The 68,770-nt window shown below is 41.8% G+C and overlaps 2 protein-coding genes across 2 annotated transcripts; one reads left to right on the top strand and one right to left on the bottom strand.

The window, feature by feature from the left end:
• Nucleotides 1-26,901: 26,901 nt before the first annotated feature.
• Nucleotides 26,902-39,005, top strand: LOC126419678 (fatty acid-binding protein, muscle-like). The gene is made up of 3 exons (XM_050086863.1): nucleotides 26,902-26,983; nucleotides 37,339-37,619; nucleotides 38,955-39,005. Exons 1-3 carry the CDS (start codon nucleotides 26,902-26,904, stop codon nucleotides 39,003-39,005), a joined length of 414 nt encoding a protein of 137 aa, XP_049942820.1.
• Nucleotides 39,006-49,469: 10,464 nt separating this feature from the next.
• Nucleotides 49,470-57,608, bottom strand: LOC126419679 (fatty acid-binding protein, muscle-like). Its single transcript, XM_050086864.1, has 3 exons — nucleotides 57,527-57,608; nucleotides 50,904-51,184; nucleotides 49,470-49,520 (listed from the first exon to the last, which is right to left on the bottom strand). The coding sequence occupies exons 1-3, from the start codon at nucleotides 57,606-57,608 to the stop codon at nucleotides 49,470-49,472; spliced, it is 414 nt and encodes a 137-aa protein (XP_049942821.1).
• Between the last annotated feature and the right edge of the window lie 11,162 nt (nucleotides 57,609-68,770).

Here is a 68,770-nt window from a genome sequence, read left to right on the forward strand (position 1 = left end):
GATCCGGTAGACAATTTGCTCAGGTGTAACATCCCTGAAAGGGGACTAATTTACACCTGAATCATCGCTGAGTTTCATTATTAATCCCCATCTACGTCTGCTGGACGAAGGATAATTAACTCATGACAGACGGAGCAAGGAGGACATAAAAAGCAGACAAGCACAGGAAAAGAGGGCATTCCTGGAGAAAAATAGTCTACTAGTCGCAAACATAAACCTTAATCTGAGGAAAAAATGTCTGAAAATTGTACACTAATGAATCGTGGAGTGTGGGAAAACTAGAAGAAAACAGAACTAACCGTCCGAGATGCGGTGCTAGAGAAGAATGAAGAAAAGTGGGTGGGCTGTTAAGCTAAAGAATGAGGAGATTCCCCGCAGAATCGAGGAAAAAAGCAACATATGGACAACACTGTCCAGGAGAAGGGTCATGATGAAAGGAAATATGTGAAGACATAGAGAATAACTATCATGGCACCAGAGGGAACCGTAGAGGGTAGAAATTATAGTGGAAGACAGAGACTGGAATACATCCAGTAAATAATTGAGGACATAAGGTGCAAGTGACATTCTCAGATGGGATGGTTGGCAAAGGAGAGGCACCGCATCAAACTAGTTTGAAGACTAATGACTCAAAGAAAGAAGCCTGCTATTTTGTTTCACGTCCAGACCATCAAGCAGTTTCATCCCTTTTTCATTTCTTCCGTCACTAAATGATGCAACTTATATTTTGCTTGCTTTCTATGGCTTCTCCAAAGTTCTCTAGGTTCCAGCTGAGTAGTTGCTTGGTGTGTTCCATGAGTCCTGCTAGGCATTGGGTCCGGTATCATCGTGGAATATGGTTACGTGATATTTTCTTCGTTAGGTTTACAAAAACCTCGTAGTTTTCCACCGTCACTTCCAAGTCCTTTATCTCTTGGTCTAGCTTTAGTTCTAAACCATTACATCTTGTCTTCTTGAAGTTGAAACGTCCTTTGAAACATTTTCCAGATTCAGAGACCCGCTGATTCAGCATATGATTAGATGATGCTGTGTTCTGGGTATCGGATATTCTACAAGTTTTACAAGTTGGTCAAGATACACTTACTGCCCAAGCTAAATCACCGATGCTTCATGTCATGTAGGAGTTTAAAGTCTTCTTGTTCGGCACATTTTTCCAATTCTTCGCCGTTTTGGGCAGTGCTGTTATATTACAGTTCCAAAATTGGTTAGTTTTAAACATTTGAAAACTGTTTGCGAGGTTTGTAACACAATGTGGCGATGCAAGAGTCTAGCTCTAAAATGACGACCACAATATCAGGATTATCGGCCTATTGGGAAGACTTTACATGTTTGATTTGATAAATATACCACTGCTGTATATGTCTTTCTATTGCCAATTTTATCCCTTCAGTTTTTGGGCGTCTATAGTTCAATCATTTGTGGATCTCAAGAACCATTAAAATTCAATTCGATGACGTTTGCATATTACAGATGATAACATTTGCTTAGTCTTTCAGTATTAACTGAAGTTGTTTTGAAGAATGTCCTTGCAGCATCGATGTTTCTCCTTGTGCACTGTGGTTATAGATGAAATGCGTATCTGTGACGTTTCCCAGGGTACACCCAGCCGCTTTAGTTCAGTGCTACCTTCGTGAATGCTCCTTATTTGCTCCTCAATAAATCACTGGAAAAGTTTGACTTAAATGACGCTCTGTCCTATTCATATATATTGATTGTACTCCCACCGTAAAGTACCAATAAAATCCTTATTCTACGAATTTTTTGTGTGACTGCACACACTATGCGAAAAGCTTCCAAGATTTTTGCACTTTATTCACTGATAAGTTTCCCACAAATCTTTTACGTAACTTTCTCAAACTTTGGAGATCTCTCCGCTACAGTGTAATTAGAGCCTTAGATCTTGGCTGCTTTTCATAATATGTTACCTATTTTCCAAAGCTAATCAAAAGTAACTGATCTATTCACTTACCGCTGGCGTCTAGAAACGCCTCCATGTTTTCCAAGCTGCCAGCGTCCAGCGCATAGCTCTTTCCTGAAAACTGTTTCACCATCTTAAACGCGTTGTTCCACTCAGCTGTAGCGGCAGAATCAGTGAGTCCACAGTGTTTTGTGGCTGTGTGTGCGTCTACTTATTACCGAACCGTATCATTCGCACAACCGTCACTTCCTTTGATAAGTAGTGATTAAGTGTCCGATTAGCAGTACGATATCCGGCAGTCCTGGTGATATTTTCTTGTTTTATCAGTACACGCGTCCGCTAATAGAAGGCATATCAGTTTATGACGGAATCTTGTTGAAACAGAAAATTTTGTTATGGCATTCACAGCCTTTATCATACTTTCCGAAATGGCTATATTCGACAATGAATTCGTCAGATGTCGTTCCAAGTTATTTAGCTATAAAATGAATTCTTTTTTTCTCAGAGCAATTATAAAATTATCTGCTTTTTATACTGTCTATGTATGCTGGTGCAAATCAGTAACTAAAAGGAATATTTTTCTGTTAAGTAGGTTGGCAGCATCCACTCAATAATGACACTCCTTAATCGTAGTGTTATTCTTGTGCATTAACTGTACTGGTTCAGCAAATAGCTCTAATTGTAAAGATTTCAGAGAATTTCATTGCGTATGCACCAAACAGCAAATGAGGGGTTTGATTCGTTCCTGCAGTCTGAGGGGACCAAGGATGAGAGGATTACTCCCAAAATAAAGTTGCAGTAATTGTGGCCGCTGCGTTAGTGAACCAAACATTAAATAGTGCAATAACTGGTTTACGAGTGTATGTGTGTCTGTGTAAAACAAAGAGAATTTTGGTAGGTCTTCCGGCAACTGCCTGAATTAATGATACGGTGTGCGAGTTGAACATTAGTATTTTTTCTTCATAGCCAGCGGTTAATTTGATCAGAAATGAAAATCAGGGGAGAGAAGTCTCGGCTTTATGGTGGGTGATCAAACACTTCCAGTCAAAAACGCTACAAGAGCGTGCTCTTTGTCCTTGCAGTGTGCGGCGGAGAACTGACATGAAGAAGAAGTTCACACAGTTATGTAAGGTTGCATGAAATCAAGCGGAATCTTTCGGCAGGCATCTTTTCTTGGCGGGAGACATTATTTTCTAGGCAGCTTTACGCGCTCACTGTACGCTCAAAACAGAGAAGAGCGACGTGACACTCCTTTGCGCATAACAGGGACACTGCCCAACACATCTGTCCAAAGCGTCATCGGTTTTTCACTGTGGTTTCTATTTCGCCTTCGATCATTCCTTCCTTTTTCCAATAGCCCTCGTTTATCAACACGAATTTTAAATTGTAGCTTGTATATAGACGAACCAATGTAACCTGTAAATATGTGGTGTGTTATTTTCACGTAAATGCAAATGTAATTTATGTACTATATTAATTGTAAACGTTAAGTGTTATAGCTCGATAGGTTGAACCTTTTCTGTAATTGGAAATTTGGAAACTTGTGGTAAGGGCTTATGGGACCAAACAGCTGAGGTCATCGGTCCCTAAGCTTACACACTACTTAATCTAACTTAAACTAAGTTACGCTAAGGACAACACACACACCCATACCCGAGGGAGGACTCGAACCTCCGACGGAGGGTGCCGCGCGAACCGTGACAGGACGCCCTAGACTTCACGGCTACCCCGTGTGGCGTCTGTGATTACATCGAGGTGGAAGAGACAGTTGACAATAGGAGTCTGAAATGGATGTATCGATGTAAAGATCTCTGTTTGTTAGCGGAGAAATGAATTGTATATTTGTGGAAGGGATGTTTTTGAAGTTTATCTACCAGTTGGATGAACATGTTGCCTCAGATATGTGATGTCATTGTTATAATCAGACATTGAATTCGTAAAGAGACATCAGGGTACTGAAGTCTTCGACGGAGAAGAGGGTCCGACAAAGGAGAAGACGGAGGAGAACAGAGAGATTAACTAATATTTTCGACGCAGAAAAATTTATCAAGAGTTTCGAATCAGAAGGTTATCAAATAAACTGGGGACACTAAAGCTATTGTAAAAATTATTTATTGCGAGGGTGAAGCACAGAATCGTTTAAGTTGAAAGTATTCAATAAATTGACGCAACGCAAAGTAAATAAATTCTCATATGGGCATCCACTGTGGTTAACAAAAACAGTGTGTGTATGTGAGTCAATCCAGTAGAGCCCATCTAAACATTCCACAGAAGTTTAAAGGAGTTTTAGCAGCAAGACGGTGTGACCAAACCGCAATTTATGTCATTAATATTTCAGAAACTTTCGAGCTACTTGCCAAATATGATTCAGTTGTGAACGCTCAAGCAAACAGATTGCTACTTTGTATCCTGCCTTTCTCCATGAAACCGAAATGAATTATTCAAACTACTTTGGCATAACGCCACAATCGAGATATTAAGAAAAAATTACTAAGTCCATGTATTTCACCATCACGTTTCATAGTCCTCCTCATATACTGCATACCGACCAAATGTCTCAATTAACTCATTACGTACATATTGCAGAAGTCACAGTAGAGGATTCGTTTATTCATTCTATTACATGGGAAATCAGCTAATGAAATTACGAAACAATAGTTCGTATATTACTGTGGACTATGATATGATAATGCTGCAATCATGGCTGGACACATTATTGGTGTTCAAAGACGTATTTTTTATACGTGTTTTTATATAAACCCCAAAGCAGTGTTTGTGCCATGTAACAATCACTTCCTTAATGGATATCAAATTAGGTAGCAGTCTACAACAATCAGAGCAGAGTTTTCTGAAGAAAAATTCGCATAGTCTGAAAGTATGTGGCATCTCAGTAAAGGAGGTAATGACGTATCAAGTTACTTTAATAATCTGAAAACTGGAATGCATTAGAGGAAAGAAGAGATTCTGAAGGAAAAAGCACAACGATTTTCTTTATGTAAACAGTGTTGACAGTGATGCAATCATCTGTGCAAGCGTAAATCACTATAAGGACTGGACTGACTGCGCAGGTCACTAGCAAATAGTCTTACGTTTTTGCAAAAACATTTTATTCGGCACATGGCTTCTATTTCCCTGTGGTCTTCCTCGTCCCTGGTCCAGTTTTTGTATGAGTGTACCTTTAATTATTCATGAAACTGAATGATAATAAAGCAGTAAGTAACAAAAATATAGATATATGGAATACTGTAGACACACAAAAACTATTTCTGGTAACAAGAAAATGAGATCTATGACACAGCCTCCATTATAGTAGCTTAACTGTAATATTATCATCTGAAAAAAAAGTGTAGCCCTATGTCCAGAATTTGCATGGGCCTCGTATCTTGACTGCAGATTACACTCGTGTTATTTCATAGTAGTAGGAACTCATAACACAAGAAACAAATGTTTGTTAAAGGTCATTCAAAAATGGTTATAATGGAAAGACGTAGACGTTGAAATTTACCTTTTCATTTTTAACCAAAATTTTCTCTTCCATAGCGAAAATGTTCATCTTTAAACAGAAACTGCTATCCGTGGCCAGTTGTACAATACAATGCGATGAAAAGACCATTTAATACGGGTGATTCTGTAGGTACGTCCATACTTTAACACGACAAAAACAGGAGAGAGAGATTATATGAACTCACTTGCGTTACCTAGAGAAACATTTAGATCAGCGTCGAAAACAGTTGAAATCGGACAGAGATAGAAACTGAGTCTCTACCTCCCTACATGCGGCCTGTTAATTATAGTCTTTGGTCGCTCCTAGAAATAGTTTATTCATAGCAATTTTCGGTATGTATCGGATACTATGCCAACTCACGATTAAAATAATTTTTAGGTCTAATAATAAGTCACATTCACTTCGTTCCGATACTCACAGGAATTAGTTTATGTCATAAATTCACTGACTGTACTGCAAATGCACGACAACTGACTTCTACTTACGTAATTCTACTAGTTCAGTATGGCATTCCCTGCATTGTATAAGTTGTGTAAGTGCCTTTCATAATTGGTATATCATCATATAGAGAATGACTCCTATTAGCTGATTGAATGATGCGGTCGAAAAGCAAGGAGCGAAGGTTTTATGGAATGCAGGTGACGAAAGTGATCGTTATTAAGCTACAATAACGAGTCCCACAATCCCAACAGAAATTACTGTTCCCCTATGCGATATACATTTGTACAGCATATCATGAGAATGTAGCGTGTGTAAGGAACGGATACTGGTAACAGAATTATTTGTGATTTATGCTTACACTCTTAATGAATACGAGCTTCCCAAATATTTATTTATATTGAGGCATGTAATGATTTACATTCAGTTCTCAAATGATGTGTACATCTCTTTCTGCCATTTTTTTCTGTTTCTGATTCACTCAGTCACGTACGTCTTCTGCTCTGAAGGCGTCACATCCTTACCTGCGGTCTCGCAGGATGTGTACACAGATAGCAGATTCGGCTTAATGATAAATTTAAGTGCTTCCTTTATTGTTGATGTACGGCATCCTGTGAAACGATAGATTATTGTGTGTGCTTGATAAGAGCAGAGACCTTGTATGGCCCTGATGAAATTCTTGTTATCAAATTATCAGCACCCGACGGATACACTTATATATAAGTCAAGATTACTGTCACCGTCAATGCCAACCTCAAATATGGTATTCCCAGTGACTTTTCTCTGCAGGGTGCTATGGAAGTGGATTTGCCTCTAGCTTCTTCTGATCTCTCATGAAATGTCAACTGTAACAAAGGTCCACAGTCCGCTCGGTTCATCACAATTATCGTGCATTTAAAACGCTCGGAACCTGGGCTTCAGATTAGAAATACAGCCCAATTGTATAATAAGCCTGCACACCTCACTGCCAATAATGACATCTTTCTCTGTACCCAGTTTACAATAATTTAGGTAACATAGCGACTCACACCCGAACTGAAACGGTCAAAAATTCGGCAAAGTAATTTAGTCTGAAACCGTACTGTTTGAATAGTTCAGCTACCTACTCTAAATACACAAACTTCACCGTCCAACCAGTTAGTAGCTGTAGGTGGTGTCCTTTAGAATTGCAAATGCGAAACAATAAAACGGGCCTAATTTCTTTTGTACTTATTTCTTCATCAATCAATAACAGGTTGTTGTTAAGAAATGGCTGTGGAGGTTCCATCCTAAAAATGGGAGACGGTGTCCGCCCGAATGTAATTAGATAGTCCAGAGTCCTGATGGCTCGAAATAAGCGTAAAAGTAAGTTTGCTTTTATAACTTCGGTCATGCGAGCTACCGTATTAAAGGGGTTAAGTACAAATACACTGAGAGAACTATGTTAATCCGTGTAAAAGTCGTAACTGAGTCCTCAGAGTATCATTTGACTGTGTCAGAAATATTGCGACACTCCGGGGTCACCAACAAAGCAACTGAATCGAAAATAGCAATTGGAAGGGCTAAATGACTGTAGTAGCTTGCGCAGCGATTTACTAACTGCACACTACACAAAATTACTCAGAATGAAATGAGCACCTTCTCATATATGTTCACTTTGTAAAATAAACCATTGATCAGTGATTTGAAAATGTAATACAAGATGGAAAGATATAGGAGCTTATTGATATAACTTACATTTTGCAGCAATAAATCTCAAGTTTGTTTCAAGAAGCACATCAGTACTTTATTCCGCGACCGGGAGCGACAGCGTAGGCTACAGTTGAAATGGCTACTTTTATTGGTGAGATGAGTCAACATTTCATATCAATGGCATGGTCAACACCCAGAACGGTAGAATATGGGGCTGCGTAAATCCACATGCAACGCTGGAACACGTTCGTGACAGCCCCAAAGTTAACACGTTTTGTGCGCTTAGCAAACTGAAAGTTTCTTCACAGTCTGCAGCTCGTGGTCTCGCGGTAGCGTTCTCGCTTGCCAAACACGGTGTCTCGGGTTCGATTCCCGGCGGGGTCACCTCCACTAGGACCTTGCCTAGTACGGCGGTGCGGGTCTTCCGCATCGTCACAGAGTATGGGACTTCATCATCATATTCACAGAGAAAACTGTCGCTGGTATTGCGTATCTGGATATCCTTGGAAACTTTTTAATCCAACAAATCTATGATGATGACTGAGATCGGGTGTTTTAATACCAGCAAGACGGTGCACCACCTCATTTCCTCACAGAAATTCGAGGTATCCTCGACAATCGCTTCCAAGGTCGGTGGATTGGCCGTGAAGGGCCAGTCGCATGGCCACTTCGGTCCACAGACTTGACACCACTGAATTTCTTTCTCTGAGGTTTCGTTAAAGACCACGTGTATGTTCTTGACCCACCAAACAATTTTGCAGACATGAAAAATCGAATCTACGCTGCCTTTGCACGAGTTACGCCTGATTTTCTGCAACGAGTACGGAAAGAAATTTATTACTCGTGGCATGTGTGCCACATCACTAATGGTAGTCACATAGTCACATCTAACCAAAATGGCCCTTGACACTTTTCTGTGAGACAAAATGACACACCTACCGATTCTATAAATTTCCGTATCATTCAAAAGCTGTAAAGTCCGTTTCGACTCATCCTGTATATTCTTCCAATAACGCTGCAGGCACCGTGCTGCGTATTACTAACTTTGCAGACAACTTCAGTAATTATTATCAGATATAGGCGCAGTAGCTCTTTCCAGGCGCAATCATAAACATGTCAGATCGAAATTAATGTAATACGAAGTCTGATTATTACATCGCCACATTACTCTTCGGAAAACAAGAGCTGATTGTGGATGTAGAGCCTCTTGTCGTGAGACATTCTCCTGCTTTCACTGCTTCCACATCTAACTCCTGGATATTTATTCTCCCGGAATGTGCTGCTGGGTGGCGGCTTGGACATTCTTTGCCAATTGTGACATGCAACACAGTTTTACAGGCAGATTAGTTTTTCCCACTTGTCGCCTTCTTCCATCACTTGGCAGCCGTTGCATATACATTATATTCCCTGTTCAGTGTTAAGTGAATTCTTCAGGGAGTATAAAAAAGTATGTAACTGGATCGTAACAACAGTAAGTATAGCAGCAACAAACTAGTATAAATTCCTCTCTTAGTAACTCTTACTTCTTTGGTCTGGACTACTTTACCAATATAGTTATGTAGTATTACACTGATAAGCCAAAAACTTATGACGACTGCCCATGGGGCGTGACATGGTAAGTAAAGTATGTACGTGGAAGGAGATCACCCTAGCGAAGATATAGGCCGCAAAAGGGGAAATCCATTGTAAGACGTCGTGGTCTCCTTACCTTCATTGCTTACATGTTCCGCACTCACAATCATATTCCGCACATCAAGACGCTTCATTCGGACCTAAACTCGATAAGATAAAGTTAATGTTGTATGAATTCATCTAAACGATATGCAATTGACAAGTGAGTGCACCGTGGTTGAAATACTCGAGGCTGGCGTGGACACATACATTCCAGACACGACGGTCACAGAGGCTTTTAGTTCGGGAGAGAGGCCGCACAACGGGACGCCAGGCCCTTCGGAGGACGACCCAGCCCATGTCGGCCGGTGACCGCCCGTGTAGCGGACAGCGTGGGCCCGAGTGTAAAGGGGGAACGACCCCGTGTTCGGCTTAAAAGCAAATTCCGCTACATTGTGCGGGAGCGGCCAGCCTATGCATTCTTTACACACAGCACGCAGTTTCAGAGATTTTCACAGGGAGACAGTAAACGCCAAACGCCAAAGCTACAAGCTTCCGGATTGGTTGCCTTAAACGAAACGTCATTCTCCCGTTTTAGGAGAGCAATGCTGATTACCAGACGATATTTCTTGTGCTGAAGGAATAATGGAAGAGACCGAAAGATATACCCCTTCACGTCTGGCATGGAGACGAGCCGTTACGTTGTCGCTCTTGGAGCGAGAACACGTAACGAGAGCGTGCGCGCTCGTACGTGTACTCGAAAGAGCGAGGAACAAGTCTCTCCTCAGTACTTCACTGAGAGAGCACCTCTGTCGAGAGCGAATCAAAGGGCGACTCTATATTGAGTCCTTGCGATTAAGCGTTGTTCACTGTGTTGACCGACACACTTATTGTGCTGTGTGAACGGACAGAGTTACAGTTAAATGCCTGCGAGCGAATTTTGAGTGGCATCGCGGTGGACTGGTTATCTGACTAGTGTACCACGCTAATAGTTAGACTAGGGGCGAATAGGAATCCTTGACTTCATCAAGACGTAGGGAGAGTTCGATTGGCGAAGGTCAATCCAGATAGAACGAGAGTTATCTTGTCAGCAGAGAGCGGCGCAGACAGCAGTCGTCACAGCTTACGGTATTGTGCGTTACAGCTATTGCGAGCCTCGTATTTCCTCCACAGCAGTACACTTCACTGCATTTCACACGCGACAGGAACATTCTAAAGTGTATTATTATTCAAGTTGAGTAGGCGCGCCCCTCAGCCATTCTTCCAAGTTAATAACAATCTTTGTGTAGAAATTTCATTAGCGAATCCTATGCTTGAAAGGTAACTTCACATTCCGAAAAGAACCGGGATATAACTTGTTCAATTCATAACTAAAAGTGTCATTGTGATTTCTCAGAATTTTTGCAAAATAAATAATAACTTTCGTTAGTTTCATGTTTTTCTTACGCTAACTAGCACTACTCCAGTACCCAATTATCCCACTAGTTACGTAAGAAATTTTGTGAATTTTTGTGTCATTTCCTTACAGCGGACGACTCCAGAAGATATTTATTGCTGAAACTTTTTCAGGCATTTCTCTTTAGAACGTTAGGAGCGTCTGTCTGACTTCTATAGTAGTGTTGGGGTGGAAATTGCCTCTTGCAGGAGCCACAGGGTAAAGGGTACATCTCAGATTAATCCGTTGCGCGGAATAACAGATCAACCCCACACCTCAGACCTTTAAGATAAGCGACTAGGCAGACTATCATTACGCAGAGCCTCTTAACGAGTATCTCGAAAACGGTGAAGCTTGTCAAATGTTCACGTTCTATTGTCATGAGTATCTATGGAAAGAGATAGGACAATGAAATTACCAGCCATGAATCTCCACAGAATGTGGGCTTCGGAGTCTTTGCTGCTCTGTCAAGTAGGATGGCTGGTGGTCTGTAGCATCTCTGCCGAAATGCTGGTGCACGCCAAGTGTTTCGGAGCAACTTGGAATCCCGAGACAGACCACCCCTGCGTGTTCATATGTTGAACCAAATACATCGTCAGTTACGACTGCTTTGGGCACTTGACCATCGGGATTCGACCGTCAATCAACAAAAACGTGTCGGATCGTCGGGTGAACCACATTTTTGCTACACTGGGTCGCTGGTCGTCCTCACAAACGGCTCGGTACGTGCGGCGCGCCGCAGACGCAGGCTGCGGGGGGGAGGGGGGGGGGAGCAGTATTACTCTATGGCAGACATTCTCCTGCACTGCATGGGATCTGTGGTAGTAATCGAAGACACGCTGACAGCTACGAACAACCTGCATCCCTTCGCACCCTATACCTTCCCCGACGACGATGTCGTATTTCAGCAATATAACTGTACTTGTCTCAGAGTCAGAACCGCACTGTGGTTTGAGGAGCATTATAGTGAACTCACGATGATAGCAACCAAAGTCGCCTAATGTAAATCCTATGGAACAGATCTGTGTTGCTATCGGGTACCATCACCACGTACCCAAAAAACTGCGGCCTGTTATTTACGCGTATTACGTGGCCTATAAGTAGACACCTCAGGCCACATACCTCCACAAACCTGCCAATAATCTGTCAGATCCCTGATATGCAGAATCGGTGATGTATTTAGTTTCAGAGACGGACAAGCAAGCTATTAAATAGATGGTTATAATGCTTTGATTCATCAATCATTACCCTAATTGCTGGAGAGCTCAATTTCTGTACACTTCTTTAATCAAAACTAAAGTAGTAACGCATTTTTGCTAAAGAAATGAGGCATTTCTGCACACTACTGGCAGGTGCATTTCGTTTGCTCTCGGATAATATTCATGGGCGGCAGATATTACTGCGTCATCTTCTGACAATAGCATCGTATTATCGTAATTTATGCTAGAAGGGATTATTAAAATTCAAAGTAGCTATATGCTATTTTATTAGTGATAAGTCCGGTGTGTCGTGAAAAAGAGACGTGCTATTAATGGATAAATCTACCGCTGAGTCCTTAACCGAGCCTTCTACAGCTACCAACGTACATTATTGGAGGGTGACACATACTAACTTGAGTAGCACCATATACAATTCTTTTGCAGCTTGAGATATGAGCTAGCCGCAACATTCAGGTAGCCAAGGTCAATGTAAGGTTTATGATAGGTTCAAAAACATACCAAGTAGTGAAAAGAGTAATTAGCTTAAACAAGGAAAAAATATATAACTACTATTGAACTAAAATGCACGATTTCAACGTATAGATCCTTAAAGGAGTCACCCATCGACAAAGTCGAACAGGGTTCGGTGAAATGTTAATCAGAAATACCGGCCGATAGATGTCAGATCCACATGGCTGGATGCAATATATGGGGAGGATCGAATTAAAGAGAAATCACACATCAATTTAACACCATATTCTCTCCGCAGAAAGTGTCAGTTACAGAACATCCTCTCGTTGATGCATTTGTTCTAACAAGAATTTAATTTGATCGTGGACAAAGAAGAAATAGGCATTAATTACCAGAACAAACCTTTCCACCATAGACTTGAATGTTGTTTTCCCAACAGGATGGCTCATGTCGTATACTTGGCCCCTCATTCCACTAACTACTGCACAGCCACAGCCTCTCTGACCTATTGGATTTTCAATCTTACCTGCAAGAGCCACATTCGATTGCGCTACAAAAATGTGAAAGAGAAGTTCGCTGAGCGATTCCAGAAGTTCTTATTTCGGCTCTCTTGAACTGCATAGTGAAGGACTGGAGTGCTAATGGTTGTCTCCTCTGTAGTCTAAAGAATATCCTAATCACTAAGATGCGACATATTCTGTCCATTCTGATCATGACGAAATTTAACTTCGAGAATTAAGAACGAAAACTTAAAAGAAGAGGACAATAAGAAAAAATGGCGTTGCTGAATATAGTGTGAGGAGCTAGGCATTGAAGGCATTTTGGAGAGAGACAGGATGGGCTACAAGCAGAGAAGGGATCGAACATTAAAAAAATGATAGTCCCATGGATGCGTCACTGCCTTCGGTGTATATTGACCTGGGTTCGATTCCCACAGCTTCTGAAGTAGGGAGCTCTGCAATAGGATCCATTCAGCTTCCTGAGGCCAAGTGAGCTGAATGAATAAAGAAGCAGCAGCATCACTAGGATTCGCATATTGGCAGCAACGGCAGGAGGGATTGGCGACATTCTGTTAAAATGCTCCACGATAATAGATCGCTCTTCGTACTTTCTTACAGGCAGCAGTCAGCCGGTCGGAACAGGCACAAAGCTCAATCCCTAAATGGTATTTACGTTTTTGACACAAAAATAACAAGAGATAAATTCAATGAAGCACTTTCTCATTGACGCTGTTTCAGTGAGTGCACGTACTGAAAAAATAATGTAGAGTAATGAAATTTCTGTGATACATTTCTCTAGATAACACACATAAGCGATTAACAGTGCAAGATCACAGATTAATGTAAGCGCGAGATAAGACATTGCAAATGTGAAATGCTGGTACTTTAATATTAATTGCAGGCATGCAAACGTGCATGCGTTGTATTGCACAGGATCCGGATGTCAGTTTGTGGGATCGAGTTCAATGACTGTTGCACTTCGTTGGTCAACACAGGGACGGTTGATGCTGTTCTATGATGACGCTGGAGTTGTCGTCCGATGAAGTCCCATGTGCGCTTGGCTGCAGACTGATCTGATGATCGAGAAGGCCAAGGCAACATGTCGACACTCTGCGGAGCATGTTATCCTGTTGGAAAACACCCCTTAGAATGCTGTTCTTGAACGGAAGCACAACAGGTCGGATCACCAGGCGGAAGCACAAATTTGCGGTCAGGTTGCGTGGGACGACCACCAGAGTGCTCCTGCTATCATACAAAGTTGCACCCATAATTTCAGTTGTTGGTCCAGTCTGTCTAGCACACAGACAGGTTGGTTGTAGGTCTTTAGTTGGCCTTCTCCTAAACGACACACGGCCACCATTGGCACCGAAGCAGAACCAACTTTCATCAGAAGACACTACAGTCTTCCACCCTGTCCTCCACAGAGCACTCGATTGACACCACTGAAGTCGCAAATGACGGTAGTTTGGGGTCAGTGGAATGTACGCTGTAGGGCGTTTGGATCGGAGGTGTCCATGAAATACTCGACTTGTAACAGTTCGTTGTGTCACTGTAGTGCCAACTACTGCTGAAATTGCTGCTGCAGATGCAGTAGCATGCATCAGACCCATACGCCGAACACCACAACTGTCACGTGAAAATGCTAACGTCACTGATAATGGGCGTGGGGATTGTGACATCATTGCCCCTGCTTGTAGGCAGACAACTAAAAAGTCATTGGTATCAAAGGGTGTACGAATTCATGCTTTCGCGGCGATATCCATTAACATTCTCGGGTTTTTAAGCCGCGTCAAGTGGTTTACTGCCCACGAGCTTTCGGCGGAGATCTCCTCTGCCATCGTCAACTGGATGACTCTCGTGTGGTTGTCATTGAAGTGCTTATATAGCAGCGCCTTCGCTCTTGACGGCGCTCGTGACGTCACTGGTGCTCGATCATGCACCATATATGGTAATGCTTTGGTCGCGCGACCGCCGGTCCCGCTTCAACTCCCCATGGTCTGGTGAAGGTGCGTAAGAAGGACACATCGCTGAGGCCGATATTGAGTTCCATCGGATTGTCGACCTATAAACTTGCTGAACATCTGGCCAGCCTCCTCTCTACATATGTTGGACATTGTGGGCACCATATAAAGAATACGGCGGGCTTCATCAATAGCATTAAAGGTCTGCGACTTGGTGAAGGAGATATTATGGTTAGCTTCGATGTGGTTTCTTTACTCACGTGTGTCCCCATCAAAGACTCTATTGACTTGCTGTCCCAGCTCTGTGACGACACCATCGTGGATTTATTTAAGCACACTCTGACGTCATCATATTTCTTACATGATGGAGAATATTTTAACCAAACCGACGGCGTGGCAATGGGAAGTCCATTAGCTCCAGTAGTAGCCTCTTTATGGAGCATTTCGAAGACATCGCCTTGGACACGCCTCCTGCAAAGCCGAGCTGCTTTTATCGCTACGTCGACGATACCTTCTTCATTTGGCCATATGGACAAGAAAAGTTAGAAGAGTTCCTGGAGCACCTCAGTAGCATCCACGACCACATCAACTTCACAATGGAAGTAGAGAAGGAGCGTTCCCTGCCGTTCTTGGACGTGATTGTGCGCCGTAAACCCAGTGGGTCTCTAGGTCATAGCGTTTACTGCGAGCCCACCCACACGGATCGGTATCTACACGCCACCAGCTTCCATCACCCAGCACAGAAACGGTTCTGAGGACCTTAGTATTTCGAGCTGAAACCGTCTCAGACGCTGAAAACCTGCCGAGAGAATTGAGCCATTTACGCAGAGTTTTTAAGCAAAATGTTTACAACAACAAGTAGCTCTCACAAACAATGCCATTTCTAGCATTTGTAGACTTAGAGAAAGCTTTTGACAGTGTCGACTGGAATACTCTCTTTCAAATTCTGAAGGTGGCAGGGGTAAAATACAGGGAGCGAAAGGATATTTACAATTTTTACAGAAACCAGATGGCAGTTGTAACAGGGGCATGAAAGGAAAGCAGTGGTTGGGACCGGAGTGAGACAGGGTTGTAGCCTCTCCCCCGATGTTATTCAATCTGTATATTGAGCAAGCAGTGAAGGAAACAAAAGAAAAATTCGGAGCAGGTATTGAAATCGAGACAGTTAAAGTAGTAAAGGAGTTTTGCTATTTGGGGAGAAAAATAACTAATGATGGCCGAAGTAGAGAGGATATAAAACGTAGACTGGCAATGGCAAGGAAAGCGTTTCTGAAGAAGAGAAATTTGTTAACATCGAGTATAGATTTAACGGTCAGGAAGTCGTTTCTGAAAGTATTTGTATGGAGTGTAGCCATGTATGGAAGTGAAAAATGGACGATAAATAGTTTGGACAAAAAGAGAATAGAAGCTTTCGAAATGTGGTGCTGCAGAAGAATGCTCAAGATTAGATGGGTAGATCGCATAACTAACGAGGAGGTATTGAACAGAATTGGGGAGAATAGGAGTTTGTGGCACAACTTGACAAGAAGGAGGGACCTGTTGGTAGGACGTCGTAAAGGGAGACCAAGAGATGATTACACTAAGCAGATTCAGAAGGATGGAGGTTGCATTAAGTACTGAGAGATGAAGAAGCTTGCACAGGATAGAGTACCATGGAGAGCTGCATCAAACCACTCTCAGGACTGAAGACCACAACAAAAACAATGGCTTCTGGGATAGCATGATAAACGAGGCCATAGAGATTAGAATTTGTGACAATACCTTCAATAGAGACGGTGGATTGTAGCTGAGTGGGATCTGGTGTTGAGGATGTTGAAGCCCGCCCGGTGTTCCCGCGGCAAAAATATTACCATATATGGTGCGGGACCGAGCATCAATGACGTCACGAGCGACGTCACAAGTGACGGCGCGGCTATATAAGAACGGCAATGACAACCACACAACAGTCTGCCGAAAGCTCGTGGGCAGTAAACCACTTGACGCGGCTTAAAAACCCGAGAATATTAATGGATATCGCCGCGAAAGCATGAATTCGTACACCCTTTGATACCAATGACTTTTTAGTTGTCTGCCTACAAGCAGGGGCAATGATGTCACGCCTTTAAACCCGAGAATGTTTTATTAAATGTATCAAAGGGTGTAATGCTGCATTTAGGTGCAAACTGGGCCAGAAGGTCTACGAACTTATTACTGTCTTCATTTGGCTGGCTGGTCGAATGTTGCAGTATTTAGATTTGCGGGGTTTTTGATGTGACAGTGGTTGGACTGGATGGCAACGCAAGGACAGGCATAACATTAAATTCTGATCTCCTACGTCTGAGCATTCCAGCAGAGGATCGCCATGTTGGGCATCAAGCACATTGAAACCGCGTAGCATCTGTGCCTGCCATCCGAGAACAAGTTATGGACTCTCTACAGCCTTCTTTTCGTTCCGCGTTACTGGTCAAAGACTAAGAGCAGAGGGACTAGGAAATTACCCGCCCATACATAGGCTGCCACTGAGAGCAGAAGAGAAATGGCTGTCTTCTTCTAGTGAATGAAAAATAACGCTCTGTAGCAGCTGTTTTAAGTTAGCGGACCATTATGAATAAGGGGGTTGATCTTAAAAGTAGGTAATTTAGCCATGGGGGGCTGAGGTAACAGTTCATTTGGGAAAAGGGGTCACTTGTCCAAAATAGTTTGGGGATCCCTGCCGTAAGGTTTGAAAGCAGCCACCACAGTGTCCTATGGCACCTGAAACGAGTTCGGAAACCCTCAAAATTTGGAGGCCAAAATCACCATTATCAACACAACAGCCCCTATGTAGCCTTCAAAGTATGGAAAATTAAGATCGTGAGCATTGCGCCACACAACATTGGCGGACAGTTCCTCATAAGCCAAAGTGATATTTTCCGTACAGTGAACCGCTAGAACATTCTGCAATGGGACACGAATTTCATCCTATACAAACGCGTTGATTTCATACTCTTTTGGTACTGGATGATTCAGAGAAAAAAGTAATTCAGTCATGGCTTGGCGATAGGAAAACACCATGATGGTCGATGACAAGACAAGACAAGATTTGAGGGGCCATGTCCTAGATTGTGTGGACCCTCCCAGTGGAGCTTCGAGTCCTCTCTCGGGCATGGGTGTGTGTGCTGTTCTTAACGTAAGTTAGTTTAAGTAGTGTAGAAGTCTGGGGACCGATGACCTCAGCTGTTTGGCCCCTCAGGAATCCACACAAGACAAGCGCTACGCGGAGGTAAGCAAATGCGTGCTGGCTCGCAAGCAGCACAGCAGGCTAGACGCAAATGAGGCGTGCGCGCCTCACCACTGCCGGAGGCAGTCTACCGCTAGACCATCACACACACGAATTACTCTCACTCAAATCACTGCTCTTCCCTCGAGTTACGGCGGCTGCTCGCTAAGTAGCAATGTCGTCGCTTTTACAACTTAATTTTACGAGGATTGTTAGGAAAGTATGGAACGATCGGTCGCGAAATGGGAACCTCAGCGAAAATCAAAACTGTTTTCTTTGCACATTTAGCTACTACTTCCAGATACTTCTCTATAGTCGCCGCTCCGACTTAGACATTTGTCGTAGCGTTATACGAAATTTCCAACACCTTCGTCATACGAGGCAGCCGCCTGTGCTTCCTAATAATTCTCTGCTCTGGTCTATTGCACGTAGTCTGCGCCCAAGTGTTGTCTTCGTATCCAGTGTTTCATGTGAACAGAGATCATACTCAGGATAGGTCAGTTAGGGCTGTGTTGTAGGTGATCCAACACTTCCTGTCCAAAAGGCTGCAGAAGCATCTCCACTGCCCCTGCAGAGTGCGGCTGAGAATTGCCACGAAGAAGGAAGTGCGTGGCAGTTGTGTTAGGTGGGCTGCATTCATTAAGGCGAATCCTCTGAGCGACCCCTCCTACTTGGCGGGAGACATCGTTGTTCTAGGCACCTTTACTCCTTCACAGTGCGCTCACAACTGAAAAGAGCGTCTTGATGCGATCGACGGGCGTACTAGAGACACTGCCCAAAACGTCTGTGAAAAGATTTTTACAGTGGTTTCCATATCGCGACCTATCGTTCCTCACTTTCAGAATAGCACTCGTAATTCATCATAATTCATACAATTTGTCCGAAACATTTAAAATTACATACAAAAACTTACGTCGTTAATCAGTACATCTATTAGTGAAAACCGGATCAAAATCCATGCAGTATTTCCTGAGATTAGCCTGAATATATAGACGGATGCGAGGAAGCAAATTCGACTAATGCATATGCAGTTACCTCGTAAAGGGTAAATTATGGCGGTATTTTATACTTTTAAATTCTGTCAGTAGTTACGCAAAATATTGAAATCAAAGTCGTTGGATAGGCAACTGAAGCTGGTACTGCATTCCATGTTCCAGATTCAAGGGTAATCATTCAGCAACATATAGTGAGTGAATACAAAGTTGTATAATCTCATTCTACTATTCGATAGTGTTCTTTAACTGAAGCCGTGTTTCCTAGTCTTTTAGATGCTCAATACTTGTGATTACGTGATCAGAGTATGGTGTGTTCTTGCAGTTGAAACTTTGTGTGAGATCAGAACTAGCCATCGACAAATCCACCTCCATAGTACGTTGAAAAGGAAGTCATGCGGGAATCCTACATTTTCTCCACGCCAGAGTTTGAGGCTGACACTGATGTTGACAGTTGTACTTGACAGATAGATTACAGCAGCTCGCGGATGCGGATAATTTGGTGACAAGCATTTCATTAGGGCCACACTATGTGCTCTTATCAAGCACGTACGTTAATCTAGAGTTTCTCAGGATGTCGTATATCAGCAGCAAAGGAAATGCTTAAATTTATCATTAGGCAGAAATCGCTATCTGTGTACACAGCCTGATAACCAGTGGGTAAGGACGTGACGCCTTCAGCGCAAAAGATTACGTATGTGAGCGAAATAGAAACATGGAAACCGGCAAAAAGAGATCTGTGCATGATCTGCGAAATGATTGTAACTCATACCTGCCTCAATATAAACTCTGAGAAGCTCACAATCATGAACAGTGTACGAGTTAGCACAAATCACAAATGATTCTATTTATCTGATTATACCACTCGTTCCTTACACACACTACGCACTTGTGAGATCGTGTTCAAATGGTTCAAATGGCTCTCAGCACTATGGGACTTAACATCTATGATCATCAGTCCCCGAGAACTTAGAACTACTTAAACCTAACTAACCTAAGGACAGCACACAACACCCAGCCATCACGAGGCAGAGAAAATCCCTGACCCCGCCGGGAATCGAACCCGGGAACCCGCGCGTGGGAAGCGAGAACGCTACCGCGCGGCCACGAGATGCGGGCGATCGTATTCAAATGTGTATTCCATAGTGGTACAGTGGGATTACGGGACTCGTTACAGTTAGCTTAATAACAATCACTGTAGTGACCTGGATTCCTTGAAATTATAGGTTCTCATTTTTGACACCACCATTCAGTCATCTCAGGGCAGTCATTATCTTTTAGCTATCGGTATGTATTTTTGCTTACCTAATACTTTCAAAACGCCACACATAGAAACAGGACATTCCGGTGCTCATACCTCGGGTCCTGTTGGTGATAAAAAGATAGGATGAAGTGCTTTGAATAGCCCCTGGGCCAGGGATCATTTGTACAGCCAAAAGAAGGATCGTCTTAATGTCACTATCCTACATCACAGGGTCAAAATATGAACGTTATACACTTCCTCCTGCTTAGGAAAATAGGCAAAATCCATACATTCTTATTGCATTTAATGTGGTCTAGGGATGACTTGGTAAGACTTACGGGGTCACGATTAGTTCAAGGATGGTTCCTCTGGAAAAGGGATTTTTTACTATATTTTCACCTCCAACTGCAGACCAAAACCTAACCGGGCATTCCAAGACAATTTTTTACATTTCTAAGATGCCGATCTCGATCAGTCTTGAAAATTCTTTTGATGTTTTCGTCCGTTTACAGGATACAGAGTTTCATAGTTACTCTTTCTACACGCAAAATCCGATATGAGGAGAAAACTAGAAAACGGATCAAATCTTAACAATACATTCTCTTGCCTTTTATCCAGAAGAGCCGTCTCCCCGTTTTAAAAAAAAATTGTTATCGAAAAACACCTTAAAAATTTGTTTTTTTTGTTCCAAAAACAGTTCGCAGATTCTAGATGGATATGCACAGAAAATGGCTGGAATATTTACAATGTATTCCTAAGATTCCTATGGCGAACAGCCTTGAAAGTTTTCTTCATACCTTTATCCGTTTCCAAGATACAGAGGCCCAAATTTACCCTACCTGTACACCTAAATAAAATACAGGTACTTAAAATCCGGTGTTTGGCGAAAACGTTGTTTACAAAGTGTCTTAGCACATAGAAATACCCTAAGTCTCTCCTTTATCACCTGAGAAGTACATGTTGTAGTACTGAAACACATGCGAATTTTTATATAATTTACTTATTTATTTTTTGCAGAATCCAGTCTGAGGTGTCAAATTAGTTTTCTGTTACTCTAGTTTCACCTAAGTGCTAAATTTTTCTGGCAAAAGAAGGGAACCAGTGGGAAAATGCTGCTGTCGGAGTACAAAAAAGAATGATTGTGAAAAGTTGGGTACCTGCTACCTCATTCACCCTTCCATAGCGCTTTTAAAATTTTTTTCAAATATTTTGACTTGGGAACGTACTCGTAATATTATATGCTGAGAGAGAAGAAGACACTGGCAGTGGCAAAGAAACGGAAAAGTAATAAATACGGCAAGATAGTAGACAGTAATTGTGTTATAAAGATAGCGAAGAGACAATAGCCGTGTGAGAGAAAGAGAGGGGCACAATGGTTACGTAACTAAGCAATTTATCTGAAAATGTTAGTGACTCAAATTGCCACTATCTCGTAGTCTCCTGCTATTAAAATTCCTTTATATGCTTTAGATGGCCTCTACGGGATTAATCCACAAAAACACGCTGTTTTTGTTCACGACATTGGAAGCCTGTGCAAGATTTGTTTATATATGGCATCAGTTGACTGTATTCTTCCGTTCTCAAATCAATTAGTGCCTGGTACTCAAAATAAACAAATACGACAATCGCTGCATCGTCTACAGTCTTTATTTCCAGGCACCAGATGTTTGCCTAACAGTCACTTTTGGTTTCACGATCCATTTCGCCACTGCTGTTCGTCGTCTCTCCACTTTTCTCGGTCAAAAGCAGTAGCTGTTGTCTTCTCTGTACACAGTCGCTGCTATTGCTCCACACACTCAGACTTTTTGACGAGAAATCATACAATTTCTCCTTCCTGATGTCTAGGTTTCTTTATGTTGATGATCTTCTTCATCGACTCTCGTGGTAAATCTTATGTCGTAAATATTATTCCTTCTGTTTTTTCCTTTCCGTATACCCCCTCGCCAGACCCTCTTGTTCGTGGAAACCTTTCTTACATTGCTGTTTCATCGAAACATTCAACGAGGTATTATAAAATTGACCCGTCACCTATCAGTGACAACCATTCCGACTGTAATTAAATTCACATAACTGCTCCCCACTCTCTGAATACTTCGACTCTCTTCTCCACATATGACCATCTGATCATTGCCTCAAAGAAAAAGCTTTCCTTCAACAAAACAGCCACTTGTTTCTAGGCTAACAAACTAACATCTTCCCATCTGCCCACTTCGGACTCACGCCGTCTTCCCCCTCAATAAAATTAGAGATATAAAGTTTCAAACCATCGGGGCAAATGACGAAAATGACAAAACACATTTTTACAGATTACGTTGATTATATTTTGTATTCACGCTGCAATTTAGAATTAGTGTATATATGTGCAACGAAATCAGTGATGTGCAAATCATTCTAAATTAATGGGAAGGTCTTCGTCCATGGTGTACTATTTCCCAGTGGAGAAAAATCTCCAGGACAAGTCATTCAGGGGACTACGGTGCTGATAATCACTTGCGCGACCAGAATGAGATTTTCACTCTGCAGCGGAGTGTGCGCTGTTATGAAACTTTCCAGACAGATTCGCGAAAGGCAAAGGTCCCGAGTTCGAGTCTCGGTCCGCACCCAGTTGTATTCTTCCAGAAATGTTTCACTTGAGCTACTTTAGGACCCTACGGTGGATGATACAGCAGCTCAAAATCAGGATGATCTGTTTGACCTTTAGCAGCGTAAAGACGCATCACTGCTCCTTCCACATCGCAGAAAAATTTCAAGACAAACATTCTCGCAGAGGTTTGGAATTTAAACACTTCTGCTGTAGGTGAGGGCGGATATTTCCTCACAGCCGTCTGCTACTTACTCTGTGGTTCGTAGTGAGTTCCTGTGTTTGATCTTTAGGGGTGTAAAGAATCTTCAGCGTACCTTACACATCATGAAACACAGACATAACCGACATTCCTGCAGGAGCTAGCAATTTAAAAAATTTTTCTGTAGCCGAAGACGCATGTTTCTACACAGTTGTTTGCTGCTTACTCTGTGGTTCGCGAAGATTGAATCATGTGTCAGCAACGGTTACAGTACGAGTAAGATAGTTCTTCTCTTATCCCTTCCATATGCCTTAACGGTGACTTCGACATTTCCGAAAGTCCCTTATGTGTTTATCTGTAAGGGTGACTGGTACCTAATCAGCACAAACTTTGCTATGTCAAACGGTGAACTGTGGCTAATGTTTATTTCATGCACACTGTCATCAATTTTGGCACAGGAGTCATCAAGAATGCTTCACTCAGTTCTCTTGTTTCCGAAGAGAATACTCGACCCAAATACTCTTTGTCTGACCGAAATACACACTCAACCATATAGCAGTTATTACACTCTTAAACATTCAGTTAACTACGACACCTATCACCATTACTATACCGTGGAGCACATGGACAGCCGGCCGTTGTGGCCGCGCGGTTCTAGGCGCTTCAGTCTGGAACCGCGCGACCGCTACGGTCCCAGGTTCGAATCCTCCCTCGGGCATGGATGTGTGTGATGTCCTTAGGTTGGTTAGGTTTAAGTATTTCTAAGTTCTAGGGGACTGATGACTTCAGATATTAAGTCCCATAGTGCTCAGAGCCATTTCAACCAGCACGTGGACAATAAAATGCTCTTCAGTCACTACAAACAGTTCTATTCACTGGATCATCACAGCTACAAGATTGAGGCGTATCGCTGTTGAGTCGGTGCCGTCAAACTATGGAGAAGATAAAGTACTGTGTCTGGTTACTGAATTCAATTACTACATGAAATATAGTAACTAGACAGTTTCGTAATTGTTCTGGTGAAACGCTAGTGTCTAATACTAGAGAAAGAACTTCACATAACGTCTTCTACATACATTATCCAATATATCCATTATGTATTGAATGATGTTATTGTTGTTGTGGTCTTCAGTCCAGAGATTGGTTTGATGCAGCCCTCCATTCTACTCTATCCTGCGCAAGCTGCTTCTTCTCCATATAACTACTGCAGCCTACATCGTTCTAAACCTGCTTTGTGTATTTATGTCTTGGCCTGCCTCTTCGATTTTTATCCTACACGCTGCTCTCCAGCACTAAATTGGTGATCCCTTGATGCCTCAGAACATGACCTAGGAACCGAATCCTTTTTCTAGTCAAGGTGTGTGACAAATTCCTTTTCTCCCCAATTCTATTCAGTACTTCCCCACTAGATACATGATCTACCCATCTAAACTTCAGCATTCTTCTGTAGCACCACATTTCTAAAGTTTCTTTCTCTTCTTGTCCAAACTAGTTATTGTCCATGTTTCACTTCCATACCTGGCTACACTCTATGCAACTACTCTACTGGCCATTAAAATTGCTACACCAAGACGAAATGCAGATGATAAAACGGTATTCATTGGACTAATATATTATACTAGAACTGACATGTGATTACATTTTCACGCAATTTGGGGGCATAGATCCTGAGGAATCAGTACCCAGAATAACCATCCCTGGCCGTAATAACGACCATGATACGCCTGGGCATTGAATCGAACAGAGCTTGGATGGCGTGTACAGATACAGCTACAGATACAGATGCAGGTTCAACACGATACCACAGTTCATCAAGAGTAATGACTGGCGTATTGTGACGAGCCAGTTGCTCGGCCACCATTGACCAGACGTTTTCAAATGGTGAGAGATCTGGAGAATGCGCTGGCCAGGACAGCAGTCGAACATTTGCAACATACGGTCGTGCATTATTCTGTTGAAATGTAGGGTTTCGCAGGTATCGAATGAAGGGTAGAGCCACGGGTCGTAACACATCTGAAATGTAACGTCCAATGTTCAAATTGCCGTCAATGCGAACAAGAGGTGGCGGAGACGTGTAACCAATGGCACCCCATATAATCACGCCGGGTGATACGCCAGTATGGCGATGACCAAAACACGCTTCCAATGTGCATTCACCGCGATGTCACCAAACACGGATGCGACCATCGTGATGCTGTAAACAGAACCGGGATTCATTCGAAAAAATGACGTTTTGCCATTCGTGCACCCAGGTTCGTCGTTGAGTACACTATCGCAGGCGCTCCTCTCTGTTATGGAGCGTCAAGGGTAACCACAGCCATGGTCTCCGAGCTGATAGTCCATTCTGCTGCAAACGTCGTCGAACTGTTCGTACAGATGGTTGTTGTCTTGAATACGTCCCCATCTGTTGACTCAGGGATCGAGACCTGGCTGCACGATCCGTTACAGCCATGCAGATAAGATGCCTGTCATGTCGACTGCTAGTGATACGAGGCCGTTGGGATCCAGCAGGGCGTTCCGTATTACCCTCTTGAACCCACCGATTCCATATTCTGCTAACAGTCATTGGATCTCGACCAACTCGAGCAGCAATGTCGCGTTACGATAAACCGCAATCGCGATAGGCAACAATCCGACCTTTATCAAAGTCGCAAACGTGATGGTACGCATTTCTTCTCCTTACACGAGGCATCACAACAACGTTTCACCAGGCAACGCCGGTCAACTGCGGTTTGTGTATGAGAAATCGGTTGGAAACTTTCGTCATGTCAGCACGTTGTAGGTGTCGCCACCGGCGCCAAGCCTGTGTAAATGCTCTGAAAAGCTAATCATTTGCATATCACAGCATCTTCTTCCTGTCAGTTAAATTTCGCGTCTGTAGCAGATCATCTTCGTAGTGTAGCAATTTTAATCTCCAGAAAAGACTTCCTGTCACCTAAATCTATACTCGATGATAAAAACTTTCTCTTCTTCCGAAACACTTTACTTGCCCTTGCCAGGTCACATTTTACATCCTCGCTACTTCGACCATCATCAGTTATTTTTCTCCCCAAATAGTAAAAATCATCTACTACTGCAAGTGTCTCATTTTCTAATATAATTCCCTCATCATCAACTAATTTAATTTCACTAAATTGAGTTACTTTTGTTGATTTTCATGTTGTATCCTCCTTTCAAGAAACTGTCCATTCCGTTCAACTGCTCTTTCAGGTCATTTTCCGTCTCTGGCAGAATTACAATGACATCGGCGAACTTCAAAGTTTTTATTTCTTCTTCATGCATTTTAACTCCTACTCCAAATTTTTCTTTTGTTTCCTTTACTGCTTGCTCAATATACAGATTTAATTACACTGGGAATAGCTTACAACCCTTTCTTACTCCCTTCCCAACCACTGCTTCCCTTCCGTGCCCGTCGACTCTTATGATTTCCAACTGGTTTCTGTAGAAATTGTAAATAGTCTTTCGCTCCCTGTATTTGACCGCTGCCACGTTCAGAATTTGAAAGAGAGTATTCCAGTCAACATTGTAAAAAAATTTTCTCTAAGTCTACAAATGCTAGAAACGTGGGTTTTCCTTTCCTTTATCTTCTACGATAAGTCGTAAGGTCAATATTGCCTCAGGTGTTCCAGCATTTCCACGGAATCCAAACTGAGGAGTGAATGATGAAGGATGTGAATGCCATAGCAAATTTCTCGGCTTTGTAGAAGGTGTACGACTCAACACGATACGTCCGTCATAAACAGATATGCTTTTTATCGCCTGTCACGTGCAAGTGCCGGATATCGTCTTACTCAGATACTGAACCGTTCCTTATCAAAGGAAGTGACGGCTGAGTTATGGATACGGTTCGATAATAAATAAACGGCCACACAGCCACAAGACGTTGTGGGCTCACTGTTTCAGCCGCTACACTTGAGAGAAAGAAAGCCGTTCAAGATGGTGAAACAGTTCTCAGGAAAGAGCTACGCTCTCGACGTGGCCAGCTTGGAGAACATGGAGGCGTTCCTCGACGCCAGCGGTGAGTGAATAGATCACTTAACTTTTATTAACTCTGGAACATATCTTATATCTACATTACGAAAAAGTAAAAAAAAGCTAAGGCTCTGTTTACACTGCAGCAGAAAGGTCTGTACAGTTGGCCAGAGTTACGTGAAATGTCGGCGGAAAACTTAAGAGTGAACACTCTGCATAGTTCTTGGACTTTTTCGAATAGAGTGTGCAATTACATAGAAAGTTTATAGGATTAGGTGGTATTAAATCAGTATATATGAAAACACAACTGCGTCATTCCGATCAAATTTTTCAAGCGGTTTACGGGGGGGAACAAAGAAGGAGCCTCCACTAAGATTGCGCTAAACAAAAGGAGTCAAAAGTATTATCGGCTTATGCACGGATGGCCAACCCTTTGATCATCTTATGTACTAAGAAACAACATCGAAGCCTCAAACACCAGTCTACGTTTTAAAAGGACTTTCTACAGAATTACTTCATTTAACAATGAAAGACTGCTTTACTGCCGGCCGCGGTGGCCGAGTGGTTCTAAGCGCTTCAGTCCGGAACCGCGCGACTGCTACGGTCGCAGGTTCGAATCCTGCCTCGGGCATGGATGTGTGTGATGTCCTTAGGTTAGTTAGGTTTAAGTAGTTCTAAGTTCTAGGGGACTGATGACCTCAGATGTTAAGTCCCATAGTGCACAGAGCCATTGAACTGCTTTACTGAAATTAAGTATTATGGACTGACCTATGCAAACGTCGTAGAATTATGTTGTGGAAAAAACAGAACACCTTGAACGACTGAAGATAGGACGTCCATACAGAACATGTACAGTGGTATGTTCTGGAGAAATGATTAGCATTTGAACAACGTCGGCTCGCGGGTTCAGTGTCAACACCAATATCGCGGCGCAACACCACCTACCGGTAAAATGTGCCTGCGGCTCTCGTTCTCGCTATACGGCAAATGTAATGGATCAGTGGGGCTTGAGCAGACGTGCAGGATGCCTCGCATGCATGAAGCGTGCTGTCAAATCAGTGAGTCCGAAAGGGGGCGCAGATTGACATGAGAAAATTTGATGGATGCATCCGATAAACTGCTGCTTGTGGGGGACGAAGTGTCTCGACAGTACAACTGGTATATGCCGAATGGTTCACGGAAGGCTGTAGAACACAAGACGGGTCAGGTCGTACCACCCAGAGGACATGGAAGCCTCATCCTTATGTCATTACAGATCAGATGTGTGTCTGCGTCCTCCTCAGCTGTAACAATACGTCGTGCACTATTAGGTGTGACCGTCTGTCGCAGTTCATTACGGCATGGCTTACGTACGCGCCACCTTTCACGAATGTGCAGAAACATGCTAGGCAGCGGTGGTCTATGAAACGACTCCATCGCAGACAGCTACGGCATCAGATAGTGTTTTCGGACGAATCCAGGTTCTGTGTGTTTGAAAAAGATGGACCCGCTTGCTGGTTCGCTACAGAAGTCGGGAACAGCATCTCAGTGACTGCATTCGTTCAAGAAATACAGCGCAAAATCAAGACCCTATGGTGTGAGATGCTATTGGGTACAAATACAAATCACAGTTGGTGCATGTCCAGGACACTGTGGCCAGTGCGACATTCGTGAATGACGTCCTGCAACCCGTGCCCATATCCTTTCTGCACAACATCCCAGACGGCATTTTTCAACCAGACAATGCACGACGACAGGTTGCCCCAAGAGCATGTGCTTCTTTGCGTCACAGAATGTCGTCCTTTTGGCTCGGCCCACCTGACCACCAGGCTTGTCGCCACTCGAAAACATGTGGTATATGGTGAAACGACAGGTGCAGCGCCGTGACCCAGTGCAAAGCACCACAGATGAACTTTGGAACCAGATGAACGCAGAATGTATGGCTACACTACAGGAAACCATTCGCGTCTTACACGCGTCGATACCACCAAGCATGGAAGAAGCTATGACGGTGCATGGCGGACCCTGTGCCTACTAGGCAACAGAACACGTTCTGAACCGAGGTGACTAAATGCTAATCATTTCTGCAGAACATACTAATGTACAATTCTGTTAATATGAGGGTCCTATTCTGGGTGTTCTGTTTTTCTGGACATGAGAGTATTCATGGTACGAGGGACACCCAAAGGAGAGAGTCTTACTTTACACGTAGAAAGACTCCTGCACTGTCACAAAGTAGTACAAACGACGCATCACAGTTTTAGAATTTGAAACCATCAATTTGGCAAATTCAAAAATAAAAAACATAATGGAAAATTTTAACTGTCATATCATCATCTGGGGGTATAACAGCACAGACAGAAACGGCGAACAACTATGGGCAGAGCAAGAAGACCTTAAACTCCTACACGATTCGAAGCATCGGGGATGTAATCTGAACAATATACAGATCAGGAGTGCCCTCGACCAACAAACATGTCGTGAAATTTGTAGAAGATCCGATACCCAGAGCTCAACATTGGCCACTCACAAGTGGTATCAGATGGTCTATGACTCTGAAAATGTTTGACTTTAATCGCGTTTCAAGTTCAAGAATGCAAGGTGGAATGATTTCGAACTAGAGATAGAGCAAGTGATAACGAATGACATAAAATTATAGGATTTTTATAGACATAACGGAGAGAATATCACGCAAGCATATTATACGGTAAGGCAGGGACTAACACAGCACGTCAAACAGTTACTCAGTGCGTACCGAGAACACTTTGACGAAGACTCCTTTGCTAAAAGAAGCCAAAACCGCAGGCGAAGTCTAGACCGCACCACACAATGATGGATGGAAAGAAAAATAGATGGAACTGCTGAATGATCTGGACATGACGCATGATAGGGGGCTTTTCTCTTTGGGTCATCAGTCATCTAACGGCCGGTGTGGCCAAGCGGTTCTAGGCGCTACAGTCTGGAACCACGCAACCGCTACGGTCGCAGGTTCGAATCCTGCGTCGGGCATGGATGTGTGTGATGTCCTTAGGTTGGTTAGGTTTAAGTAGTTCTAAGTTCAAGGGGACTGCTGACCTCAGAAATTAAGTCCCATAGTGCTCACAGCTATCTGAACCATTTCCCCATCAGTCATCTGACTAGTCGGCTGCGCCTCGGCATGGTCTCCTCTCCTGTGGCAAGCTCTATTTCACAGTAGCACTTGCACCCTACTTCTTCAATTACGTGTAGGATATATTCCTGTCTTTGTCTTCCCCTTCCCCTAGAGTTTTTACCCTTTACAGATCCCTCTAGTCCCATGGAAGCCACTCCATAGTGTCTTAAAAAGCACACATCAAAAAAAGTTTTCCATCACTTCGGATCCGAGAGTGCCGGAGCCTGTACAGAAAATATAATAGAGATCAACATCAACATAATTTCCGCCCTTTTTATTGTTCATGGCAACCACACATTGCGTGTTGTACCACCATACAGCGATACCTTCAGATTGCTCTACACACCGGTACCTCTACTACCCAATAGCATGTCCTCCTGCACTGATACACGACTGTATTCTTCGTGGCATACTATCCACAAGTTCATGATGCACTGTTAATCCAGATTGTCCCTCTTCTCGACGGCGATACGGCGGCGTAGATCCCTCAGAGTCGTTGGTGGGTCACGTCGTCCATAAACAGGCCTTTTCAATCTATCCCAGGCATAATCGATAGGGTTCATGTCTGGAGAACATGCTGGCCACTCTAGTCGAGCGATGTCGTTATCCTGAAGGAAGTCACTCACTTTATGGGGTCGCGAATTTTCGTTCATGAAGACAAATGCCATGCCGCCAAAATGCTGCCGATATGGTTGCACTATCGGTTGGAGGATGGCACGCACAGATCGTACAGCCATTACGGAGCCTTCCGTGACCGCCAGGACAATACATCGGCCCCACGTAATGCCACCCCAAAACGCAGGGAAGCTCCACCTTGCTACACTCGCTGGACAATGTGTCTAAGGCATTCAGCCTGACCGGATTGCCTGCAAACACGTCTTTGACGATTGTCTGGTTGAGGGCATATGCGACACTCATGGTGAAGAGAACGTGATGCCAATCCGCAGCAGTCCATTCGTCACGTTGTTGGGCCCATCTGTACCTCGCTGCATGGTGTCGTGGTTGCAAAGATGGACCTTGGCATGGACGATGGGAGTGAAGGTGCCCGTCATGCAGCCTATTGCGCAGTTTGAGTCGTAACACGTCGTCCTGTGGCTGCACGAAAGGCGTTATTCAACGTGTTGGCGTTGCTGACAGGGTTCCTCCAAGCCATAATCCGTAGATAGCGGTAATTCACTGCAGTGGTAGTCCTTGGGCGGCCTGAGCTAGAGATGTCATCTCTCGTCCGAACAACATCGCTTTTTTTCACTTCCATTGTTGAGAGTCCTTCGTGACACAAGGTAAGAATGCGGATGCGATCGAACCGCGGTATTGACCGTCTTGTCATGGCAACACGAGCCGTGTACCTCCTTCCTGGTGGAATGACCTGAACTGATCGGCTTTCGGTCCCCCTCCGTCCAATAGGCACTGTCCATGCACAATTATTTACATCTATTGGCGCGTTTAGTGACGTCTCTGAACAGTCAAACGGACTGTATCTGTGTTACAATATCCACAGTCAACCTCTATCTTCACGAGTTCTGGGAACCGAGGTGATGCAAAACTTTTTTTGATCTGTGTATATCCTATCATCCAGTACCTTCATCTTGCCAGTATTTTCCATAAGTTCCTTTCTTCGCTGATTGTATAGAGAACCTTCTCATGTCCTGTATTATCAGTTCGTCCAATTTTCTTGCAGCACGGCATGTCAAACGCTTCGATTCTGTTATGTTCCAGTTTTTTCACAGACCACGATTCACTACCATATAAAACTGTGCTCCAAAATTCTTCTTTAAATATAAGCCCACGTTTCATGCTATCAGACTTTTTCGGCCAGGAGTACCTTCTTTCCCTGTTCTAGTCTGCTTTGTATGTCCTTCTTGTTTCCTCCACTGTGGATTATTTTGATTCCAAGGTATCAGAATTCCTTAACTTCATACAGCAAACGTCCATGAAAATTAATAAAGAACAGCAGCAATTATCCACAGGATGACTCGTGGTCGGTTGGTCCCGATGGGCCACTTGTGGCCTGAAGCAATTATCCAGGTGTAGCTCGATATAATTCCAACTATGTTACACCAAACCAACTTCCTTATCATGTCATTAACAATGAGTAAATAATAAATAAAATAAAATCACGATAAGTGCTAAGAGAAAGAGAAGAACACAAGATGATAGGAGAACCAACCATCTCCATAGAGTAACTAAGGAAGCAATAAACCAGACACAGGAAAACAAAGCAGCAAGCCCGGACGATATTCGAACTGAACAAATTTAACGTTTTGATCTGGTGACTAAGAACCGGTTAATGAAAATGTTCAGTATGTCCTTTCTGGACTACCGGATCCAAAGATTATGGCGAAACACCCACTTAGTGGCTTTGCTTAAATATGGGAAGGAACCCTCAGATCCGAAAACTTTCGCTCAGCATCCGTCCTACCCTATTATTACAGAATTTTTGAACGAATGCTTTATAAGAAAGTCGCAGGAAAAATAAACGAGATGATAAAACCAGAAGAGGAAATTTTCGGGCCTGGAAATCATACTGTGGACAAATACTTAAATTTACTCAGCTCATAGAAGATAGCTGTGCGGAACAGTTTTTGATGCGAGACTTTTTCATTGATTTAACAGCAGCGTATGCAACAGTTAACCACAAAAAAATTACTTTGCACATTGTGTAAATTAACAAAAGACTTTAGACCCACTTGCCTAATAATAGGAAGTTCAGTGTCACCCTACAACAGAAAAACTGCAGATGGAGAAATAAAAAAAGATAATACAGCTTACCGGGGGAAGCGTATTGGCTCCTCTGTTATACAAAGTTCATACCAACGATATACCAAATTATTCGTCTATATGAACAGGATGTTAATCACATTCGGGGGTAAAAATTTGCTGAGACAGAAATTAAACTCTCGAAAGCCTTGGAGAACCTTATAATATACCCAGAGCAGTCTAACAGTCTGCTGAAACCGAATCCTAAGAAGAACCATCTCTGCAGTTCTCACCTCTACAATTAAGAATCTACTGCAAAGATTTACATAAAATGGGGGGGGGGAGGGGGGGACGTGCCCCTGGAGCATGAACCTAATCCGATCTAGGTGTCAGATTTGACGGTACTCTTTCTTTCAAACACCACTGCACTGAATGAAATGGAAAAGGTATCTCAGGGAGCTATCTACTGAGAAACTGACTGGTACATCATGGGCAAAGCATCCCGAGTTTTTAAATGCCACTGCAGTGGGCTAGTGTATACCGCTGAGGTGAGAAACATCAGCTCATTCAAATAAAGTAGACGTTTCCCTTAATGAGACAGCAAGAATTATTACTGGATGCTTGAGACATATACCGTTGGCCGCTGTTTACCCTTTCGCAAATATAGCTACATCCCAAACTTCATAAACAGTTGCTGCAGACGAAGAATTGTAGATGCGAACAGAAGGCCCAAGACATACGCTACACTTGGTATCCCAGGAGGAAAGGTCGGTATTCATGGATGTGATGGGATCCACCTTTCGAGGCAAGAAGGTACAGTAAACATGCGCTCTGAAGTGCATACATTAAGAGCTATGAGCACTTGTTCAACTTCGCTATCTGTTATGCTGCAGGCTCTGTACTTCCCTTATTTTGAAAGGAGGTAGTATGAAAAAACAGGAAACAATTATTCAGTGAACATGACCTCTAAAATGCATAACTTAAGAGCTATGGGCACTTGTTCTGTAGAAAAAGTGTATTTCCCAGCATCGAAGATGAGCAAGTGCTCATGTAATGACTTTAGAGCCCATGTTAACTCGACACATTTTCTTGTTTTGGCCCGTACTACCACATTTCAAAACATGTAAAGCAAAGAGCCTGCAGTAGTAGGGATTGCTTTCACAGTATCAAAGATGAAAGACAGCTCGTAGCTCATATGATTTGCATTTCAGAGTTCTTATTTACTAGTGTTTTGTGCTTAGAATGATCCTTTCTGTCATATCCTTGAATACTGACCATCCACCTGGGGCAACCTCGATAACCACACTGTTTTCACCCCCCACCCCCACCCCTTTACAACCACACTTGAGATCCGACTTCTAGAGCCATCTGTACGGCCGGAGACACCAGTTAACTTTATTTACGAATTGAAAGAAGGTCCGTGAGGGCCACAGACTTGCGTACCCCACATGAAGAACATTCAGTCGCCTATGATAAGGAGTCTCTAAATGCGAAAAGATCCTTAATAAATAGGAATATGTAGAGGACGACTTATGAGACTCCTCTTGTGCGAAGCAGTAAATTTGCAAGACTTAAGTTTTACCGAAGGACAGCACTGTAAAAACTGCAGAGTACTGGAATAGGAAGAATTAGTGCACAACTGACACGGAATATAAAGTAATTAAGTACTGGATTATCATTATTTTTCAGAACCTCTGGTATGAACATGTATTGACAAATATTCGCCGTTATTAAATTGCCATACACGTCCTACTTTCTTGAAACGTGGTGCGGAAAACAATGTCAGTTAACTAAAAAATGGAAAACAGCATGGAAGAACGCTGGAAAGGTCAATTACAAAACCTTTAGCAAATCAAAGTTCTCTGGTACCTCCTGCTATCATAAACAGCTGATAGCATTTCGAACAGAAATCTGTGCACGCGTTCTCAACTGAGATATTTGATGTATGTCATTGTCTCACGACTTTATAACAAAGGCTACATGAGGATATTAACGTACCGTTATGGATGACGACATCAATATTTTTTATTTTAGAGAAGTTAATTTACTCACGATTTACACATCAAATCGCTGATTGTATGGGAAAAGAACAGATCAACTGATATTGATATTTACAGAATGGAAAGAACATCCTATGGTAGGCTGAAACTATCTTGGAAGAGTGAGCTGGAAACTAGTGTCATGCAGACGAATGTGTAAATGTTTTGGCTGGAGTCACCTCTAAACTTGAGGTGAAAATAGCGACGTATTCAGGGTTTATTTTCTATTCATCACTTTGGGGGAAAACGTACACATTTTACCTAAGAACAAAAATTAGGAATGCAAACCATAGACAGCTGCAGACCAGAACTTAGTAACAAGAAATTTCGATTTTGTGTTTTCTTGCACCAGACATAAAAAAAATTCTTTAATCTGAGCATTGGTTAACGCTGGGGATCCCTTTCCAACATCGTTGCAATCTTCTTTCAAAGCATAAAAGTTGTGCTGCATTATATACAACTGATCAACCACTTTTCTGTATGACTGCCATGTGTATTTCTGTTTAGAATACAATTATTTTGTGTGTAGCTATTAAGAATATTCTGTGTAGATGAATCATTGTAAGTGATACGTCATCTCAGAAAAAAAAATGTTACTCAACATCAATGCGCCTAACTGTAGCTCTTCTTAACATATGAATAGATATAATTGACTGTTAGAAGTGTGCTGTGTGTTCAGATCCACATACATTAATAAAAAGCTAAAACCAGCTAAAAGTTTCTAGGGCCAGTAAAAATTTGATTTTATACGTTTCATGTAATTATTGGCCGCATTCAAAAATGTAAAATAATGTTATGACCTGCTCATTACGAGACGTAATCCAACGTTAAAGTTTTAATACTACAAGTTCTGTTATAAAGTTAGAGATTGTGTACATGTCTAGAAACATCGTATCTCATGCTTTGCACATTACCCAGGCTCATCCTGCATTTGAAAATCAGAACACTTCACACACAATTTCAAACCTTTTCGAAACTTTTTCTCGCTGATACCAAAAACAGAAAATAATGAAATCATAGAAATTTTTCCTGTTTTGCAGTTCATGCAGTAAAAACTGATCATCAGGCACGATGTTTTATTACTTCCTTACTACTAAGTCCGTTTGGAACACCTTTTGGACACGGTAGGCATAAATGCCACAGATTGTGGCTGCAATATTATATTTTATGCAGCACATAGTGCAGGATGTGGGACGTTGTAGACATTGATATGCATGAAAAACTAACTTTTCTTAAAATTTATCGCAAATTTACCAGATTATACTCATCCAGTGTTTCATCATGAGAGCACCAGCTTAAACACGTGAAATATAATTTCAAGACTTTTCTAAAGTTGTTCTCCCTTAAAAGCGCACAAAATAATGAAAGAAAACAATTTATCAATTAGTAAATGTTCATTTTGCATTCAGTAAAAAGATCGGCATCAAGAGTGACTTTTCAGTTTATTATTTCTTTACCACCAATTACATGCATGTACGATCAATTACTTAACGGATCAGGATAGAAGGTTACGGGTTTATAACATGTTGGACCATGTAATCTTACGACAAAGATGATATAAACTGATGTTAATAACGAAACATCTAGTGAGTAAAGGAAACTCGCATTACACAAAAGCATACCATTAGAATTATGTATGGAGCTCATATGCAATGTGAGTAATCATTTTAAGCATGTGTACATCTTCCATTGTTATCTAACACCAACTATCTATGGAATATGTGACAGTAGTCCTGTAGTGTTTACTTATCACAGATTGAAAATACCACTTCAGTTGTAAGACTCTTTTTAGTTAAAGCACGACCAGTTTCAGGCTCTTATATGCCCATCATCAGGTACTATACTGAAACTAAACTAGAGACCAGAACTAATAATAGCTTTTATATGTAGCAGTGCACAAAAAAACAGAAATTAAGTTCCATATAACGTTTTAGAAACTAGCAGTTGAGCTAGGTGTGGTAAAACTTAAGTCAATGTCGAAGTGACTCCAGACAATACTACAGACGGCTGCCTGGGTAAAGAAATATGCAATGAACACCAGGACAGTTATACTTTGCGCTGTGACCCCTAGCACCCCAGTGGGCGAGTGCAGGATGGGGTGTATCACCAGCAACTGCAAAAGATGCAGTAGCATACACGAAGGTGGAAGCAAACTGATAAACCAGAATGGCAAATGTACTGCCATTTGTTTACGGGAAGAAGAACGTGGGACCACTAGCCCGCTGCTATTTTACGTATATATAAACCAGAATGGCAAATGTACTGCCATTTGTTTATGGGAAGAAGAACGTGGGACCACTAGCCCCCTGCTATTTTGTGTATACTACTACATGTAAAAGTTATTATTAGCTCCGGTCTCTTGTTTATTTTCAGTATAAGACCTGGTGATGGGGATGTAAGATCCCAAAAGCGGTATTGTTTCAAATAAAAATAACCTTACAACTGAAGCTGTATTATCAACCTCTGCTAGAATCCTCAGTTGCGGATGATCCTCTGACGGACTGTTTGTAGTGTTTACTTAATTTTTCCCCACAGGAGTGACAGACGCCACACACCGCCACCTGGCTCTGTCAGCAAAGGACACCCTGACACTGACACTGGAGGGTGACAAGGTGACAGACGTGACCCAGCTGGGTGAGTACAAACACGTGCTGACATACTGCCTGGGGGAGGAGTTCACAGAGGACACGGCCGGCCGCAAGAGGAAGAGCACTGTCACCCAAAGGGGCGCCGACACACTGGTCAAGGTCGAGAAGTACGAAGACGGCAAGACCGTCACCATAGAGAAGACCTTCAGCGCCGACAAGATGGTTGCGGTGAGTCCCAACACTACACTCCCACTCTCAGCACTCTCTCATTTACACCTGCTCTTATCATATGTCGTATATGAGTGAACATTATGCTGTCACATATTACTGAGTATTGAATAAATTAACAGAAGCATCTTATTTCTGATATTCCAAGCCATAGATGCTGAAAATTTTTTAGTGTAAGATTGAAATAAGGCTTAATTAATGAAAGTGAGCACAGGCAATCAACAAGTCACACATCCTCAGATGCTGCTGTCAGTTTTAATCAGCATTCTGAATTCATGAAGATGTGCTTCAAAATACTAATAATTTTTGTGAAAGCTTGTAAAAACTGAGTTTCGGAAGAGAATCCCGATTAGAATAATTTGATCCTATATATCGCCTACAATTATTTTGATGAAGTACTCTCACAGAATGCTAGGATTATCAAATGCAGTATCATCTTTTGTTCTTCTTCTATGTAGCTGTGCCTATAATATTGTTGAGTATTCTGCTTTATCTTCAGTCACGTTTGGTGTTAACGGTCATTAGTACTTTTTTTCGCTGTTCGTCCTTCACAGTTTATCTGGCATTTCTACAATCTCAGGATTAAACAGTTTTGAAATGGATTTGTATTCTCCATCAGATAACACAGAGTATCCTTACTGAAAATGTCACTAACACTCTGAACTTCATTCAGTGAGTGATCTACTTCATCTTCGAATGTCAGATGACTGAATTCTCAGTTCTTCTTGTCAAGCCTTCAGTAAAAAACTTGATCAGAGTAATCAATACAACAGTAGTATTAAATGTCATCCTCATAAATGTTACCTACAACAACAGCGAAAATTTTCGTATTTTAGTATCATATAATTTATATTCGCATATATTCTCTCTCTCTCTCTCTCTCTCTCTCTCTCTCTCTCTCTCTCACACACACACACACACACACACACACACACACACACACACACACACACACAAGAATTTATTCAAATGGACTCTGGCCTCAAAAGCCTTTGTCCTTACATTAAAAACTAATTTAGTGATGAACTACGAAATCACTGTAAACAAAGTCAAGTTATCAGTATTTGGTTTCTTACCTATAATGTTATGTATATTCGTTATTTCACTAAATATCAGTATTAATCCACTGAAAAAATTTAGTCTTTTAAGGCATGGAAGACAAAGATATCCACAATGACTCATAATAAATAGAAATAATAAAACAGATTGATATACTGTGTCATAATAAAATAGCTGTATTTGCCTTATTATTGCCAGTTTCGTTACATTATAGAAAAGGCACAACAAGAAAACAGCGCAATGCTTTTTCTTATCAAGTTTTTTTTTCTTTTACAGACCCTCACTATCGGCAACGTCACAGCAAAAAGGATCTACAAGGCAGTTTGAACTCTGTTTTTGAAAATACAGTGTATTTATTGTGTATACATTGAGAAACTTTCATCTGAAAGATATCCTGACTGTACCCCATCGCTATCTCTTAAGTTATTATATTTTTGTAGTTTGTTTCACGAATAAATTAACGTTAAAACGTTGAGATCCGATCCTATTTGTCACCAATTCTGTTGCTTTATTTTAAAATACAGACCAAAGCGACTAGTATGTAACATGTTGCAGACTGATTCCGGAATTAATAGAGTGAGTACTGGAAAATGCCGTCAAACCTGTTCTCTAAAGTGCTCCTTACACACCGTAGGATGTGGAGGAGTGCTTGGTGGGTGAAGGGCTGAATATTTCTTTGCTACAGTAACATACATGCAATTTATGTGTTTCTCTGCAAGATGGCAGACTGATTCCAGTGTGTTGGATAGATGTATAACCAACTACTATAGTAATAACACCCAACGATAGCTGCTACAGCAAGACGGAACATGGACCGTCATTGTAAGAAGAGAAATACACTGTGCAACACGACACGTGAATAGTGGACATTTCGTGCACGCCATAAGCGACAACGGCTTTCAGTCAGCTTTCTCCATCTTACCTGCCGCCTTTATTCGTATAGTCAACAACTCTGCTCTAAAGACGATATGCATTAGATATTTCTGCCACAAATATGCCAGCATTTGGCAGGAGCTGATTTTTATCGAGTAGAATTTCCTCACTTCCCCTAAATTACTCCTAACGTCCTCTTATTGACGAAATTCAAGACGATTTACTACATAAACTATCCTAAAACCTTCTCTTTGAATGTATCTTCTCTGCCCAAATACTCTTCTTCATTGCTTCCCATTATTCTCAAGCTAAACTTTTTGCTTGTAATCCATCTACAGAACTGAGCAGCATTAAGTCTTTTTTTACGAAAAGATATTATTGGTGTTCTATATGCTATAACTAGCACTTGGTGATTGTTACGTTGGACATTTATTTTTGTTGTATTCTTTTATTTCTCATCTTAAACTGAGCACACGGAAAGTTGCAGTGTTGATAAGCAGAATTTATCATCAATACTGAACTACTAACGAGCACTATGTCAGAAAGATAAGTTTCGATCAGCAGCTAGTTACAAACATCGATGAAAGCGGTTTCAAAAGAGCAAAAAGGAAAAATAGAAAGCAGTGTAGCAATTATGTTGTTATATAAATTTTCAGCAACACATAGCTACTTTATAGTCTGACTTGCCACAATATCTATCATTATTTATGTAGTGACGTTTCACCATATTGCTTCTGGATGGATTCTAGATGCTGTTGCGACTCTGTATTTGTGGAATTTCTGTAAAGATATCCATAACCACAAACATTTTTCAATATTCTGCTTCTACTTACTTGGAATCAAATCATCATTCAATCGTAAACCGATTCGTGAACAATCGTTTTCATACCATTTGATAGAAAAAATACCAATTGAGGAGCCGCTATAACACAACCGCGATTTACCTTAGTATTTCCAAAGCCAAGACATGTTAGCGACCAAATGAACATATGAATATGTACAGTACCTACAGAAGATACACAAGCATGCCTGGTTTCAAGTATTAGTTTGTCACTCTTGTTCTTAGAATTAACAAATCTGCATCATACAATTCTAAATTCTCTGTTTGAAACAGTGTTCTACTGGTATTTAGTAACGTATGCTACTGAATTATTGCTGTCAAACACACGACTATGCTGTAGTAAGATGTCTACCGTAAGTGGACAATAAGTGATCCAACTAAACGTTTTGCGAATTAGATAACATCTTTTAGCCCTCTTCTTCATATCGCCTCTTCCATTTCATACACGTTACGGCAGGGAAGGCTGTTGTGTGCCTTTGAGAAAATCATTGCTAGTTTAGAGTGGGGAAATTATTTGTAATTGAAAATATTTTTATATTGACAATCAGCCTCCTACAATATAGTATTCAAACCATGAATTGGATTGCGTGAACTGCAGCAAAACAACTATCAAAAAGTTTGCGGAAAACTCGTTTAGGTTTATTTGACAGAAATATCTTTGCACATCAAGCACAATACAAAGTGTTAAAGTTTGTATTAAGAATATAGTTTAATTTACGATAATCAAAAACTGTTACTATCAGACCATCGTGCAAGACATATGACACACTCAATTCTTATTTTCTTATTTACAGGATGAAACACTGTCTGCTAGTACTGACTTACTGCTTTGCTTAGCTTCATTTATTGAAGAAACACTTACGTTTTTTAATTTGCTTTAAGTCTGATAAAACACTACATACCACATAATATTATTTTCTGATCGATCACTATAGCCTATATTTTGCTTAACCATTGTTTCTTGACAATGAGAGGACGGTATTTAAATTACTGTGACTAGTAAAGAGTGTCATTAAATTTACAACAGACTATCATATATTACATTGTGCTACGTCATGTAATACGCAACGAAGTCATATACTTCCAACCTGAATGAGATAGCGTCAAAAAATTACATATTAGTTAGCAGCAGTTTATCCAATAAAAGAGAAACCCGAAATAGAACCTGCGGTCTGTAATAGTTATATAAAATATATATGTGTGAAAGATTATAGTCTGATATATGGTAGCGGTTATAGACAAATTCTATCCACCACATACAACAAACAGCGAAGTGAGTCGATAGTCGCTAAGCAAGAAATGTTCCCCACATAAAATAGTGAAAAAATTGCGATTCACTTGAGAAATATTATCCTAGAGGCACACACATATTTATCGAAGGCTAAAACTGGATGCAAATGATTAATGCCAGGAACTGCCCTGATGCAGGGTGTGACGTATAATTTTATATATATAAAGCTTCGATGCCTACAGTGTCACGTCTTTCAGTGTCACACAAATTTTTATTTTTAAAGGGGAACACTTAAGACTATTTCCATGGGTTCGCCCCTCAAATTTCTCCCTCATATCACAAAATTGTCGTCTGATGTAGTACAAACTGAAAAAATAAATTCCTTTTAAATCACAGTTTGGTATATAATTTATATTCAAAACCTTACACCTGGGCCACAGAACAAATCGTACATCGAGAATACTTTACACAAGTTTAAGGGAAGAAATGCTTATTACAGTATTTAAAGAACATCAAAATATGAACAGGCTAAAATGAACAAACAGTACATGAGACTATGTTAATCAATTTAACTGTAAAAAGCTAAGGAGCATATTATTAGCAAAAGGAGAAATATGCAAAAGTGAAATGCCAAAATGAGCACTTCTCAATTGGGAATAAATCAAAACAATCTGAATGGTCGAAAGAGAGCACAATAACATGAGCCATAAGAGCTAAGCAACTAAGCAAATAAGAGAATAGGCAAAAATGAGATGCCAACAAAATGAGAGCTGGCCGAACTCCGTCGGCACTTATACACGATTGCGCTCGTGGCGGCACCTCGCGGCCCGTACGCAACACGCGCGCCTGCGATCGCAATGCACTCTTCTACATCTACATCTACATCTATACTCCGCGAGCCACCTTACGGTGTGTGGCGGAGGGTACTTATTGTACCACTATCTGATCCCCCCTTCCCTGTTCCATTCACGAATTGTGCGTGGAAAGAACGACTGCTTGTAAGTCTCCGTATTTGCTCTAATTTCTCGGATCTTTTCGTTGTGATCATTACGCGAGATATATGTGGGCGGTAGTAATATGTTGCCCATCTCTTCCCGGAATGTGCTCTCTCGTAATTTCGATAATAAACCTCTCCGTATTGCGTAACGCCTTTCTTGAAGTGTCCGCCACTGGAGCTTGTTCAGCATCTCCGTAACGCTCTCGCGCTGACTAAATGTCCCTATGACGAATCGCGCTGCTTTTCGCTGGATCATGTCTATCTCTTCTATTAATCCAACCTGGTAAGGGTCCCATACTGATGAGCAATACTCAAGAATCGGACGAACAAGCGTTTTGTAAGCTACTTCTTTCGTCGATGAGTCACATTTTCTTAGAATTCTTCCTATGAATCTCAACCTGGCGCCTGCTTTTCCCACTATTTGTTTTATGTGATCATTCCACTTCAGATCGCTCCGGATAGTAACTCCTAAGTATTTTACGGTCGTTACCGCTTCCAATGATTTACCACCTATGGCATAATCGTACTGGAATGGATTTCTGCCCCTATGTATGCGCATTATATTACATTTATCTACGTTTAGGGAAAGCTGCCAGCTGTCGCACCATGCATTAATCCTCTGCAGGTCCTCCTGGAGTACGTACGAGTCTTCTGATGTTGCTACTTTCTTGTAGACAACCGTGTCATCTGCAAATAGCCTCACGGAGCTACCGATGTTGTCAACTAAGTCATTTATGTATATTGTAAACAATAAAGGTCCTATCACGCTTCCCTGCGGTACTCCCGAAATTACCTCTACATCTGCAGATTTTGAACCGTTAAGAATGACATGTTGTGTTCTTTCTTCTAGGAAATCCTGAATCCAGTCACAAACCTGGTCCGATATTCCGTAAGCTCGTATTTTTTTCACTAAACGTAAGTGCGGAACCGTATCAAATGCCTTCCTGAAGTCCAGGAATACGGCATCAATCTGCTCGCCAGTGTCTACGGCACTGTGAATTTCTTGGGCAAATAGGGCGAGCTGAGTTTCACATGATCTCTGTTTGCGGAATCCATGTTGGTTATGATGAAGGAGATTTGTATTATCTAAGAACGTCATAATACGAGAACACAAAACATGTTCCATTATTCTACAACAGATTGACGTAAGCGAAATAGGCCTATAATTATTCGCATCTGATTTATGACCTTTCTTGAAAATGGGAACGACCTGCGCTTTCTTCCAGTCGCTAGGTACTTTACGTTCTTCCAGCGATCTACGATAAATTGCTGATAGAAAGGGGGCAAGTTCTTTAGCATAATCACTGTAGAATCTTAAGGGTATCTCGTCTGGTCCGGATGCTTTTCCGCTACTAAGTGATAGCAGTTGTTTTTCAATTCCGATATCGTTTATTTCAATATTTTCCATTTTGGCGTCCGTGCGACGGCTGAAGTCAGGGACCGTGTTACGATTTTCCGCAGTGAAACAGTTTCGGAACACTGAATTCAGTATTTCTGCCTTTCTTCGGTCGTCCTCTGTTTCGGTGCCATCGTGGTCAACGAGTGACTGAATAGGGGATTTAGATCCGCTTACCGATTTTACATATGACCAAAACTTTTTAGGGTTCTTGTTTAGATTGTTTGCCAATGTTTTATGTTCGAATTCGTTGAATGCTTCTCTCATTGCTCTCTTTACGCTCTTTTTCGCTTCGTTCAGCTTTTCCTTATCAGCTATGATTCGACTACTCTTAAACCTATGATGAAGCTTTCTTTGTTTCCGTAGTACCTTTCGTACATGATTGTTATACCACGGTGGATCTTTCCCCTCGCTTTGGACCTTAGTCGGTACGAACTTATCTAAGGCGTACTGGACGATGTTTCTGAATTTTTTCCATTTTTGTTCCACATCCTCTTCCTCAGAAATGAACGTTTGATGGTGGTCACTCAGATATTCTGCGATTTGTGCCCTATCACTCTTGTTAAGCAAATATATTTTCCTTCCTTTCTTGGCATTTCTTATTACACTTGTAGTCATTGATGCAACCACTGACTTATGATCACTGATACCCTCTTCTACATTCACGGAGTCGAAAAGTTCCGGTCTATTTGTTGCTATGAGGTCTAAAACGTTAGCTTCACGAGTTGGTTCTCTAACTATCTGCTCGAAGTAATTCTCGGACAAGGCAGTCAGGATAATGTCACAAGAGTCTCTGTCCCTGGCTCCAGTTCTGATTGTGTGACTATCCCATTCTATACCTGGTAGATTGAAGTCTCCCCCTATTACAATAGTATGATCACGAAACTTCTTCACGACGTTCTGCAGGTTCTCTCTGAGGCGCTCAACTACTACGGTTGCTGATGCAGGTGGTCTATAGAAGCATCCGACTATCATATCTGACCCACCTTTGATACTTAACTTAACCCAGATTATTTCACATTCGCATTCGCTAATAACTTCACTGGATATTATTGAATTCTTTACTGCTATAAATACTCCTCCACCATTGGCGTTTATCCTATCCTTGCGGTATATATTCCATTCTGTGTCTAGGATTTCGTTACTGTTCACTTCGGGTTTTAACCAACTTTCCGTTCCTAATACTATATGCGCACTATTTCCTTCAATAAGAGATACTAATTCAGGAACCTTGCCCTGGATACTCCTGCAGTTTACCAATATTACGTTAACTTTTCCTGTTTTTGGTCTCCGAGGACGGACATTCTTTATAAACGATGATAATGTCCTCTCTGGTAAGCCGTCAGGTATTTTATCGTTTCGCCCAAGGGGGGGTCCCTCTAACCTAAAAAACCCCCGTGTGCACGCCACACGTACTCTGCTACCCTAGTAGCTGCTTCCGGTGTGTAGTGCACGCCTGACCTGTCTAGGGGGGCCCTACAGTTCTCCACCCAATAACGGAGGTCGATGAATTTGCAACCATTATAGTCGCAGAGTCGTCTGAGCCTCTGGTTTAGACCCTCCACACGGCTCCAAACCAGAGGACCGCGATCGACTCTGGGCACTATGCTGCAGATATTAAGCTCAGCTTGCACTCCGCGTGCGATGCTGGTTGTCTTCACCAAATCAGCCAGCCGCCGGAAGGAACCAAGGATGGCCTCAGAACCCAAGCGGCAGGCGTCATTCGTTCCGACATGTGCTACTATCTGCAGCCGGTCACACCCAGTGCGTTCAATAGCTGCCGGAAGGGCCTCCTCCACATTACGGACGAGACCCCCCGGCAAGCACACCGAGTGCACACTGGCATTCTTCCCCGACCTACCCGCTATTTTCCTGAGGGGCTCCATAACCCGCCTAACGTTGGAGCTCCCTATAACTAATAGGCCCGCCCTCTGTGACTGTCGGGACCTTGCCGGAGAATCGGCCACTGGCCCAACAGGCGAGGCACCCTGTGGTGGCTCGGAAACGATGTCATCACCACTAGGAAGCACCCCGTACCTGTTGGAAAGGGGTAAGGCAGCTGCCACGCGGCCAGATCCCACCTTCGCCTTTCGGCCAGGCACGCGCGAGCCCACCACTGTCCGCCATTCACCCTGGAGTGATGGCTGACCGGTAAGATGCTCACTGCCGGAAGACGCAGCGACATCAGGGGTTCCATGTGATTCCAAGGCCACCGAAGTAGGCATAGGTCTCACCACAGTTGCCCCAACGCCACTACGAGCCGACGCCTGCGCCTCGAGCTCGATGAGCCTAACAGACAAAGCCTCCACCTGCCCCCGAAGAGTGGCCAATTCTCCTTGCGTCCGCTCACAACAACCACAGTCCCTACACAGCGCTCGCGGCGGCGTCTAGCGGCCCCTGAGCAAGTTGTGCGATTGCTGTCGCAGGTCGACCCTTAATCTATGATGTTACAAGGGGTATATTGAAGTGATTCATGTTCATATATATAGGCATGTTACCACTTAACTGACTTACGTGAGTGAACTAAGGTATCAATAAATTGGGAAAAAAAAGAAGCATCGGATATTCGAAGGACAGTCATAAAGATTTTTAACATGGCTGTCAATCAGCAACTGTTGTATAATACAAAATTTTGAAAAACACAGCCCTCAGTCGCGAACACAATTAATTTGTAACCTAGGTTTCGGCGTCACAAGAAACACCTTCTTCGGACAAAATTAAAACTAAATGTTACAGCATAACGTACCAAAAAATTCGAAAGCTGCGGTCATGCCTGACAGCGTCAGATAGTCAGAATTAAAATAAAATGCAACAGAGGTACAAGCCACTAGGGGCTGCCATGTGTACTCTGCTACAGTCAACACAAAACACGTTATGCTGTAACATGTAGTTTCAATTTTGTCCGAAGAAGGTGTCCCTTGTGACACCGAATCCTAGGTTGCAAATTAATTGTGTTCACGACTGAGGGCTGTGTTTTTTCAAAATTTTGTACAGTCATAAAGACTTTAATTGCTATTGTTGTTGTTGTTGCTGTGGTTTTGGTGCTGGTGGTATTCAATCCGCAATGGTTTCATGAAACACTTCACGTTAATCTTGTGCAAGTCTCTTCATCTCAGCAATACCAACTGCATACATTTGAAACAGTTTACTGCACTGAAGATTTAGTCTACCTCTACAGTTTTACCCTCCATACTTCCTGATATTACCAATCCGTTTATTCATGGATGACTCAGGCTGTGTGGTTATCAAACGATTCCTTACTTTAGTCAAGTTGTGGCACAGTTTTCATTCAGTTATATTCAGAACCTCCTCACTACTTATTCGATAAACTCATCTGATTTCCAGCATTCTTTTGAAGCACCACTTTTCCAAACCTTCTCTTCTAGTCTGAACTGCTTATCGATTTCGTTTCTCTTCTGTACAAAGCTATACTCGACACAAATACATTCAGAAAAGACTTGCTAAGTCATACATTTACACTGAATGATGACAAAGCTCTCAGTTTCAGAAAAACTTTTCTTGGTATTGTCAGTCTGCGTTTTATATCCTCTCTACTTCGATCATCATCAGTTATTTTCCTGAACAAACGGCAAAACTCACTGACTGTTTATAGTATCTCATTTTCTAATCTAATTCTATCAGCACCACCTGATTTATTTCTAGTACATTTCATTTCCTTTGTTTTGCTTCTGGTTATATTAATCATACAAACTGTGTTCAAGATCGTATTCGTTCCATACAACTGACCTTGCAAGTCCTTTGCCGTCTCTTTGACAATGTCATTGCAAAAATGTTTATATTTGTTCTTCCTGTGCTTTAATTCCTTCTCCTTCGTCTCCTTTACTGCTCTCCCAGCGTACTGACTAAATAACATCAGTGATAGGCTACCTGCCTCTCTCATTCAGTTCCCAAAAATGGTTCAAATGGCTCCGAGCACTATGGGACTTAACAGCTGAGGTCATCAGTCCCCTAGATTTAGAACTACTTAAACCTAACTAACCTAAGGACATCACACACATCCATGCCCGAGGCAGGATTCGAACCTGCAACCATAGCAGTCGCGTGGTTCCGGACTGAAGCGCCTAGAACCGCATGGCCACCGCGGCCGGCTCAGTTCTCAACAACTGCTTCCCTTCATGCCACTCGACTCTTGTAACAGCCGTCAGGTGTCTCTACTGGTTGTAAATAGCCATTCGCTTACGGTATTTTGCCCGTGATACCTTCGGACGGCTCAAATAGTGTATTCCAGAGAACACTGTCATCAACATTTTCTGAGTCCACAAATACCATAAACATAGGTTTACCTTTTCTTAACCTGTTTACTAAGATTAGTCATAGGGTTAGTACTGCATGATGTGTTCCAAAATTTCTCCGGAATCAAATATTAATTCTCCCGACGTCGGGGGAATTACCATTCTTTTACATTCTTCTCTGAGTATTTGTTTTGGTGTTTTGCATCAATGACTTATTGAACTGCTTGTCCAAGGTAACAATCACCAAGTGCTAATTATAGCATACAGAACCTCTATAACATCTTTTCGTAAAAAAGACTTAATGCTGCTCAGTTCCGTAGATGGATTACAAGCAAAAAGTTTAGCTTGAGAATAATGGGAAACGATGAAGAAGAGTATTTGGGCAGAGAAGATAGATTCAAAGAGAAGAATTTAGAATGGTTTGTGTAGTAAATCGTCTTGAATTTCATTAGTAAGAGGACGTCAGGAGTAACTTAGGGGAAGTGAGGAAACTATTACTCGATAAAAATTAGTTCCTGGCAAATGTTGGCATAGTTGTGGGAGAAATATCTAATGCATATCGTCTCTAGATCAGAGTTGTTGACTATACGAATAAACGCGGCAGGAAGAATGAAGAAAGCTGACTGAAAGCCGTTGTCGCTTAAGGCGTGCATGAAATGTCCACTATTCACGTGTCGTATTGCACAGTGTACTTCTCTTCTTACAATGACGGTCCATGTTCCGTCTTGCTGTAGCAGCTATCGTTGGGTGTTATTACTATAGTGGTTGGTTATGCATCTGTGCAGCAAACTGGAATAAGTCTGCCATCCCGCAGAGAAAACATATAAATTGCATGTTTGTTACTGTAGCAAAGAAATATTCAGCCCTTCATCCACCAAGCACTCCTCCACATCCTAAGATGTGTAAGGAGCAATTCGGAATACAGGTTTGATGGCATTTTCCAGTACTCACTGTGCGAATTCCAGAATCAGTCTGCAACATGTTACATACTAGTTGCTTTGCTCTGTATTTTAAAATAAAGAACAGAATTGGTGACAAAATAGAATCAGATCTCAGTGTTTTAACTTTAATTTATTTGTGAAACAGACTGCAAAAATATAATAACTTAAGAGATAAAGATTTGGTACAGTTAGGAGATCTTTCCGATGATAATTTTTCACTGTATACACAGTAAACACACTGTATTTTCAAAAACAGAGTTCAAACTGCCTTGTAGATCCTTTTTGCTGTGACGCTGCCGACACTGAGGGTCTGTAAAAGAAAAAAAATTGAATAAGAAAAAGCAATGCGCTGTTTTCTTGTTGTGCCTTTTCTATAATGTAACGAAACTGGCAATAATAGGGCAAATACAGCTATATGACACAGTATATAAATCTGTTTTATTATTTCCATTTATTATGAGTTATTGTGGATATTTTTGTCTTTTATGCCTTAAAAGACTTAATTTTTTAAGCAGCTTGATACCTAGTGGAATAACGAAGATACATAACATTCTAGGTAAGAAATCAAATATTGATAGCTTTCTTTGTTTACAGTGATTTTCTAGTTGATCATTAAATTAGGTTTTAATGTAAGGGCAAAGGCTTTTGAGGCCAGAGTCCATTTGAAAAAATTCTTGGGCGTGTGTATGTGTGTGTGGGTGTCTGTGTGAGGGAGGCAGGGAGGGGGGGGGGGGGAGAGAGAGAGAGAGAGAGAAAGAGATAGAGAGAGAGCACTTATACGCGAATGCATCATACACGATAGTAAAACAACGAAAATTATCGCTGCTGTTGTAGGCAATCTTTATGAGGATAACATTTAATACTACTGTTCTATTGATTCTTCTGATCAAATTCTTTACTGAAGTCATGAAAAGAAGAACTGAGAAAACAATCATCTGACATTCGAAGGCGAAGTATATCAGTCCCTGAATGAAGTTCAGTGTGTTAGTCACATTCTCAATACGGGTACCCTGTGGATCTGATGGAGAATACAAATAAATTTCAAAACTGTTTTAATCCTGAGGTTGTGGAAATGCCACATAAATTGTGAAAGACGACCAGTGAAAGGAAGTACTAATGACTGTTAACACCAAAAAATTTTCTCACAATAACAATTGGAGATAATTGTGCATCAATTAATGAATGATGCAGTGATCACAGATAAAGTGGTATACTCAACAATATTATAGGCACAGCTACATAGAAGAAGAACAAAAGATGATACTGCATTTGATAGTCCTAGCATTCTGTGAGAGTACTTCATCAAAATAATAGTAGGCGATATATAGGATCAAATTATTCTAATCGAGATTCTCTTCCAGAAGTCAGTTTCTACAAGCTTTCATAAAAATTATTAGTATTTTGAGGCACATCTTTATGAATTCAGAATGCTGATTAAAACTGACAGAAGCATCTGAGGATGTGTGACTTGTTAATTGTCTGTGCTCACTTTCATTAACTAAGCCTTATTTCAATCTGACCTTAAAAAATTTTCAGCATCTATGGCTTGGAATATCAGAAATAAGATGCTTCTGTTAATTTATTCAATACTCAGTAATATACGACAGCACAATGTTCACTCATATACGACACATGATAAGAGCAGGTGTAAATGAGAGAGTGCTGAGAGTGGGAGTGTAGTGTTGGGACTCACTGCGACCATCTTGTCGGCGCTGAAGGTCTTCTCTATGGTGACGGTCTTGCCGTCTTCGTACTTCTCGACCTTGACCAGTGTGTCGGCGCCCCTTTGGGTGACAGTGCTCTTCCTCTTGCGGCCGGCCGTGTCCTCTGTGAACTCCTCCCCCAAGCGGTATGTCAGCACGTGTTTGTACTCGCCCAGCTGGGTCACATCCGTGACCTTGTCACCCTCCAGTGTCAGTGTCAGGGTGTCCTTTGCTGACAGAGCCAGCTGGCGGTGTGTGGCGTCTGTCACTCCTGTGGGGAAAAATTAAGTAAACACTACAAACAGTCCGTCAGAGTATCACCTGCAACTGAGGATTCTAGCAGAGGTTGATAATACGGCTTCAGTTGTAAGGTTATTTTTATTTGAAACAATACCAGTTTCGGGATCTTACATGCCCATCACCAGGTCTTATACTGAAAATAAACAAGAGACCGGAGATAATAATAGTTTCTACATGTAGTAGTACACATAAAATAGCAGGGGGCTAGTGGTCCCGCATTCTTCTTCCCATCATCAAATGGCAGTACTTTTGCCATTCTGGTTTATCAGTTTGCTTCCACCTTCGTGTATGCTACTGCATCTTTTGCAGTTGCTGGTGATACACCGCATCCTGTACTCTCCCACTGCGGCGCTAGGAGCCACAGCGCAAAGTATAACTGTCCTGGGGTGCATTGAACATTTTTTTTACCCAGGCAACCGTCTGTAGTGTTGTCTGGTGTTACTTTTCCATTGACTTAAGTTTTACCACACCTGGCTCATCCGCTGGTTTCTAAGATGTTATATGGAACTTCACTTCTGCTTTTTTTAATTGCATCACTATGTATCAAAACTATTACTAGCTCTGATCTCTAGTCTATTTTCAGTATAACACCTGGTGATGGGCATATAAGAACCTGAAACTGGTCGTGTTTTAACTAAAAAGAATCTTACAACTGAAGTGGTATTTTCAATCTTTGATAAGTAAACACTACAGGACTGCTGTCACAAATTCCATATATAGTTGGTGTTAGATAACAATGGAAGATGTACACACGCTTAAAATGATTTCTCACATTGCAGGTGAGCTCCATACATAATTCTAATGATATGCTTTTGCGTAATGCAAGTTTTCTTCACTCATTACATACTTCATTATTAACATCAATTTATATCATCTTTGTCTTGCGATTACAATGCCCAGCATGTTAAAAACCAGTAAACTCGTATCCTGATACGTTAAATAATCGATCGTCTACGTATGTAATTGGTAGAAAATGGAGTATGTGGTAAAGAAATAATAAATTGAAAAGTCACACTTGATGCAGATCTTTTTACTGAATGAAAAATGAACATTTGGTAAGTGATAAACTGTTCTTCTTTAACTATTTTGTGAGATTTTAAGGGAGAACAAGTATAGAAATTATATTTCAAGTGTTGGAAATTGGTGCTCTCCTGATGAAATACTGGATGAGTACAATCTGGGAAGTTTGCGATAAATTATAAGAATAGTTAGTTTTTCACACATATCAATGTCTACAACGTCACACATCCTGGACAATGCGCTGCATAAAATATAATATTGCAACTATTGCATTTATCCCTACTGTGTACAAAATGTGTTCCAAACGGACTTAGTACTAAGGAAGTGGAACTGCAAAAAAGGAAAAATATCTATGCTTTCATTATTTTCTGTTTTTGGTGTCAGCGAGAAAAAGTTTCCAAAAGGTTTGAAATTGTGTGTGAAGTATAAATGATCATTACTTGAAACCCTCAGGTGCCGACAGGTGTTGTTGATATATCTCGATGGGGACAGCTGAAAATGTGTGCCCCGACCGGGACTTGAACCCGGGATCTACTGCTTACGTGACAGACTCTCTATCCATGTGAGCCACTGAGGACACAGATGGCTCTCACGGGAAGCGTGCAAGAGATAAGTCCCTGCAGTCGCCCTATTCATCTGTGTCCTCAGATGGATAGAGCGTCTGCCATATAAGCAGGAGATCCCTGGTTCAAGTCCAGGTCGGCGCACATATTTTCAGCTGTCCCCATCGAGATATATCAACAACACCTGTCGGCAGCTGAAGGTTTCAATTAATTTACATTAGACGGACGGATTCCTACAGCCGATCGTTACAGTCATTCCACCAGGGAGAAGGTATACGGCTTGTGTCGTCTGTAGTTCAACCATGCCTAGACGGTCAATACCGCGGTTCGATCGCGTCCGCATTGTTACTTTGTGCCAGGAAAGGCTCTCAACAAGGTTCAAAATGGTTCAAATGGCTCTTAGCACTATGGGACTCAACATCTTAGGTCATAAGTCCCCTAGAACTTAGAACTACTTAAACCTAACTAACTTAAGGACATCACACACACCCATGCCCGAGGCAGGATTCGAACCTGCGACCGTAGCAGTCCCGCGGTTCCGGACTGCAGCGCCAGAACCGCTAGACCACCGCGGCCGGCGCTCTCAACAAGGGAAGTTCAAAAATAGTTCAAATGGCTCTAAGCACTATGGGACAACACCTGAGGTCATCAGTCCCCTAGACTTAGAGGTACTTAGACCTAACTAACCTAAGGACATCACACACATCCATGCCCTAGGAAGGATTCGGGCCTGCAACCGTAGCAGCATCGCAGTTCCGGATTGAACCGCCTAGAACCGCTGGGCCACAGCGGCCGGCCAACAAGGGAAGTGTTGTTCGGATATGGAGGGGATACAGAGAGACAGGAATTGTCGATGACGTGCCTCGCTCAGACCGCCAAAGGACTACAGCTGCAGTGGATCACCGCCACCTACGGGTCAGGACTCGTAGGAACCCTAACAGCAACGCCACCATGTTGAATAATGCTTTTAGTGCAGCCACGGGACATCGTATTACAACTCAAACTGTGCGCAATAGGTTGTATGAGGCGCAAATTCACTCCCGACATCCATGGCGAGCTACATCTTTGCAACCACGACATCATGCAGTGCGATACAGATGGGCTCATCAACGTGACGAATTTACCGCTCTGGATTGGCATCACGTTCTCTTCACCGATGTGTGAACGCATATGCCTTCAACCAGACAATCGGCGGATACGTGTTTGAAGGCAACCCGGTCAGGCTGAACGCCTTAGACACATTGTCCAGAGAGTGCAGCAAGGTGTAGGTTCCCTGCTGTTTTGGGGTGGAATTATGTGGAGTCGACGTACGCGGCTGGTGTTCATAGAAGATGTCGTAATGGCTGTGCGATACGTGCATGCCATCCTCCGACCGATAGTGCAACCATATCGGCAGCATATTGGCAAGGCATTTGTCTTCATGGACAACAATTTGCGACCCATTGTGCAAATCTTGTAATGACTTCCTTCAGTATAACGACATCGCTCGACTAGAGTACCCAGCATGTTCTCCAGACATGAACCCTATCGAACATGCTTGGGATGAATGGAAAAGGGCTGTTTATTTACGACGTGACCCACAAACCACTCTGAGGGATCTCCGCCGAATCACCTTGAGATGTGGGACAATCTGGACCAACTGTGCCTTGATGAACTTGTGGATAGTAGCCGCGACGAAGACAGGCATTCATTAACGCAAGAGGATGTTCTACTGGGTATTAGGGGTATCGGTGTGTAGAACAATCTGGACTACCATCTCTAAAGGTCTTGCAGTATGATGGTACAACATGCAATGTGTGGTTTTCATGAGCAATAAAAAGGGCAGAAATGATGTTTATGTTGATCTCTATTCCAATTTTCTGTACAGGTTCCGGAACTATCGGAACCGAGGTGATGGAAAACAATTTTTGATGTGTGTATTTTAAGACATAAGGGCGTAGCTTCCTCGGGACTAGAGGGATCTGTAAAGGGTAAAACTGTAGGGGAAGACAGAGACTGGAATATATCCAGCAGGTAATTGAAGAAGTACGGTGCAAGTGCTACTCTGAAATAAAGAGCTGAGAGGAGTCCATACCGAGCCGCAGCCGACTAATCAGATGACTGATGACCCAAAGTGAAAAGCCCCCTATTATGCGTCATGTTCAGACCATTCAGCAGTTTCATCCATTTTTCTTTCCTTCCATCATTGAGTGGTGCGGTCTATGCTTCGCCTGCGGTTTTGGCTTCTTCAGGAAATGAGTCTTCGTCAAAGTGCTCTCGGTACGCAGTGAACAATCGTTTGATGTGCTGTGTTAGTCCCACTAGGTATTGAGTCCTGCATTATCGTGGAATATGCTAACGTGATATTTTCTCCGTTATGTGCACAAAAATCCTGAATTTTATGTCATTCGTTATAACTTGGTCTATCTCTAGTTCGAAATTATTCCAGCTCGCCTTCTTGAACTTGAAACGTCATTAAAGGGGAACATTTTTAGAGTCACAGGCCATCTGCTTCCACTTGTGACTGGCCAGTGTTGAGCTCTGGGTATCGGATCTTCTACACGTTTCATGACATATTGGTCGAGGGCACTCCTGATCTATATATTATTCGGATTACATCCCTGATGGTTCGAATGGCGTAGGAGTTTAAGGTCTTCCTGTTCTGCCCACAGTTACACTTCTTCGCCGTTTCTGTGACGTTATACCCCCAGATGATGATATGACAGTTAAAATTTTCGATTAAATTTTTTATTTTTGAATTTGCCAAATTCATGGGTTTCAAAAATTCTAGAACTGTGATGCGTCGTTTGTACTACTTTGTGACAGTGCAGGAGTCTTTCTACGTCTAAAGTAAGACTCTCTCCTCTGGGAGTCCCTCGTACCCTTGATACACTCATGTCCAGAAAAAACATAAAATCCTGAATAAGACGCTCATATTCACAGAATTGATCATTAGTATGTTCTGCAGAAATGATTAGGAATGAGTTACCTCGTGTCAGTAAGTGTCCTGTAGCCGAGTAGCAACAGGGTCCGCCATGCGCACTCGTAACTTCCAAGGGTGATGGCATCGACGCGTATAAGACGCGAATGGTGTCCTGTAGTGTAGCCATCCATGCTGCGTTCATCTGGTTCCCAAGTTATCTGTGCTGGTTGGCACTGGGTCACGGTGCTGCACCTGTCTTTTCACCATATTCCACACATTTCCGAGTGGTGACAAGCCTGGTGGTCTGGTGGGCCGGGGCAAAAGGACGACATCCTGTGACGTGTTTTTGCGGCAACCTCTCGTCGTGCATTGTCTTGGTGAAAAATGTCGTCTGGGGTGTTGTGCAGATAGGGTATAGCTACGGGTGGCAGGATGTCATTCTTGAAGGTCGCACTGGTCAGTGTCCTGGACATGCACCAAATGTGATTTTTATTTATACCCAATGGTATCTCACAGCATAAGGTCTTGATTTTGCGCTGTATTTCTTGCGCGAATGCAGTCACTGAGATGCTGTTCCCGACTTCCGTAGCGAACCAGCAAGCGGCCATCTTTTTCAAACACACAGAACCTGGATTCGTCCGAAAACACTATCTGATGCCGTTGCTGTCTGCGATGGAGTCGTTTCATAGACCACCGCTGCCTAGCATGTTTCTGCACATTCGTGAAAGGTGGCGCGTACGTAAGCCATGCCGTAATGAACTGCGACAGACTGTCAAACCTAATAGTGTACGATGTATTGTTACAGCCGAGGAGGACGCAAACACGGATCTGATCTGTAATGACATAAGGATGAGGCTTCCATGTCCTCGGTGGGTGGTGTGGGTGCTGCGACCTGATCCGTCTCGTCGTGTTCTACAGCTTTCCGTGAAGCATTCGGCATACACCAGTTGCACTGTCGAGACACTTCGTCCCACACAAGCAGCACTTTCTCGGATGCATGAATTCCATTCTCTCATGCCAATTTGCGCCATCTTTCAGACTCACTGATTTGACGACACGGTTCATGCATCCTGTACGTCTGCTCGAGTCACACTGATCCAGTACCTTTGCTGCATAGCAAGAACGAGAGTCGCAGGCACATTTTACCGGTAGTTCGTGCTGCGCCGCGATGTCGATGTTGACACTGAACCGGCGAGGCGGTATTGTTCAAATTTCTCCAGAATATACTATTGTACATGTTCTATGTGAACGTCCTATATTCAGTCGTTCAAGGGGTTCCGTTTTTCTCAACATAAGTGTACATCAATTCTACGACGTTTGCATAGGTCAGTCGATGGAAGCAGTCTTTCTTTGTTAAACGAAGTCGTTCTGAAGCAAGCCCTTTTAAAACGCCGAGTGGTATTTGAGGCTTCGAAGTTGTTTCTTAGTGCATAATGATGGTTAATGGATTGGCCATCGGTGCATAAGCCGATAATACTTTTGACTGCTTTTGTGTAGTGCAATCTTAGTGTAGGCTCCTTCTTTGTTCCCCCCGTAAACCGCTTGAAAAATTTGATCAGAATGACGCGATTTCGTATTCATATATACTGATTTACTACCACCTAATCCTATAAACTTTCTGTGTAATTGCACACTCTATCCGAAAAAGTCAAAGAACTCTGCAGATTGTTCACTCTTAAGTTTTCCGCCGACATTTCACGTAACTCTAGCCAACTTTACAGACCTTTCTGCTGCAGTGTAAACAGAGCCTTAGTTTTTTACTTAGTTCGTAACGTAAATATAAGATATGTTCCAGAGTTAATATAAGTTTTCTGATCAATTCACTCACCGCTGGCGTCGAGAAACGACTCCATGTTTTCCAAGCTGGCCACGTCGAGCGCGTAGCTCTTTCCTGAGAACTGTTTCACCATCTTGAACGGCTTACTCCTCTCAGGTGTAGCGGCTGAAATAGTGAGCCCACAATGTGTCTTGTGGCTGTGTGGCCGTTTATTTATCATCGAACCGTATCCTTCGCTCAGCCGTCACTTCCTTCGATAAGGAACGGTTCAGTATCTGATTACTAAGGCGATATCCGGCACTCCTGCTGATATTTTCTTGCGTAATTCGTACACGTGACAGGTGATACAAAGCACATCTGTTTATGACGGACGTATCGTGTTGCGTCGTATACTTTCTACGAAACCGAGAAATTTGCTATGGCATTCACATCCTTCATCATTCACACCTCAGTTTGGATTCAGTGGAAATGTTGGCAGTCATGAGGCAATACTGAAATTACGACTTAGAAGATAGATTAAGGAAAGGCAAACCTACGTTTCTAGCATATGTTGACTTAAGAGAAGGCTTTTCACAATGTTGACTGCAATCCTCTCTTTTAAATTGTGAAGGTGGCTGGAGTCAAACACAGTCAGTGAAAGAGTATTTACAATTTGTTCAGAAACCAGATGGCAGTTATAAGAGTCGAGGGGCATGGAAGGGAAACAGTGGTTGGGAAGGGAGTAAGACAGAGTTGTAGCCTATTCCCAGTGTTATTCAATCAGTATATCGAGGAAGCAGTAAAGAAAACAAAAGAAAAATTTGGAGTAGGAATTAAAATCCATAAAGAAAAAATAAAAACTTTGAAGTTTGGCGATGACATTGTAATTCTGTCAGAGACAGCAAAGGACCTGGAAGAGCAGTTGAACGGAATGACCATTGTCTTGAAAGGAGGATAGAAGATGAACATGAACAAAAGCAACTGAAAGTATTCGAATTAAATTAGGCGATGCTGAGGGAATTACATTAGGATATGAGACACTTAAAGTAGTAGATGAGTTTTGCTATTTGGGGAGCAAAATAACATGATGGTGGAAGTTGAGAGGCTAAAGAATGTAGACGGGCAATGGCAAGGAAAGTGTTTCGGAAGAAGAGAATTTTTTAACATCAAATATAGATCTAAGTGTTAGGAAATCTTATCTGAAAGTATTTGTATAGAGTGTAGCCATGTATGGAAGTGAAACATGGACAATAACTAGTTTAGACAAGAAGAGAATAGCAGCTTTCGAAATGTGGTGCTACAGAAGAATGCTGAAGAATAGGTGGTTAGATCATGTAACTAATGAAGAGGTACTGAAAAGAATTAGGGAGAAAAGGAATTTGCAGCACGACTAAAAGAAGGGATCGGTTGGTAGGACATGTTCTGAGGCATCAAGGGATCAGCAATTTAGTATTGGAGGGCAGCTTGGAGGGTAAAAATCGTAGAGGGAGACCAAGAGATGAATACACTAAGCAGATTCAGAAGGATGTAGGTTAAAGTAGTTGTATGGAGAAGAAGAAGCTTGCACAGGATAGAGTAGCATGAATGGCTGCGTCAAACCCATCTCTGGACTGAAGACCACAACAATAACATCATTCACTCCATTATGGATATATTGGATAATGTATGTAGCAATCGTTATGTGATGTTCTTTCTCTAGTAATAGACACTAGCGTTTCCCCAGAACTATTACGAGACTGTCTAGTCATTACATTTCATGTAGTAACTGAATTCATTAACCAGACGCAATATTTTATCTTCTGCATAGTGTGACAGCACCGACTCAACAACGATACGCTTCAATCTTACTGTTGTTTTTGTGTCTTAGCTGTGATGGTCCAGTGAATAGTTCTGTTTCTAGTGACTGAAGAGCATTTTATTGTTCACGTGCTCCACTGTGTAGTAATGGTGATAGATGTCGTACTTATCTAAATGTTTGAGTGTAATAACTGCTATACGACTGCATGTGTATTTCTGTCAGACAAAGAGTATCTGGGTGGGTCATCCTCTTCGGAAACAAGAGAGCTAAGTGAATCATTCTTGATGACTCCCGTGCCAAAATTGATGACACTGTGCATGGACTGAAGATTAGGCACAGTTCACCGTGTGCCATAGCAACGTTTATGTTCATTAGGTACCACTCCCACTGACAGATAAACACACAAGAGACTTTCGGAAATGTCGAAGTTACCGTTAAGGCATATGGAAGGGTTAGGAGAACTATCTTACTCGTATTGTAACCGTTGCTGATACGTGATTTGATCTTCGCGAACCACAGAGTAAGCAGCAAAGCAGTGTGTGGAAACATCCGTCTTCGGCTACAGAAAAATGGTTTAAATTCCTAGCTCGGTTGTGGCTGTGTTTCATGATGTGTAAGGCTCGCTGAAGATTCTTTACACCCCTAAAGATCAAACAGAGGAACTCACTACGAACCTCAGAGTAAGCAGCAGACGGCTGTGTGGAAATATACATACTCGCCTACAGCAAAGATGTTTAAATTCCAAGCTTCTGCAGGAATGTTTATCTTGAAATTGTTCTGCGATGTGGAACGTGCAGTGACGAGTCTTTACGCTCCTAAAAGTCAAACAGAACATTTTTATTTTGAGCTGCTGGAACATCGACTATAGAGTCCTAAAGAAGCTCAAGTGATTTTCAGCTCCATAGTCCGCTGAATGACTTGTGCCGGAGATTTTTCTCCACTGGAAATTAGTACACCATATTTTCAGTCATGGACGAAGAACCTACAATTAATTTAGCATGATCTGCATATCACTGATTTTGTTGCACATATCTACACGATTTCTAAATTGTAGCGTAAATACAAAATAAAATCAACGTAATCTGTAAAAATGTGTTTTGTCATTTTCGTCATTTTAAGCCCTTTGCCCCGATGGTTTGAAACTTTGTATTTGTAATTTTATTGAGGGGGAAGACGACGTGAGTCCGAAGTGGGCAGATGGGAAGCGGAGAAATAAGTGGCAGTTTTGTGGAAGGAACGCTTTTTCTTTGTGGTAATGTTCAGATGGTCATGTGTGGAGAAGAGAGTCAAAGTATTGAGAGAGTGGGGAGCAGCTATGCGGATTTAATTACAGTCGGAATGAAGATGTTGTCACAGATGGGTGACGGGTCAATTTTATAACGCCTCATTGAATGTTTCGACGAAAAAACAATGTACGGAAGTTTTCTACGAACAAGAGGGTCTGGCGATGGCAAGACGGAAAAGAAAAGACAGAAGGACTAATATTTACGACACATAAGATTTACCACGAGGGTCGATGAAGATCATCAACATGAAGAGACCTAGACATCAGCAAAAGAAAAATTGTGTGATTTCTCGTCAAAAAGTCTGAGTGTGTGGAGCAATAGTAGCGACTGTATACAGAGAAGATAACAGCTACTACCTTTTTACTCAGAAAAGTGGAGAGACGGCGAACAACATTGGCGAAATGGATCATGAAACCAAAAAGTGACTGTTAGGCAAACATCTGGTGTTGGGAAAGAAACACTGGAATCGATGCAGCGAATGTCGTAATTAATTATTTTGAGTACCAGGCACTGATTTGTTTGAGAACGGAAGAATACAGTCAACTGATGCCATATGATATAAACAAATCTTGCACGGGCTTCCACTGTTGCGAACAAAAATAGTGTGCTTTTGTGGATTAATTCCGTAGAGGCCATCTAAACATCCCATCCAAAGCATTTAAAGGAATTTTAATAGCCGGAGACTACTAGAAAGTGGCAATTTGAGTCACTAACATGTTCAGATAAATTGCTTGGTTACGAAACCACTGTGACCCTCTCTTTCTCTCATACAGTTATTGTCTCTTCGCTGTCTTTATAACACAACTACTGTCTACTATCCTCCATATTTATTACATTTCCGTCTCTTTGGCACTGCCATTGCCTTCTTCTCTCTCAGAATATAAAATTACGATTACGTTCCCAAGCGAAAGTTTTTGGAATTTTTTTAAAGGTGCTGAGGAAGGCACAAAGAGGCAGCAGGTACCCCACTTTTCACAATATTTCAAATAGACAGAACACACTCATTCTTTGTATTCAAACAGCAGCATTTTTCCTCTGGTTCCCTTCTTTCCCCTGCTGCCGCGGGGCATGTATCTAATATGAAAAGAAATGTACTTGTCAGAAAAATTTTGAATGTTTACTTAGGTGAAACTGAAGTAACGTAAAACTAATTTTACGCCTCAGACCGGATTCTGCAATAAATAAATAAATAAAATAAACAAAAATTCGCATGTGCTTCAGTACTACAACATGAGCTGCTCAGGTGATAAAGGAAATACTTTTACAGCGCATTTCTCCGAGCTACGTCACTTTATAAACAACATTTTCGCCAAAAACCGGATTTTACGTATATATTTTAGGTGTACAGGTAGGGTAAATTTGGACCTCTGTATCTCGGAAACGGATAAAGATATGAAGAAAACTTTCAATGTTTTCTATATAGGAATCTTAGGAATACATCGTAAAAATTGCAGCCATTTTCTGTGGATATGTCTTAGAATCTGGGGTTTGGTTTTGGTACCCAAAAAAAAATTTTTTTGAGTGTTTCTCGTGAACACATAAAATGTTTTGAAAACGGGGAGGCTGCTCTTCTGGATAACTCGCAAGAGAATGTATTGTTAAAATGTTATCAGTTTACTGCTGTTATTTATTATTTAGATTTCTTCTCATATCGGATTTTATTTCTAGAAGTAGGGTAACTATGAACCTCTGTATCCAGTAAAAGGACAACGATATCAAAAGAATATTCAAGACTGATCGAGGATCGGAATCTTAGAAATATATCGTAAAAATTTCGGCCGCTTTCTTTGCCTACGAGTCCTGAAATGCTCGGTTGGGTTTTGGTCTGCTGTTGACGGTGAAAATATAGTAAAAAATCCCTTTTCCAGAGGAACCATCCATGAACTAATCGTGACCTCGCAAGTCTTATTAAGTCATGCCTAGACCACATTAACTGCAAAAAGAACAAATGGATTTGATCCATTTGCCTAAGCGGGAGGAAGTGTATAATGTTCATGTTTTGACCCTGTAATGTAGGATAGTAACACTAAGCCAATCCTTCTGTTCGGTGTACAAATGATACCTGGCCAAGTTGCTATCCAAAACACTCCATCCTATCTTTTTATCACCAACAGGACCCGAGGTATGAGCACCGGAATGTCCCGTTTTTATGTGTGACGTTTTGGAAAGTATTAGGTAAGCATTGTGTCGCTTACATACCCATAGCTAAAAGATAATGGCTGCCATGAGTTGACTGAATGGTGGTGTCAAAAAATGAGAACCAATAATTTCAGGGAATCCAGGTCACTTCAGTGACTGTTATTAAGCTACTGTAATGATTCCCGTAAACCCACTATGCCGCTATACTATACACATTTGTATACGGCATCACGAGTATGTAGTGTGTGTAAGGAACGGGTGGTATAATCAGATAAATAGAATCATTTGTAATTTGTGCTCACTCGTACACTGTTCATGATTGTGAGCTTCTTAAAGTTTTATTTATATTGAGGCAGTTATGAGCTACAATCATTTCTCAGTTCATGCACAGATCTCTTTCTGCCCGTTTCCTTGTTTCTATTTCAATCACGTACGTAATCTTTTCCGCTGTAGGCGTCACGTCCTTACCCACCGGTTCTCAGGCTGTGTACACAGATAACGAATTCTGCCTAATGATAAATTTAAGCATTTCCTTTGCTGCTGATATACGACATCCTGAGAAACTCTAGATTAATGTACGTGCTTGATAAGAGCACATACGTGTGGCTCTAATGAAATGCTTGTCAGCAAATTATCTGCATCCGAGGGCTGCGCTAATCTATCTGTCAAGTACAACTGTCATCAGTTTCAGCCTCAAACTCAGGTGTAAAGACAATGTGGGATGCCTGCATGACTTCCTTTGCAATGTACTATGGAGGTGGATTTGTCGATGGATTGTTCTGACCTCACATGAAGTTCCAGCTGTAACAGAACACCACACTCTGATCGCGTAATCACAATTATTGTGCATCTGAATGACTCGGAAACACGGCTTCAGTTCAAGAACACAATCGAATCGTAGAATGAGCTCATACAACTTGCTGCCAGTAATGACAACTTTCAGTTCACTCACTATATGTTGCTGAATGACTTTCCTTGAACATGGAAAATTGAACAGAGTACCAGCTGCAGCTGCTTATCTAACGGCTTTGATTTCAATATTTTGCGTAAGTACTGTCAGAATTTAAAAGTTTAAAATACTGTCATTATTTACCCTTTATGAGATAACTCAAAATGCATTAGTCGAAGTCACTTCCTTGCATCCGTTTGTATATGCATGCTAATCTCAAATACTGTATGGATTTTGATCTGGTTTTCACTAATAGATGTACTGATTCACGAGGAAGGTTTTTGTATGTAATTTATAAATATTTCGGACAAATTGTATGAATTATGATGAATTACGAGTGCTATTCTGAAAGTGAGGAACGATAGGTCGCGATATGGAAACCACTGTGAAAATCCGACGAAGCTTTTCACAGACGTTTTGGGCAGTGTCTCTAGTATGCCCGTCAATCGCATCAAGACGAAAATGGCCCTGAGCACTATGGGACTCAACATCTTAGGTCATAAGTCCCCTAGAACTTAGAACTACCTAAACCAAACTAACCTAAGGACATCACACACACCAATGCACGAGGCAGGATTCGAACTTGCGACCGTAGTAGTCCCGCGGTTCCGGACTGCAGCGCCAGAACCGCACGGCCACCGCGGCCGGCGCATCAAGACGCTCTGTTCATTTGTGAGCGAGTAAAGGTACCTAGAACAACGATGTCTCCCGCCACGTAGGTGGGCCTGCTGAGACGCTTCGCCTTAATGAATGCACCCCACCTAACACAAATGCCACGGACTTCCTTCTTCATGGCCATTCTCAACCGCACTCTGCAGGTGGAATGAAGACGCTATTGCAGGCTTTTCGATGGGTTCACCCACACACAACCCTAATTGAGTACCATCTCTGTTCACATGAAACGCTGGACACGGAGACAACACTTGGGCGCCGACTACGTGCTGTAGACCAGTGTAGAGAATTATTAGGGAGCACAGGCGGCTGCCTTATACGATGATGGTGTTGGAAATTTGGTATAACGCTCCGACAAACATCTAAGTCGGAGCGGCGACTATACATAGAAGTACCTGGAAGGTGTAGATAATGTGCAAAGAAAACAATTTTGATTTTCACTGTGGTTTCCATTTCGCGACCGATCGTTCCTTACTTTCCGAACAACCCTCGTAAAATTAAATTGTAAAAACGACGACATTGCTACTTGGTGAGCAACTGCCGTAGCTTATGCTAAGAACAGCACACACACACATGGCCGAGGGAGGACTCGAACCTCCAGCGGAAGGGGCCGCGCAATCAATGACTTGGCGCCTCAAACCTTATCTTGTATTGTCGTCGACTATCATGGCGTTTTCCCATCGCCAAGTCATGACTAAATTATTTTTTCCTCTGGATCATCCATTATCAAAAGCGTATGAAGTCAAAAGGGTTTGTTTAGGTTGAAATGCGTCTCCCACTGCAGAATGTTCTCGCAGTTCGCAGTACTGTGTATAGCACTATGGATGATGAGGAACTGTCCGCCAATGTTGTGTGGCGCCATGCTCACGATCTTAATTTTCGGTACTCTGAAGGCCACACAGGGGCTGTTGTGGTTGATAAAGCTGGTTTTGGCCTCCAAATATTGTGGGTTTGGGGGCGGATTCGTGCCAGGGACCGGCACGCCTTCTCTCTAGGGAAGCAGTGCGTTAGACCTCACAGCTAGCCGGCCGGGCTTACTTGTGTTTTCTTGTGCGTTAGATACTTAGGCTATGCACGATTATGTTTAAAAAGAATAGCTCGACGTAGTCATAAGATCGATCGGTGCACGTCTGATTCCATCCCCTGCAGTTATTTCGCTGCAAATAATAACTTGTAACTGTGATCCTGCAGTGAAATAGTCTATGCATTGTCTAGAATTATAAGTCAATAAAATAATACACGGAAATACAAAATAAAAGTTAAATAAATAGCTGAGGTTCTATTCTAACGCCTGCAAGTGATGTAGACGACAGAGAATTAGGTTGATTTATGTTTGTTCAAAAAGATCATCTCAAATGAACGGGAAGTGGTCCTGCGGCATTCATTTAAAATATAGACATGAAATACCCTTATCAAATTTAGTAAAGTTACGGCGAGAGCGTTACAAGAATATTGGCAAAATCCCTAAACTAAATGTAATCAAAGAGGCTCGAAAACTAAATCCATTTCGTAATCACAATACACGAAATATTCACCAGGTCCAAAGTTCAGACTTCAACACGATGGTTTACAAGTTATCACATGCGATACAAAGAGTAGTAATTCATACTCTATCGTCTGTTTTGTAATACAAGCAGAAAATTAGTTATGTCCTGCACTGGAGCCCATAAAGACCTCTCGATGTACATACAAAGTCCCTTCAGAAGATAAATTATGGTAGCGGCTGCTCATCGTGAGGAGTTAGTCATTTATACCACCAAATCACATAAAATCATGCAAGTTAGCTAAAGCCCTGCCTTCTTCAAGAACTCTATACAAAGTACCGAAGAGCTCTCTTGAGCTCTTCACTCAAAAAGTCGCAATCTCCACTTGAGTCCCATAGTGTTCCACTACTATCTGATTTTCTATTTGATTAAGGCCTTCCCCACCAAAAACACATCGTTCTTACGTTCTACAGACATCTTTTGACTCGACTTCACCACTTCCTGAACTAAACTGATATATTAGAACAATATTTCAATAAAGAAATATTATAAACATTGGGTCACACTCAGACCACTCACAATAAATATAAATATAGGTTTGTCCGTAAATAAATAAGCCAGTATTTTTGCGCAAGTGCGCTCGTGATAAATGACAACAGTCTGAGCTAAATTTTGTTTAAAGATGTATTTACGGTATCTTGACAGAAGCGAAGCGACTTTTGCTTCTCTTTACATTTGTATTGTCCACTAACACATGCGACTGTGCACTCTCAAATTAGCACAGTTTTTAATAGCACTTGCAACCAACAAGTTACAGGCAAAATAGTAAATTTTCATTAAATAAATACACAAGTATAACAAAATATGAGGTATTCATGTTATGTACATCTGCTGTATAACTGTGGAGAGAGCTGAGTTCTGACAAACATTTGTGTAATTAAAAAAGTTGTAAAGGACCTCATAAGTCAATATATAAAATAGATACCGATGGGTGGCTTTAATTGATAATGCAATGCTATCATCTGAGTTATAGTTTGATGAAACTGCATGAAGCGTTTAAAAGTTGTTGACTCAGACGTTCATTGCGAAAATATTAGTCATTTTAAATTATTAACTTTTGTTATTTTAAAGACACTGAAATTATTGTTGTGTCATTGGATGCGCTTTTTTTTTTTTTTTTTTTTTTTTTTTTTTTTTTTTTTTTTTTTTTGAGATCGCATATATATTCAGACTTGGTTTAATATTTTACTGAATTATTGTTGAATAAGCCATCTTTCAGTTTGTCTAACGGTAGGCCATTGCTGGAACACAACTGGCCCTCTTAAGCAATCGCTTCATCTTCCGAATTCCCCATACCATGATTTTCCCCATTTCCAACCACGCCTTTGTACCCGCACCTGGTCTCGCTAGCAACCGTTGCTACCGCTGTACCGGCCGCGGCGTTTTGGCAGCCCTGGGGTTGTCCAGCAGGGCTTAGCCTCACAAACAAATGCACTTTACCTGCCGCCGACTCCAGACGGCCGAATCGCTCACCTACATGTACATAACGTTACACATTCTTACATTTTAAAAGATAATGCTCGGTTTCAGCATCTGCCTTCGACATTCCAGAAGAAAATGGATTGGCCCAATATTTCAATGGGGAAGAATGAAATGCGGTCAGAAAGTGGCCTGAAAGTGTCCATCCAAGAAATATCGTCAAAGCCGAGAGAAATGCTAAAAGTTCCAAGCAAAACTTGAAGTCTGTGAGCTGATGAGTAATCCACGCACAAAGAAAGCTAAGCGAAGCACGGGAGATTAAATCTAGAACTACAGCTCCTCCTGTCAAAAGCAAGTGTTTTGAAGACTCTGTGGGGAAGCCACCAATGAAACTCATTTGTAAAACAGAGGAATGATATGGTGGATTGTGCGAGGAGTATCGAATGGGAGAAATGACCAGATGCATGAAATGCAAAATGTGGGTTCATGAAAAGTATGTGATGGTGGGTATAGGAGTGGGAAAACTGTACTGGAATGCACGCAAATAGAAGTGTAAGAACTAAAATATGGAACATTTCGTTAAAGTCAGGCTAGTGTATACATTCAAGCTCAGGGATATGGACTACTAGTGTGTTACAATTTATGTAAGCAAAAATACAATTTACGAAACGATATTCCTAATTTGCACCTCTTGCAGGGTACTTGGAAATTTAAGCATAGTGTGTATATTTTACACAGAATTTACACTGTTTGAATCGGATACCACAATAGCATCCTGTTATTGAGAATGACATTGCTTGAATAATCTTATAAGTTACTGTTTAGGCTACTCTCCCCCACTATCTACCAAGTATGAAAACTGATGAAAATTAAATTAAATTTTCCTATTAAATTCGTTGAATGTTCCAAGAACGCAGTTACACTGTCTCGAATTGAAGGTTTTTTTCGCCATTTAAATTACGATGGAATTTGAATTCGACGAAATCGTGTAATGTTTCAAGACTCTGCATCGAACAGCTGCAGAATAACATCACCTAAGCTAGTATAATAGCTGGCAAAGAAAAATTGCAAACGGTTTTATACCTCAAAATATTTTAATAACATTTCTATATTCCTTCAGTTTAAGGTGATTGAAGTTTCGATTAAAGTTGGCTTACAGCATGCTCATCAACAAAGCACAGGGCCAGACATTCCAATATTGTGGTGTTCGTTGAAGGAAATCATGTTTTTCATATGGTCAGTTGTACACCACATGCTCACGAGCTGAATCAACTCAAACTTTGTTCATTTATAATCCGAACAATGAAACTACAAATATAGTGTCCTGAAGAGACCTCACAAAATAAAACTATAAATATGAACATAATATACAAAATAAACTTCTTATTAAATTAAACAACTTCTTATTCTCACTTGTTGTACTTAAATAACAATGTTTTATGACATTGTTGATAAATTAATTTGCTATTGACTACATACAATGTACGTTTAATAGAATATACATCTATT

The sequence above is a fragment of the Schistocerca serialis genome, chromosome 9, assembly GCF_023864345.2.
Source record: "Schistocerca serialis cubense isolate TAMUIC-IGC-003099 chromosome 9, iqSchSeri2.2, whole genome shotgun sequence".
Taxonomy (NCBI): Eukaryota; Metazoa; Arthropoda; class Insecta; order Orthoptera; family Acrididae; genus Schistocerca; species Schistocerca serialis.

What these genes read in the sequence shown, in the direction of transcription:
- LOC126419679 (XM_050086864.1), bottom strand. Translation starts at nt 57,608, where the DNA reads ATGGTGAAACAGTTCTCAGGAAAGAGCTACGCGCTCGACGTGGCCAGC. An exon ending in GTCGTTTCTCGACGCCAGCG is followed by an intron (nt 51,185 to 57,526) that starts GTGAGTGAATTG and finishes TTTTCCCCACAG; the next exon opens with GAGTGACAGACGCCACACAC. An exon ending in GCGCCGACAAGATGGTCGCA is followed by an intron (nt 49,521 to 50,903) that starts GTGAGTCCCAAC and finishes TTTCTTTTACAG; the next exon opens with ACCCTCAGTGTCGGCAGCGT.
- LOC126419678 (XM_050086863.1), top strand. Translation starts at nt 26,902, where the DNA reads ATGGTGAAACAGTTCTCAGGAAAGAGCTACGCTCTCGACGTGGCCAGC. An exon ending in GGCGTTCCTCGACGCCAGCG is followed by an intron (nt 26,984 to 37,338) that starts GTGAGTGAATAG and finishes TTTTCCCCACAG; the next exon opens with GAGTGACAGACGCCACACAC. An exon ending in GCGCCGACAAGATGGTTGCG is followed by an intron (nt 37,620 to 38,954) that starts GTGAGTCCCAAC and finishes TTTCTTTTACAG; the next exon opens with ACCCTCACTATCGGCAACGT.